At 42.1% G+C, this 71,784-nt stretch overlaps 4 protein-coding genes across 5 annotated transcripts; 2 read left to right on the top strand and 2 right to left on the bottom strand.

Moving 5' to 3' along the window:
- Window positions 1-1,640: 1,640 nt before the first annotated feature.
- On the bottom strand, window positions 1,641-10,270 carry mrpl3 (mitochondrial ribosomal protein L3). Its single transcript, XM_083981779.1, has 10 exons — window positions 10,057-10,270; window positions 7,698-7,879; window positions 7,507-7,598; window positions 6,507-6,605; window positions 4,301-4,400; window positions 4,148-4,208; window positions 3,824-3,935; window positions 3,621-3,698; window positions 3,425-3,502; window positions 1,641-1,874 (listed from the first exon to the last, which is right to left on the bottom strand). Exons 1-10 carry the CDS (start codon window positions 10,128-10,130, stop codon window positions 1,725-1,727), a joined length of 1,026 nt encoding a protein of 341 aa, XP_083837905.1. The 5' UTR covers window positions 10,131-10,270; the 3' UTR covers window positions 1,641-1,724.
- A 2,292-nt stretch (window positions 10,271-12,562) lies between these two features.
- Window positions 12,563-27,920, bottom strand: cpne4b (copine IVb; the record flags this gene model as incomplete). The annotated part of the gene is made up of 15 exons (XM_083981945.1): window positions 12,563-12,694; window positions 15,926-16,162; window positions 16,540-16,673; window positions 17,290-17,341; window positions 17,544-17,598; window positions 17,856-17,989; window positions 18,096-18,155; window positions 18,500-18,586; window positions 19,347-19,445; window positions 21,251-21,340; window positions 21,464-21,547; window positions 22,094-22,168; window positions 22,473-22,544; window positions 24,901-25,080; window positions 27,750-27,920. 15 exons carry the CDS (start codon window positions 27,918-27,920, stop codon window positions 12,563-12,565), a joined length of 1,662 nt encoding a protein of 553 aa, XP_083838071.1.
- Window positions 27,921-33,375: 5,455 nt separating this feature from the next.
- Window positions 33,376-41,719, top strand: dync1li1 (dynein, cytoplasmic 1, light intermediate chain 1). Its single transcript, XM_083981703.1, has 13 exons — window positions 33,376-33,521; window positions 33,811-33,884; window positions 35,395-35,511; window positions 35,611-35,841; window positions 36,126-36,280; window positions 36,375-36,468; window positions 36,978-37,113; window positions 37,201-37,312; window positions 37,586-37,645; window positions 37,785-37,829; window positions 37,926-38,013; window positions 38,119-38,241; window positions 40,288-41,719. The coding sequence occupies exons 1-13, from the start codon at window positions 33,415-33,417 to the stop codon at window positions 40,404-40,406; spliced, it is 1,461 nt and encodes a 486-aa protein (XP_083837829.1). The 5' UTR covers window positions 33,376-33,414; the 3' UTR covers window positions 40,407-41,719.
- A 3,730-nt stretch (window positions 41,720-45,449) lies between these two features.
- On the top strand, window positions 45,450-55,956 carry LOC310994095 (catenin beta-1-like). 2 transcript variants are annotated; one of them, XM_083982642.1, is made up of 17 exons: window positions 45,450-45,697; window positions 46,733-46,782; window positions 47,411-47,620; window positions 47,743-47,993; window positions 48,142-48,380; window positions 50,288-50,489; window positions 50,618-50,762; window positions 50,957-51,060; window positions 51,359-51,493; window positions 52,913-53,116; window positions 53,277-53,435; window positions 53,539-53,658; window positions 53,865-54,015; window positions 54,110-54,231; window positions 54,461-54,521; window positions 54,712-54,907; window positions 55,008-55,956. In XM_083982642.1, exons 2-16 carry the CDS (start codon window positions 46,770-46,772, stop codon window positions 54,900-54,902), a joined length of 2,307 nt encoding a protein of 768 aa, XP_083838768.1. In that variant the 5' UTR covers window positions 45,450-45,697; window positions 46,733-46,769; the 3' UTR covers window positions 54,903-54,907; window positions 55,008-55,956. The 2 variants fall into 2 exon arrangements, with proteins under 2 accessions (XP_083838768.1, XP_083838769.1); XM_083982643.1 differs by lacking the exon at window positions 45,450-45,697 and adding an exon at window positions 45,825-46,025.
- The last annotated feature ends 15,828 nt before the right edge of the window (window positions 55,957-71,784 follow it).

Raw genomic sequence — 71,784 nt, 5'->3', positions numbered from 1 at the left:
GCCTCATAATGTTAGGACTCCAGCACCAGGTTGATATTTGATCTTCTGAGCCTGAGATCAGTGTTTGAAAGCACTTTGCTGTGTTAAACCAGTGGTTCAGGGCGAGATGTTATTGATTATCCGTTTATTGATGCTGTATCTCAATCTAAGAACATTTTCAGGGTTGATTGTCCTTTTTTCCCCCCCCTGTTCTTGAATCAGGTCATTGGATCATTAGATGTGTTAAAAAGTGAGTGAAGCTACTGGACTGTCACATGCAAACACACACTCACACACACAAGTTAGCAGTACACTGTCTTATGAAAGTCAGCAGTAGAAACCAGGCAGGGGTTCATCGTCTGTTCTTACTGCTCTGCTGCTTTAACAGGCAGAGACCCCCCCACCTCCCATCCACCCCCACTTTTTTCACCCTCCCTCTCCTCCCTGCTTCCCCCCTCGTCCACCCCCACAAGAGCCTGATGATGTGCAGGCTCCACAGAGCAGGACTTTCAAACGATATCATTACCATTTCAAAGAACCTGCTGCTGCCTTATGGACCTACAAGCTGTGGCATGTTATATGGAGCAGGACGTTGGTTGCCACAAACTGCATCATCACCGTACATCTTCATATCTAAATGACAGCCGACGACTGTATGTTAACGCATTCCTGAGTCGGCCTGCTGTTGTGTGTTGCTTCAATTAGGGAAAAAAAGCATTGATGCTGTGCGTGTGTGTGTGTGTGTATGTATCTTCAGTTGTTGCAGAGAGGCATCACTGCCGCGTGTCAGTATTTCAAACAGAAGCTTTGTTTTTGCTTCTGACAATTACATGGCAGATACAGAGCAGGGAGCAACAAAGGCAGGGGACTGATTCACATGCAGGCCTCTGAGGATGTACATGCACTAAACAAGAGTTGAACACTTTGGAGGACATGTTCCTCATTTATTTATTACCTCCCTGCAAAAAAAGAAAAAGAAATTCGGGGAAGGGGGGTCGGTGGGGAGTCTGTCAGCCCCCCTGGCTCGTGTTTTCTCATTTAAATACTGCTGAACACAAACAAGCACACACACAGACTTGAGCGCCCAGCACTTCCTGCTGCAACATTAATGTCCTCATTTATCCTCTTATGCACAAATGTCAACCTTTGTCAGCCTCCATCCCTGCCTCTCCCTCGCTCCCCTCTTTAGACACCTTCACCAGCTCAGCCCTCCTTTCGCCTCCTGCTTTGTATTTGCTCCCATGTCTTCAGTCCCCATTCATTCCTCCACCCCTACCTCCATACCCTTTCCCTCCTGTCTGCATTCCCCTCACTCTTTCACCCTGGTTTCTGCAACTCATTGTGTCCACTACACCCCCCACAAACACACACTCCCTCCCCCCCCGCCTCCCTCTCCTATCCTGCATCCTGCACAGATATTGCACATTTCTCCACCATATCTACTTCTCTCTCTCGTTTTGTTTCATTCTCTTTGCTTTTTTCCCCCTTCCTCTGCTCGGGGATCCTCAAGTGACATCATCACTCCTACAGTTACCATGGTTTCGGGGGGAAAGGGACCGTAATAACTGTTTGGATCAAACAGACAGGCTCTGTGCTGTTGTTATCACACACACTCACTCATACACAAACAGAAAACAAGAGAGGCTCAGCGCATTCAAAGGAATTACTCTTTATTACAGGATCCGGATACAGCTTGCAGGTTTAGGTATGAATGTGAGATGTGTGTCAGTGTGTGCTGGTGTGAGTCAGGTCAGTGTTAATGATGGTTCTGTGTGAATGAACAAGTTGTCATCGTACAGGTCTTCGTCAAGGTCAACTTCCTCTTCTGTAAAGTAGGTGGGGAAGGGAGGGCTGAGCAGCGTGGAGCTCCTGGTTGGCAGCACAGTATCTCTGATCTGGGACACACATATACACAGTCAGGTTAATAGATGTGAGGACGCTTGATTTTAATTAGTGTTAAAACAATTAACCTTTGATACTGTATGTTATTGAGCAAACTGAGAAAAAGGCATTTCCAGCTTCTCAGATGTGAGATTTTTTTTGTTTTCCTCTGTTGTATTTCATTCTGAAATAGAAAAATAACAATCAACAACAGGACAAGCACTTTGGAAATGTCACCTTGGCCACTGGAAACGGTATCTGCTCCTATATTTTACTGTCTTTGTTGGATCAAATCAGCAGTTCACAAACTTTTTCTATAATGCTTTCAGAGGTAGAAAATGATTCATCAGCCACTGTGTAACTTTTCGAGACCGACGGTCACAAGCTGTGCTGAGCTGATCAACAACAATGTGCCATATGAACTAGTTATGTCCAACCCCTACAATGTCCTGCTGTTAAGTGCGAACCCGCTCGTGCTGTGTGCAGCATGGAATCATGGATTGTGCTTATTACAGACTTCTTCATTAAAATGACGCAGTTTGTTTAGCTGCACTGTAAACAGATATGCCAGGTGATCTCCCGTGGTTCTTCTCCTTTTACTGCGCTAAATCAATCAGGACTGATTGAAATCTTAAGGAATTATAACTTTTAATCAGTCATTAATAATTGTTAAGCAGTTAAATAAATTTACATGACATTTATTTTTCAAAAATTATCTAAGATGATGAATGTTTGTTTAGTGCTCACACATTAATAATATTCACCCCCCTGCAGTGGCTCAACACACCACCGGAGGCCCTGACCTCCGGTCCAACAACCACTGGGCTTAATGATTAATCAATTTACTATAAAATCAATCAACGTGTGACTTGATAATGAAAATTGTTATCAAGTGCAGCCCCAGTTTTAATTTTAATCAATAAAAAAAGCAATTCCTCATTCAGGGACACCGTGGCAGCACAGAATAACAAAAACAAACAACGAACCTGCATGTGTTTCCTTCAGGGTAATATAATTTGAAGTGAATGTAGGACTACGTGTGTGTGTGTGTGTGTGTGTGTGTGTGTGTGTGTCTGTGTGTGTGTGTGTGTGTGTGTGTGTGTGTGTGTGTGTGTGTGTGTGTGTGTGTACGTGTGTGTGTGTGTGTGTGTGTGGGACAGCTGAGCTGGGTGAAATGCAATGCACATTTGTATTCATTATCGCTTGTCTGCAAAACAAATAATAGGCTGCGTGTGTGTCCGCGCAGACACACAGGGCGAGCACAACATGCTGAGTATGGAGATGGATGCTGTGGATATTACTAACATCATTAAGGGCACATTCCTATTCCCTCGTGGAGAACAAAAAAAAACACGTACACACAAACACAAACAAATGCACACGCACGCGCGCACACACTGCTGATCCAGCACAGTGTCAGTATGAAGATGGATCACACTTTCTTGTAGGTGTGACACCGTTTTGCAGGTGCAAGGTCACCTGTCTCTGTCAGAACACTAAGCATGCTGGGGCTGACCTTCGACTTCAAGTTCAAAGTGTGCATGTGTGTATGATTATGTTTTACCTTCAGTAAGCAGTTCCTGTGGCCGGGCACGGAGCCGTTAACATACAGCACATTATACTTGGTATTGACCCTCCATATCTGAAGAGAGAGTGAAATGGATAGGAGGCGGATGAAAGAAAATTCAGCTCAAATTGCAGTCAAGGACAAACAAGTTGAATAACAAGTTGAGTTTGCGTGTCCTTGCGAGTGTGTGTACCTTCAGTCCGTATGCTGTGACGTAGGTGTTCCCCATTCTGCCGGGCATCTTCTTCCCTTTGAAAACTTTGGCTGGATCCTGGATGCAGACGTAGAACAGCAAACATGCTCATATTACTGGATTATGGTAAGCCAACTGTTCGCGTCTGGCATTGGTAGGCATTTTGCACAGTATGTGTGTGTGTGTGTGTGAGTGTGTCTCACCCCTCCAGGCCCAGAAGCTCCTGGTCTGCGGTGAGTTTTGGTCTGACCGTGGCTGGCTGGCTGACCCTTGAACCCCCATCTCTTCATTACTCCTTGAAATCCTTTACCGATGCTACACACAAACACAAGCACGTTCACACGTTTGACTTGTTGCTTTAGAGGACAATCATGTAAAAAGGGAGAGGTTTGTATGGTCTAATTAAGTCAGAGACAGATTTATCTTCAAAACACGATGCTCTGGCTTAAAGAGGACACAACGGAGGAAAAGAAGCCAAGGAGAGAGAACGCCAGTGAGGAGCGGTTAGCTGGCAGAACACAACTTACGATTTGGCCGTGACGTCCACAAACTGGCCCGGACGGAAATGTGCTGCATACAGAGGAGTGCCTGAACACACAACAGACAAGATCACATTTCAAAATGTTTACTAAAAGGTGAACATAAGATATTATACTGACATGGAAAGTGAGGTAACGCACCTGGCTTGATGAGGGCGTTCTCTGAGACTTTAAAGGTGGCGAGTTTCTGTTTGGGGGGCACTCCGGCATTCCTGAACATCTCTACTTCATTTTCAGGCCTCTGTTGGTCAAAAAAATGGAAAGAGAGAAAAATATGAAGCCAAAAGGAAGGAAATTAAAGTGGTAAAAGAAGTAGGAGCACTGAACAGCAGCTGGACTTTGGCATTTCAAGACTAACCGTGGGCCTGTTATGACTGTACGCGAGCCAGGCACGCACACACACACTCGCGGGCATAAGCGCGTGCACTTGGCAGCGTGAGTGCCTCTAACATTTGCTTTCACTCGGTTCGCTCTCATCTCAGCCCCTCCAGTCACTCTAAAGTCTCTCCCTCCCCTTCTGCTGACTCCATATCAGTCTGCCAGAGCCTCTGACTCTCCGACAAACTCGGCCTCAGACTGAGGAGTGATGTGTCTGCGCGAGAGGGGTTCAAAACAACTTCACATTCGACAAGCGAAACCCCGACTCCGATCCATCAGGCATCTATCAGGACTCGATGAATGAATTACGCTTTGATTTATTCATCCTTGTTCTTTTGTTTTCTTATCTTAAAAAGATGGACATTAACATTTGAAGAAGAAATCCTCCCTCATACATACTAAAGAGATGCCTTCCCTGAGAACAACTTCTTTAAAACTGTCTACACTTTTTAGGGGAGGTAAAGTGAGCTGTGGAGCCTGCATGCTGACAGACTGACACCTCAGTCCTCAGTCCTGGTTCTGATAAACGTCTGAAGCAAGAACGAGACTATTAGACACCTAATGTGATTCCTTCCGACACCTAAGATGAAATCAAGCCACCAGTGGTTTGTGGCTGAGCACGAATTCCTGACTGTGGATCTGTATTCATTAAAGGTCATTGCACTGGGAGGTTTGATATGAACACAATGCTACAGGGAGAAGACAAATGTCATTATGTCGTTGTATTACCTCGGTAACGCTGAGCTGATTTTTGTTTTTTATGCACGATTACAAACTGTAGCTAGAATTCAGATGAGCAAACGTGTTTGGGGTGTACAGTATGTTCAGCTATGCTCAGACACATCATTCGTGCCTGAGGCATTTTGATGTGATAACGTGACACATCACCTGCCATCCTCCCTCTTCGACCCTCCAACCACAGCTGTCGTGCATTGATGACACCATGACACCGCCTGAGGTGACAGACAGATTCATACAAACTCCGTTGGATATTAAAGTGTCATTTGAGCAACTATCAGTGTTAAGGGGTCACGGTTAAATGTTGCTGAAGTCGTCACTTCAGCTGTACCTTCATAAAATCCCTAATACTAAGAGTCTGGGACTAGTGTGAAAAAGAATTATACTCCCAAATGTCACGATTCAGTACAAATTTAGAGTTATGTTTTTTTTTACACTCAAGCCATGTTCTTTCAATTTCTCAAGCTGTTTATTTTTTCACCTCATCTCAAAGATTTCTCTGCTTAAAATAAGACTAAATCGCTTAAAGGTAAAATTTAATAACAATAAAATGCACCATTGCCACATTCAGTACACCCAGGAGTCCAATGGGTGGATTAATATTTTATGAATGGAGGTGATTAGCATCATAATGTTGTTTCTTACTTTGATGGTACACGAAAGCAATGGTATTTCAATTTTCTATGATTATCTATCAAAAACATAGTCCATGTAACATTTCGGGCTTCTCAAATTCAACTTTTTTTGCTTCTGTTTAGTTTCTATCAACTTCTGTCACCAACAAGTTTGCAGCTCTAATTGGTAGTATAAAGTGGGTTTTCTGAACTTTTCCCCCAAAATAATGGCCCACTGCTGTTATTAATGACTTCATAGCAGCAGTGAGAAAGTGAAAAGTGTAACGGTGTGGGCGGGACAGCTCAGGTGATGAAACTGACTGAAACTCTCTTTATAAAGCCCTATCAAGCCAAGGAGAGCTGCAGACTCAAGTAGGATGTCTCTGCAGGTTCATCTCTACAAAATGACGCATTTTAAATTGACACGTTTTTTCCGCTCTGCCATTTGAAATATTTTTATGATCAAATCATCAACTATAGATGCTCTGAAGAAAACTGAAAAACTATCAAATGAAAACTTAATGTGCAGAAACACCTCTCACTGTTCATCTCTGATGTAATATTAAATATCAACACCTCCAGGTTCACAGCCGTGAAGAAAGAAAACTGTTTCTTACGTGGAATGGTGATGCGTTTTTCCCTCCTACAATGAGAGCAGCTGTGTGTCCATCATGTTCTTCTTTGGACAGGAACTTTATTACATGGCAGTCCTGCACCTGGAAAACAAAAAGATTTCAGGTTTAGATGAACAACCAGAAACACAGCGCGAGTTCAGTATTTCATTGATCACCATCCACCAGATCCAAGTAAATGGAACCTGTGAGTGTAAAACAGATGACAGAGCACTTTGCAACGCATACTATTTACAAACTCTGTTCTTATTCACTGTGTCGTGACAAACTTTTTCGATTCACTTCAGATAAAACAAGTTTCAAAGTGGCAAAGTGGTGGGAGTGCATTTATTCTGAGAGAGTTAATCCAGATGTTCCTCCTTTCATCTAGCACAGACCATTGCTGTATCAGCTACAAAGAGAAGAGTGACTAAATGGGACAAAAGTAAATCAGCCGATGGGTACAAAACTTTCTGAATGGCCGTGAATCTGGGATTAGGAAATAAAAAAAAGAAACTGAATGTTAAGAGTGACATTTTGCTGATACTTAAACAGGAGTTTGTTATGCTGCCCACACAATATCAATAATGCCATTATCAATAAAGCGTGAGCACACACAGCCGGAGTTTGCTTTTAAATTACTTCGACGAGAGATAAGATGATAAGATAAAAACGTGATCTGAATAAACCTGACATCAAATAACACCTGCTGTAAGTTAGTAGCAGATTGCTGAGGAACACTGAGGCATTTCAAACGCACGATCCAATCAGACCCGCAGGTGAGATTTAAAGGTGTTTACTATTTGCTATTCTTCCTCCATACTCCAGAGAGCAATCTCATTTATTTGACTGCTTTTTTTTTGACCTGCTAGTCATTTCATTATACATGACAAACGTTAACGCACCTTATCGTTCCTGAAGTAAGCCTGCAGCTGTTTTAACGCAAGACTAAAGTATAATAGAAACTTGATAAAGGTGTGTGTGTGTGTATGTGTGTGTTCGCTACCTGTAACATGGTGACTACGTGCCTCTCTCCTGTCTTCGTCCACATAGGAGCCATCCCCAGCTTCACAGCCACTAACCCGACTCTCCGGCTCCCTGGGAGAAGAGCAACGGGTGAACAGACGATAAAAGCACAACTCAAGATCAAGAAGAAGACTCATAATATACACAGCTGCCACTATGCATCGCACTAACCCTCTGTCCATTCATGCCGTTGCCAGGGCTCGTCTTTGAGTGGGTTGAGCTTGTCAGATGTCTGTGCTCTGTATTCCTCTGCGGTGCTCTTCTTCATGTATTCCTGGTTATCTTCTGTGAGGTGCTCATCAAACCACGTTGTGGTTTTCAGCGTTCTAATACAAGCCACCAACTGGACAGGACTGCAAGAGAAAAACAAAGTCAGGGAATAAGGTGCAGCTACTTACACACAAGACCATCACTTATATCCAGACAAACTCACGACTGCGTCCAATCCATAACTGAATGCTACCAATCATACACTGTTATACGCTCAATTATTTTAGGGCTCTGAAAAATGATTCGTTTGCCTTGTTAATTAAAGGTTATTTTCCATAATTAACTGCTGAATAAAGCCAAAGGTTGAACTGAATTGAATTGCCATCTTTTTAATTTGACACAGCTCCAAACTAAAACATAATCTATTTCCATTATTGAAAAATAACTCCAAAGTTAAGAGCTAAAGAATGATGAATTGATCACTACTGTTTCTGATAACATTTCAGAAAACAATAATTTCTGCACTAATTTATGTTTTTCATACAAGAACACTTCTAAAATGTAGCTTGTTCCGATTATGAACTGCTCATTCATTTTAGTTCAGGAAGCTGAACACATCCTTGCATAAGTAATCTCCCTCTATGATGAGTAACAATGGGGTACATGAATGTCACTTCTTAATGTCGACTAAAAGAGAGAAATATAAAAGATACACAGGACTGGATGAACCCTGGTGGCCTTTTGTTATATACTGCCCACGTCGGCTTGAGGACGGATTTCAACACATTACTCATCTGTTCTTCTAACACTGTCTGGGACAATGAGGTGGTTCATCAGCCTTGTCCTCTTCAGTAGCTGTCTGTACTTTCATCATTAGGATTTAAAAAAACATCCCAATGTTTACATTCACTACACAAGCTTTTCAAATGAAGTCAACAGATCTAAAGTAAACCTGTTAATTAAATTGTGAGATATATTAGTTTTACATGAGCCGGTGCATATTCTCATTTGCCCAGGTCATAGTATTTCACTTACAACATAGCCAAACACATAGCCAATATCTTGGCTCCTTTGGTGGGAAACACCCCACACCACATCCAAAATTCTATAGACGTTGTGGGTAAAGTCCGGGACATAAAAATGGAACCAGATGACACTATGGTATCCTACGATGTGACATCTCTTTTTACCTGTATTCCAATACGACATGTGGAATATATGTGTCTGGAGTATCAGAAAAACTCAGGAGGATCTTTAACAAACACCGTATCCCTGTGTATTTCAAACCCAGCAACACACTCAGACAGAGACTGGTACATCCCAAGGACAAAACACCACACACCCACAAAAGCAATCTGGTGTATGCAGTCCAATGCAACGAGGAATGCAAAGACCTCTACATTGGAGAAACAAAACAACCACTGCATAAACGCATGGCCCAACACAGGAGAGCAAACTCCTCAGGCCTGGACTCTGCTGTCCATTTACATCTCAAGGAGAAAGCCCACTCCTTTGAGGACAGCAATGTCCAAATCCTAGACAGAGAGGACAGATGGTTTGAAAGAGGAGTTAAAGAAGCCATCTATGTAAAAGTAGAGAAACCATCCCTCAACAGGGGAGGTGGCCTCAGACACCACCTATCTCCAATTTACAATGCTGCCCTTTCATCCCTTCCCAGGAGACTCAACCATCTAGCCTCAAAGAACAACAACTGTTCACAAGTGGCAAGTGACTCCAACGACTGTAGTTAGAACACAATAGGGCACTAACGAAGTCGAAACCAACTTTCCATCAAAGGCAGTCCTTTAAACGACTGTCGTTGGCACTTGGAGCACAAAAGGGAACCAGTGACATCATCACCCTTGTGAACGCCCACACAAGAGGTTAAATAGTGAGTCTCCACACCAGATAGTTGGACCAGTCCCAGCCTGGTCAGATGCTACATGAACTGATGAAGCCTCTTGGATGAGAGGTGAAACGTCTTCCTAGACAAATAACTAAGTCCAGTTGCTTTCGATTTAACCTCCTTTGAAATTAGTTTTACATGCAAGTAAAATGTGATATATTTTTGTTAACCTACTTAAATGGTGACATATGTTGTTCACCCATTTCAGCTAATGATAGGACGTTAGGATTTTATCATATTACTTGTATTATTAGTTAGTATTTAAGCAAATAGCAGACTCTGGTAAGAAAGCAAAGACAGTACAGAGTGTAAATGTCAAACTGTTTATCTAACCCTAGCCAGGCTGCATGCTGGAGCTCACTTCAGGTACATTAGCACAACTAGCCGGTTAGCATTAGCATTAGCATTAGCCACCTTTCAGCCGCTGCTCGGGGAGAAACCAGTCGAGTTCCGCGCTGAAGAAGAAACCGACAGCTCCACGCCGCCATTGCGCTCTTTAGTCCACACACTCACAAAATAAATATAAAAGATACAAATAAACGAGACTGGGGGGTCTCACAACATCTGCACACCCATGCCTTCTTTCTCGTCCTGTTCTAAATGTCACCCTGGCTACTTCCGGTACGTGACCAAAACAGCTCCGCGTCACTGGGGCTCACGTCTAAGGTTCCGCACGACCACAACTAACGATTTTCCAGCATACCTCATCAATGGTAATGTTTGCAAAGCATTAAAAATCAGCTTTATGTTCATGAAAATTTCAATGACGACTTTCACACTTCAAACAAATAGACAACTTAACATAAAACATGATAAAATTTGAATTTTGAAGGTCAATCATGACCTTGGAAACAGCAGCTGAGAAAACAGTCTCACCCCAAGGTCCAGTCATATGAGGTGCAGTCATGTGATCCTCTTCAACAGATGCCATTTATATTTTTGTCAAGGAATTTTTTTTAATTTTTTAAATTATTTCTTTCCCTGTCTGAGCAAAATATACAACTATAACTAACTCCTAAATAAAGTAGCCTACAAAAGGGAGATTGGTGATTGTAATGTAGGCTAAAAGAAGTTGCTTTTTATCATCATTCATATCAGCAGCAGTACTAGGCCTATTGTTACAAGAAGAGAAGAGAGGATTTTTTTCTTATTCTGATTTCTTCTTATTTTTCTTATGATTTGATACGGTTTTTCACAGTTGTAAATCTGATCCTCTCGGTCTCTGTGCAACTCTTCTGATGTGGGTGTCTGATTGGGAAGAAGACATCAGGGGACTCATGAGCTGAATACTGATCTGCCTATCAGAGACTGAGGCACATGTAAAGTGCAGTAGGACATCCCAACTTTGTTTTGGCCTAATTAACTATATGGAAATTAGTGAGATAATCTATTCTTGCATTTCAATGTCTAGTGGGAGATGACTTGAGAGAGGTGTTGATGATGAGTCCATTTCCGTCCAACAGTGTTATTTGTGTGTGCAGAGGAAGTGCATGTGAGGGTTTGTAGTTTGTGCGATGCAAGGTTTATTCAACATGACAGGGTTAGGGCTGTCAATGGGAGAAACACAGAGATGTGTGATGTCTAGCCTCAGACAGTGGAGGTCTGGACATACAAATAGATTGCATATTCAGTGGCAAACTGAGAAACAGAAGCTCACTGGGGTGGCAAAAAATAAATCAACTAACAAGCTGCGACAATTTCTAGATACAATCTATGACTGCCACCTGCTCACTCGGTTATATTGCACAGATCATGGCTCCATGCTGCACCCCTGTACAAATACACATGAGGTTGTTTTTATCCCCAAGGAGAAAATTATATTGTTCTGCACTGATTGATTCTTTGGAAAATTAATCTTACATTGATCACAATTACTACACATCTAACCTCAAAAAATAACCCCAACCTTTAGGAAAAACCAAGTGTTGATTTGAAATCTAAATGTTTTTCTTTCTATCCCCAAGAGGGAAGTTGATACCCCATCCCCACCCCACCACAATCTCCGTTTTTTGATTGAGTCAGTGTGAACATATGAACATGATTCATACAAATATCCAGACACCCACACCCAAGCAACAGATTACAACCGAGTGAGAAAACCAAAGTGTCTTTATTATAATCAACATGCAGAATACAGAAAAAAATGTTTTCAGCTCACAGATGAGTGTCTACCACACACGCTTGTCTACCCTTCCAAAACTCTTTAAAATGTAAGAAGGTTATTAAGAAATTATTACAATTATTCAGTTTTTCATTTCCATTTAGCAAAATCTCAAACAAATCTGTAGAAAAGAACCCAAAACACCCAAGGCAACCTTGAATGTCACTCAAATGACAGAGATACTTTATTTCATAACTAGCAAGCGGATACTGGAGATTGGATATTAGCAGGAGCTGAATTATACATGCATTTATGCAGTACACTAACAGGGACGCTACAATTCCCATAAATAACATTTGCAATGCTAATTCTAGGCATTTCGGGCTATGCAATCACATATTTTGGCTTTTATACTAACATATCTTTTGGTCTATATACTTGCTAGTTATCTAAATAAGGTAGGAGTGTCATTTCTTTGGGTGGGCTATATGGTTTGAGCCTGCATGCTGGTTCAGAAGACTGCTCTTATTTCTATAAACATCTTTCAGATATACAGTAGATAGTAATAATTTCCCAGGTGATGCCGCTGTGGCCTGAGCATGCAATAGTCATCAATGAAGTAGTTCAAATTGTTTCACCAGAACGAGCTAATTCTCTGAGCTAGACTACTGTATGTAGTATGTAGTACAGTTGTGCGTATATGTTTGTGTGTGCATGTGTGCTTGTGCTTTTGCATGTGTATATGTATATGTATTATACAGTACATAAATGTATATATGATATATATACATGTGTATTTTGTGCGCATTTAGTCCATTGTCAGGGACTGAAGGTTCTTGTGGACTCATAGTCCGACATACACTTGGGTTTGATGCCTTTAGCGTTGTAGTAATCCACCACCTGGTTGGGGACTTCTGCCAAAACACTCTTAGCCAGGGCAGCTGGGGAGGCCTGGAGATACAGACACAAACAGAGAAGGTGGTGGAGAGAGGTCACAAACAGACACACACACATCACCGACCATGCATGATCCTTGGACGCCAGGATTTACTGTTGAGCCTGATGCTGTCGCAGGTCTGGACCATGTGAGACTGATGTGATCAGACAAGCTCATTTGACAACCTCAAAACATCCCTGCTTTCACCTTTTTGTCCTTTAGTATCAGCGCCTGCTTTTAGTTACGTGCATTGCGCAACAAAATGTCACAGAAAACAAAGCGTGGAGGCGCATTCTCTACATTCAGCAAAAACAATCATAATACATAGTACATTTTTACAGTTTACGCCCTATAATTTAATCTAAAATGTGCAGCTGGGTTCGTTCCTTTTTGCTTTATGGATTAGATTTTATTATTTGCAACTCAATCAAAGTCCGCTCCTGCACACTGTCTTAACTTGCATTGTAGTTTTAATGAAAGCACAACGTTTCGGTCCCTTGGACCTTCGTCAGGTTATGTAAATCTCTGCGTCTGGTTATATTATTTGCAACTCCAATTTTGTTGTCTGTGATAACTTAAAACTCAAGTAACCCTTTCAAAATAAGAAATATATATTCATATCACAGAGAACAGTTTGTTATTTTTTATTTATCTTCACTATAAATTACAAGAACAAAAAACTGTTAATCAAGACATCATAATCAGACATTTTCAACAGAGCCATTTGTTATGATGTTTTAAAATTGAGGTCATTGCAATTTTTTCCTACTGAAAGTCAAATTATTGTCATAATTATTTTGTCAGCAGGTTTATTATCATGTGTTTGTGCTCACATTTTAATCAAATCGAAAATTAGTTTTTGTGTTATGGGATGGCATTTGTTGAAGAGTTGAAGACTGGGAAAATTTGATTTGCTTTATTTGACCAGTTTATGTTTTCACTGTAAATTTTAAAGAAATAGTTGACATTTGTCATCACATCTCAAGCCTTTTGAAAGAATAAAATATTTAGCTGATTTAATTTGTAAAACTTCAGAATACTTATTAACATCATATCATCACTGATATGACTTCTCTCTATGCAATTCACTGAATAACCAATGCAAACACGAAGACATAGCTACATAATTATGCAGCACAGCCACTCGTCTGCACACACATATGCTACCACACACACACATGTCCGAAATCCTTAAAGTCTGCAAGTCTGTCATACTCCGTCTCACATAATTCCCCGAGACAATGCATCATCAAAGTGCACCCACCCAGGCCCCCTCCTCCCTCCTGCACTTCCTCCCCCTCCTCTCATTTCCACCCTCCCTCCAACTTTCTCTCCTCCGCTCCTATCTACCTGTTATCCCCCACTCTGCCTGTCACACAGCAGCTCCGTCCTGCTAATCCCTTCTGAAAAGAAACGACAGAGCAGAAAATCACCTCTCCACCTCTGTCACACACTCCCTCGCTCCCTTTTGTCTTTAGCTCAGCTCTCCTGTTGACCTCCCTCCAACACCGCCGCCACCGCTGGGGCTGTCTCTTTACTTCCTCCTCCTCTACCCCTCCAGATTTATTCTTCACTTCGTATCTCTGTCCGTCTCTTGATCTATGTACTTCTGGGTACACTATATGTTTCCTCTCCTTCCTACATTTTGCTGAGGTCTTCCCCACTATCTCTGCCCGTGTAGCTGGGATGATTTCTCAACCTGTCATCCGCCCAAACTCACCGTAACAGAGCCAGCCCAACGGACCCTGTCAGAGCCGGGCACGGCAAACGCCACCAGAGACACACACACACATGCTCAGTGCGTAGATTACTGATGTGTTTTGACGAGCACACCAAACACATTACGCCCACACGCTCACATTTGTTACCCCCCAGCCCACATGGCGCATCTTAGCACCTACCCAACACATACATATAGACTCATGCACAAACACACGTATTAGAGACATACAGAGTCCCTGCCCAAGAGGATCGTTGCTGGTCATCCCCCGAGGCCGAGCAGAGCTGCAGCATCTTATGGTAATATTCATTTAGCATTAAATGACTCATACATGTGATATATTAATTAGTTAATTGATTACAACTGTGTTTGAACTGCTAAACAGATCGCCTAGGGTGCGGCGACGTAACATAAAGTGCTACGGTGTAACTTCTGGCAAGTATAAAATAATAAAAAGTTTAAACTAATGAAATAAAAAAATCTTATAATGTCAGATGACCACAGATATAGCTCTCATAAGTTTGATAACATTTAATTGTATAATATAAGGTAATGGTCGTATCAGACTGTAAATAGTCACTGAAAGTAGTGGATTAAAGAAGAATACATTTTCTCTCTTCATATTAAAGGAGGAGGTTTATGTTTGTTTTTTTTCAACAGCTACATAGTCTCACTTTCAAAGAAGTGGATGGCATTTTTCCAGTTTATATTTGTGCTATTCATTTATTTATAAGAGCCTAATTCCATCACACGGCCCTGTTCACCTTGCTGCAGTTTGAGACGCGGCAGCTCTCGTATCTTAATGTCGTGGCAATGATTAGTATTACTAGGTTGTATCTATTGGGATTTATGTCTCTTCTTTCACTGCTATCTGCATCAGATTTGTAGATTTGGAAAAACATTGTGTTAAAAGTTTTGAAGAGGCTGGAAAACTGTTTTTGTCATGGGGCCAAATTTGTTTGCTGGAGGCCCAGATTTGACTCATGGGTATTTTTTTTCCACCGTTAATACAAAAATACAGTTTTGATATCAGTGCAGAACCTCAGGAATTGTACTGGCACAAGCACTGAAATATTTAAAGGAATATGTTCTCCTATGTATTGGCTTGTCTTTTACTGTTTTTACATTGCGGTCCTAATGAGAGAAAAACGTTTCATGACCAGATACATCTCTGTGGATATGTCTAACATTTCCTATGCTGTTTAATGCTGTTCTTCAGCATGAGAAAGCTTTAAAGTTTGAAAGGTAAACAGCCTGGTATCCACTGTAGTTATGCTGACTGTGAGGAAATAGCCACATAAAGTACAGAGATAGCTGAAAGGTGGAATCTAGTGCAAAAAGATGTTCTGAGCCCACTCTGCTATATTCTCACATAGTCCCTAATTTGTCTGGTTTCCTGACTTCCCCGGAGACCCTGTCACATTTTCTGCCTGAAATACATTCATCAAAGCTCTATGATTTTCCCTGAGATCCAAGACTTCCACCCTCCACCCCCCCCACGCTGCTCCCCCCCACTACCACCCACGTGTTTGAAGTCCTTGAAGGGGACGAACTGGACGATGTCGCGGAGGACGGGCTCGCCCTTGGGTGAACGCAGGATCCCGTCGTCCCCGTCCAGTATCTGCATGTCCGTGAAGTCCGCGTTGCCCACGCCGACGATGATGACCGACATGGGCAGGTGGGAGGCGTGCACGATGGCCTCCCGCGTGTCGGCCATGTCGGTGATCACACCGTCTGTCAGGATCAGCAGGATGAAGTATTCCTGGTGTTTGGAGACAGGAGGGCAGACAAATAGATGTTCGCTGAATCTTATGTTTTAAAGTGGCTTCTTCTTGTCAGGGACTCATTTGAATAAAACTCACTCTAATCCACTACAGAGTCTGAGAGGAGCGGGAGGTATTAAGGCAGGGAGGAATTTGTGCTTCTAAAACTTATGACTGGAATTAAATTAATATCAATCACTTCCACAGTCTTTTCAATTCATCTTTCTTTGCTTCTCTTAGTCCCAACTTTTACCACCTCTGATCTCTCACTTTTTGTCTTTTCAATGCTACGTCTCTCTTCCCTTTGTCTCCCTGTGGGTCGGCGCAAACACCAACACTCACTTTCCTTTGTTATTTTTTTCATTCTCTCACTCACCATGGCCTCTTTGGTGTGCATCTCCTCGGAGGCAGATGAGGCCACTTTCTGGATGATTGGGGCGATGTTGGTGGGCCCGTACAGCTGGATCTTAGGGAGGCAATTCTGGTAGGCCTCCACCACGCCTTGAATCCCTGCAACACACACACATACACACACACAGAGGTTCACTCTCTGCTTGTTTTATTTTCTCCTCCCGTCTGTCTGTATATAACACTAGGCTGACCTCACTGAGTCAAAGTTCTTGTGCTTGCAAACGTATCTGCTAAAACAAATCATATTCTGCGCATGTGGTTGCACTCCAAGGTGACTGGACATTTTTCTAAAAGCTTTCCCTTATAGTCCGTACAAACATGAGACGAGGCAGGCACACACGCAGTCGCGGCGGGAATGCAGCTATGTGGGGAGAAGAGCGCAGAAGCCCATTTCACACATACAGATTAGTGTTGTTTTTCTCTGTATCTCAGAGCCTGAAATACTTCCTGCAGCATAGCGACAAATCTCTCGGCTGCATGTGTGCGCGTGTGTGTGTGCATGTCTGAGCGTATTTGTACGTGTGAGAGGAAGAAACATGAGGGTGGGGAGAGATAGGGGGAGAAATATGGGACTGACAGTGAGGGAGAGATGAGAGGAGACTGTAGGGCTGTTTCCGTTCTGTGATGTATGAATGTGTGTGTGTGTGTGTGTGTGTGCGTGCGTGAAAGTTTTCTGTGTGTGTGTGTGTGTGCGTGTGCGTGTGCGGCCACTCACCAGCACATTCAGGATTGTCCTCATCAAAGTTCACAGCGAAATCGTGTGAAACCTTCATGTGGAGCAGAAAGAACACAGCACCTTTTTTTACGGCTACTAGCGAACCAAACTCTCAGCACAACATGTTCAGTCCAATTTGCAGGTTGACAGATGCATTCTCCTTTCATGTTGATCAAAAGCAAACTGTGATCTGAAATCTAAATCTGAACTAGCCACTGCTCCCTCTGCTACCGCAAGCATCCCAGATGTCCTACCTTGAAGTCAGGGGGTATCAGAGCTCCAAAGCCAAACGCTGGGAACATTTTATCACTGGAGCGTGAGAGAGACATGAGATTCATTGGGAAAAAAAAGATGGAGTAAAGGGGCAGAAGGAAGGAAAAATAGTGGATAAAAGCTTTGCGATTTATGGAACACTTTATATGATAAGCACGTAGGGCTCCTTTTTTATTCAGACTTTGATCAAAGGTTTACTCCTCAGAGGGGAAAATCTGGTGTGTATGCACTTGAATGTGTGTGTGTGAGTGTGTCAGCATTAGATAAATGATGATTGATGGAGTGGTGTCTACCTGTCATAGTCTTGGCAGATCTCCCCTACAGCCACCAGCGCTTTGAGGTACTCATTGGGCTGATAGGGGTGGATGTAGTGGAGGGAGCAGCTGTTTCTGGGATCCCCATTGGATGCTGTGAAGTCTATTGCCACCTGGGACACAGACACGCAAACACACACACACACTCACATAGCATGACCTGGCATGGACAGACACACAGCTGTAAGTATTAGGGACAATAATTGTGACAAAACTTACTGTGAACTGAATTTGGCAGCCTCCCATTATGTAATCCAGGAAGGAATACATTTTGATGATCTGTCAAGAGAAATGCCGAAATTTAGGGCAAGTCATAAAAAATGTACAGGCTATGAAAAGAAAAGAATGTCTTTATTGTCCAAGGGAGGAATTTGGTGCCACAGCTTGCACATGCCAGACACTATGAAGACTGTCACATTTGAATATACACATTCATGCCCTTATATACTGTAAATCTCTTCACATACATATAATAGCGCTCACACACAGAGATTCACATAAACTGTTCAGGAGGTAGGTGTTTAATAGAATGAACAAAATGCCTACCAATGCTGAAAATTATACCGGTAATGAGAAAAATAATGAAATGACTGCAGTAAAGTGAGGGACATGAGTCACTTCACCTTACAGTGGTTGAGCAGGACAACACCAGAGTTTCTGTAATTCTTCTTCTTCATCTGGTATTTAGGGTTGATGCACTCCCATTGAATCTGGGTGAAGACAACACAGTCAATTACAGTAATGTTAGTGGTGCAACTGTGGGAGTGACGTGAGCATGAAAGGAGCATAATTACACGTTTCACCAAGGAGCGAACCTAATGGAAAAAAGAGCAGCATCTGCACACTGATTTCAAACCGCCAACTTATTTCAAACATGTACTAACTACAGTGTTGGGAAACCACAGCCACAGCAGAGCTTTAACACAAAAAAGAAGAAAAAAAAAGGCCAGACTACTTGAACACAGAAACTGCATTTGCAAGGAAGCCCCGAGGCATTTCACTTTTAGCCTTCACACATAGACACCAAGAGGTCTGAACATGAAATAAAGATAATCATGATGTGAAATAAAACATTTCCTGGTAATTATGGTGTATTTGATGACTAGAAATACTTGATAGCTTTCCATAGCCACGACTGTGATACTGTACATGCATTTATTTGTATGTTTAAAAAAAAGCATGTGGACATTTTCAGGAGGTTTTTTATCAAATGAAATAGTGTAATATTCTTTTTTTTGTCTCAGTAGTAGGCCTACCTTTCTTTTATGACTGGCTATAGTTTGGATTGGGTTTTCATTGCACGCTTGGGGCAGATAAAGAACCACAGCTATCACCATGAAGCCGATCAGCCTTCTCGTATCTAGTTTCCAAAATCATTATCTGACAAAGACTGTCCAACTGTGTAGGTGTCGCCGTGCAGTTTACTTTTCATTTGAAAATGTGTATGAGTTTGTGTGTTTCTGTGCTTACCTGTTTTCCCTCCTGCTCTGCCCTCATCTCCTTAGAGGTGGTCTGAAACTCCCCAATAAAGTCATGTTTCCCGTTAGAGTCCCAGTCCCAAACCGTGCACTGAAACAGACACACATACACAAGCGCACACAGTCATTCAGGAAGAGCGCAGCTGCAACACTGTCACCTAAACACACACAAACACACACACACATGAACTCACAGGCATGCAGGGAAATGCCATGCTGAATGATTGATAAGGCGGTGTTGGTGGGGGGGCAATGGAGCGGTGAAATATTAATCTGAGGATGCTGAGAGCGACGTGGCTTAAGAGACAGCTTTATGTGTGTGTTATGTGTGTGCGCGTCAAGGCGTAATAGTTTGTTTCTCTCAAAGGAGCCACTGGACAAGATAAATGGCCTCAATCACTGGTGAAATGCGAGGGTCACTGGGCCAAGGCTTAACGCATCACAGAGAAACAATCCCCGTAATTTCAACAGCAGATAGAAGGCGTTGATATCTGGGCCGGTCCTGCAGAGGCTGTACAATCAATAATATTCAATAAAGTTGGTCGATAGAGGAACACACAGGAAAAAGCTTCTCAGTTTAACACAGATTTAATTGCTGTGAATGAGTCATTTGGCCGTATGGCTTTGTGTCCTTCTTGCCTGAGGTCACCTCAACAACAAGGTGATCAGAAACAATCCAACAACGCTTGATTAAAAACAACGACCAGCAGTAATCCCCTTATTTTCTATCTCCCACTTAAACTTCAGAGTGCCTACATCTGAAGTGTGTGTTCCATTTTTGTATCTGTGTGTGTGTGGGGGAGATAGTATGCGTGTCTTTGTTTTTGACAGTAATTTCTGCGGGTGAGGAAGCCAATCCTCGCCTTCGCAGCCCTGCTTCCACTTGAAGTTGCTGAGAGCTGTGCGAGAGAGTAATGAAAAAATGAAGAACCACCGTTCCATTCACTGAATACTAACAGTCAGGTGGAGGAGAGAGACCGGCCGAGGGACAGTGAGAGGAAAAGTAGAGAGGTGGAGAAACGTGGAAGGAGAAATACAAAGGGAGAGACAGCCAGACACTGCAGAGGAGGGTTTATGCATTTATGCATTGGTCAGTTAAAGAGCCTGGTGAAAAGCAAGTACTGGTCTGAATAGAAATCTCTGCCATTTCTCACTATAGCTCCGATGCTTCAAACAGGTAGCCCTGGAAACCATAGCCAATGGCGAGCATGCGCTTGTGTGTGCACATGTGTGTGTGTGTGTGTGTGTGTGTGTGTGTGTGTGTGTGTGTGTGTGTGTGTGCGCGCGCTTGAGCCCTTTCTCCTGCTGTCAGGAGCCATGCAGAGTTAAGACGCCTCTGAATATTTAATGAACAAGCTCATGTTTATTCATGGAAAGAATAACTGTTCACAGCTGATGTGCGGCCACCACTTTCGCACATATATATGCGCACACACACACACACACACACACACTAGAGATCCATTCTGGCAAGAAAGGGTGAGAGTTTAGGACGACCGCTGAGCTCTTTCACACTCGTCTGGCTTTTTAAGGAAAAGGCAACACCTGACCTCAACTCAGCTCATGGCACAGAGATGAAAAGAATAAGATGACTGAAGCTGTTTGGTTTCAGTTATACAGTACTGTATATACCTATGGGTATGTGACACTAATGCTTATGTTTTACAAATCTCATCATTTGTATGCTGCACGAAAGCAAAACATTTTGCCACAGAACACCTGCAGGCCTGGGCCTTGGCCCTCTAAATGTGCCTCAAGTATCATCAGGGGAAGTTAAATAATGAAGCAAGCCGTAGCCAAGGTTTTGCTACGTGAAGACTGTAGCAGATCTTTCTTCGGGTTAAATAAAATAATGTTATCCCCATCGTGACTTGCTGACAGCAGCTCCGAACTCACCTTTAGCTCCCTGTCATGGTCACCGCTGCAGAGCGTGTTCAAGGAAACTTTGAAGGATTTCCACACGGGGCTCAGGTTGTTCATGACCGTCTGCGTACATGCAGTACACACACACACACACAAAAAAAACATCACAGGAATGACTAATCACAGATCTGATGTAGTCAACCACATTTAACCACATTTGTGTCCATATGTGCTTGTTGTAATTACCTCAGTTCTGTGCACAAGCGACTCAGTCCCGTCATCATTTAGTCTGAAAATCTCCAGAAAAGGATCCGACTTGCTGAAGAAATCCTTCAGAGGGAGAACATGCATGTAAGGCATTGCCTCGGCGCTGCCTTTGATCACCATAAATCATTCATACACTAACAGAATCATCATTTCACCCGCCTTTTTTCTCCCTTTCTTCCTCGTTTCTTCCACCCATCCCTTTCCTGTCCTCTACAATTTATCCAGCCCTCCCTTGCTTTCTTCCATCTTTCCCCTAAGGCACAACTTGTTTGGATTAGTCATCCGTAGCCCTGTGTGTGTGCGTGTGTGTGGAAGCTGGAAAATTAATATAGTTATCTGTATGTGTGGGGTGGGGTGGGTGAGATGTGGGGAGGGGGGCATCTCAGGAGGCCTTCTCTAATGCCAAACTGTACTTCTGTGTATTGGATGCGAGTTGCTTCATCTTCAACTCCCACAGCCCCCACCCACGTACTTGCACACATCTGTCTGACAGCACACACACAATTTCATATCTTGAAATATTAATTTGTCTTATGTCTGTGAAAAAAAAAAAACCTCCGTAAATTTTCAATATGTGTGAAAGTGCACAGCACACACAGTAGCACAAACCTTGTCATCGAGCTTACGAGCGCTGAAGGAGAGTTCAACGTAATCGTCATTACCAGTCAACTCCTCTGCTGTCACCTTTACACAGGGGAAGAGAAAGTAACGAAGGAGAGGGGGAGGCAGAGAGAGAGAGAGAGAGAGAGAGGGGGAGGGAGGGAGAGAGCGAGTGACAGGCGGAGAGGCAGAGGAGGGAGGTGACAGAAAATGAGATGGAAATGAGGAACAGAACAGATTGAACAGGCAACATCATCAAATTAATTATCTTCAGAGTGTCTAAGTTCAAGAGGTGGCGCGTGTGTGATTTGCACGCACACGCGCATGTGTGTGTGTGTGTGTGTGTGTGTGGTGGTGTGTCAAGCTGTCTTCAGAAACAGCGTCATACCGTTATGGAGGACTTTCCAGCAGTGTTTCCCTGTTTGAGTAGAGCTTTGGTCAGTTTCCTCTGTGAGACGATCTGGAACAAACAGAAGCACATGCAGGCTCAACAAAATCAGCTCACATATCCCAGTGTTTTCCCCTCAGAGTGACGGCGTTCCCCTCGCCCTAATGGTGTTGCCTCATGTTAGCATACAACTGTCTACTTAACTCATCCAGTGGATATTACTAAGCATTGCTGTGATTGGTGAAGTTGCCTCTCCCGGTGTCTGACATGTAATTTTCTATGGCGTTGTGTCTTCCTGCCAACTCCAGAGAAATCTGGTGCTCTGAACCACTTATTGGTCTGTGCTAGCCAGGTGCTATAAAAGTGTAGCGTGTGGTATGAGTGATTGCTCACATTTAGAGAGGGAGGCTGCTGAGGCTCACCACACACAGACAGGCGAACCAAAACAATGCGTTAAAAGCACCTAGAAGCTGCAGAGTGAGGTGTTTCTCAGTGTGATGACCAGCACTTAAAAATGACAGATAGGCATTATATTTGTTGTTAACATCTGTGATACCCAGGTGCATTGAACTGGAGGCTTTACACTACAAACAGCTAGTGGGCTACTGAGTTTTATTCTATGTGAGGAATATGATGGAAAGATTGAATCTAGTTAAATAAAATAGTATGCTCAATGGTGCACAGTGTGGGTTTTTGTGTTCAACAGTGGATTTTGGAAGATTTAAATGTAATTCCTTGTAAAATAAAATATAATTGTAAAAGAGAATAAAGTGCATGGTTATACTTGTAATAACAGAGTTTTTGTCCACATTGGTGCAGCGGAAGCATTAAGCAAAAGATTAATGTTCATTTGGAATCATGTTACATCCACCTGGCAAATGGAAATCCTATATCTACTCGTTAATCGTTGTGGGAATGAACCCTAATGGTGAGCCTGCAAAGAAAACCAAAAACACAGCTGAAAGAGGCTAAAACACTCTAAAAGTACGAACTGAACTGTGGAATCGAGATGATTCACTGTGGTCTGTGATGATCTCAGTAAGCCGAATGCAACAAATTGCAGTATAACACTTAACCTCTGCACAAAATGTTCTTCTGCCTGTCTCACATTTCGCTAACCTGCTTTCCATTAACAGATCTGTTACTATCACTTTCTGAAATCTCCATACACTCGTCTGCACTGCACTGATATGATGTGTCTATTTTCTTACAGTAACACAGTCCTGGATTGACAGCAACATCCAGAATGTTGTTGTTGTTGTTCACACCCAGACTAAACGTTGGCAGCGTGTTATCCCATTTCAGTAAACCTCTCTGGCTCTTGCCTTCGAAATCCTCATCCTCTTCCATGTCAATTATCTCAGTTTGACCAACTATTGCGAATCCACCAGCCTTATGCTGCTGATAGCGTCTCTGACAATGACAAGCGGATTCTAGTGGAAACAAACACTTTCATTCCCCTCCATGGCAGAAAAGACTTTTAAGCTATATGGCACCCAATCTCCTTCTATTCAATATGACATTAGATGTTAATTCCCCAGAATCCACTTATTCAACTTGATAATGAGCACTAGTGCAATTCCAATTTTTGTTTTAAAGGCTATTTAAAGGCTATTAAATGAAGAATGTAAATAAAGCAAATCTTTAAATATTGATTACAACTGCATCGTTAAGAGGGTCAGCAGCACCATTAAGCGAGTAACAAGGCCATATGTATTAACATATGCACATATAAATACTTTAAAAACATAGCGTAATGCATCCTCAGGGCTATATGTAAATAAAGACTGAAGGACACACTGTAGACGCACGTTGAAAATGCAGATAGTGACAGCAGAGATCCGCAAGTGAAAAGATCACATTAAGATTCCATTCACACTTAAAGTTGGCCTCTCTACTTTTAAAGTTGCTCTCTCACCCTAATTAAAGTACATCAAGTGATACATGTGGTTAATATCTGAACAAGGGAAGTGAACTTTACAAAGCATCACAAACTCCAGTCTGTAATCCTAACACTCAAAGTACGCAGGCTGCATTCGTGCATGCATAGGTCTCATACTGCTGTAAACTGGTAAACATAACACCCACAGTATGTGATATAGTGTTTCTGTTTGCAGGTATACTCACTGATGCACACGTATACACTCTTGTCATGCATTCACCTGTAGAAAAATATGCTCATACGCACTTCTGGCTCCTATAAAGAACTCACTCTAATGTGTTCACATGCACACAGTACTATATGGACTGAAAACTTCCCTCACACGCACCACTTACAGTAGCTTGTGCAGTGACCTACCTAACATGCTGTTTCATGTTCAACCATACAAACCTGACTTCTAGCAGATTTCTTTGTTACAAATATACAGCAGTGGGACTGCAAGTAATTCATTACACTAAATGACTAACAGTCAGAAAAAGAACTGACCTGTCCTAAGGTGCACTCCATGGCTCCCAGGAAGTCAGCATCACGGAGGCCATTGTTGCCAGAGCTGATGTCATGAAGTTCAAAGCGGAGCCTCTGGACCTCCTCAAAATAGTAATCCACCAGGAAGATCTTGGAGAACATGGGGCTGCTGCTGCTGCGGATCACCTCTGTGCGGTCCACCTGCAAACACATGCAAATGCATGGACACACAAACAGCTCAGGGTTAAGCTCTGTATCTGGAAAATAGAAATAATAATGTTCTAAAAGTTTGCCTCGGATTTCCTCGGTAGATCCCCCTGCAGTCCATCAAAGGGTTTATTATGTGCATCTCAGAGCAAAGTTTTAACATAACTAGAACCCAGCGGGCTAAATTAAATCAGAGTTGGCAAATAAATAAATAACTACTGGTAGGTGGAAATGCAAATGTGAATTGAAAAATCCAGTTCTCTAAATGATTTCATTATTTATTTCTGTATAAATCTGTCTGTTATAGTTCACTTAGTATCAAATTGATACATGTTCTACATTATATGGACATCTACTTATTGCATTTTTATGACTGTGCATGTAATGGTACTGATTAATGAACTACTTAGTACGACCACTAAGGTTTTCCATATATTCTGGTCAGAACATCTAATACCAAGCAGCTAAATCTAATACTCTTGTGTTGTGCACAGATATATTTTATGTTGAACTTACTCTGCAGTGTTAGCAGTTTCAGTTAAAACTGAGTTTTTTTGGTCTTTCCGAAGTGCACTGAAGATTTTACTCAACATAGACCACACTGCTGCGGCACATTGATTTGGAAACCCAGCAGACTTTGCAACTATGCAGCAATTATCACAAATAGCCATTACCACATTGTTTAGACTTATCAGCTAGAAACTGGTATTATAGATTTTTCTTGATGGATAAAAATCACACAGGCTGTTTGACTAAACAGAGAGGCAACTATAGTTGTAACATTGATCTCAGATTTTCTCCTTTCTAACACAAAAAGGAACAGAAAGCCAAACAGAAGTCCAGCTCTGCACTGCCAACAAAACCTATCCAACTCTGGCAGCAATGACTGCGTCCTTTTTATTGTTGATAACCCTTTGGCATGCACTCACACATGCACACACACATACAGAAACAAAAGTGAGTGGCACAACAGCAGACTTGACGTACAACAAAACACTCACAGATTTGGCCTTTTTCTGACACTTACCTCAATAGGCCGGCATCTAATTAAAGCACAAAGACACACTCAAAAACAATTATCCAATTAGGGGATTCCAAATCTGATGGGCAGTGATAACATTTGCCCATTCCCACAAAAGGGCTTATCAGAACGCATACAGTACGCAAATTTTCGCTTGCTCTCTTGCAAGCACACACACTACAAAGATGTTTTTGGTGAAGTCTCAAAAGACAGAATAATATTGCACTACTTTCTGAGAATATGATCTGATCTGTTCCATTGTGCCCATGACAGTCTGTGTAAACAGCATGACATGTGTGAATCCGCATGCGTGTGTCTGTAATTGTGGATTATTGTAGCACTGGATACTGGATACAAGGATGTGCATGCATACGTGGGTGTGTAGTTACATATCTAAAAGGAAGGCAGAATGACTCAGTGTGCGTCTACTGCCCTACTGATACAAAACAGAGAAATTAAGGCAGCCCAAGATAAGATTTATTCTTTAATCTCTAGATTTATCTCTTCTCCCACACTGTGTTCAGTGTAAAGTTCAGCTACTACGTGTGTTAATGTCACTGTGAGGCTTGAACAGGAATGAACTGTTTTGTAAATAGGAGACTTTTTCTTAAGTAAAAAAGCAAGTGGGTGAGAGGAAGTGGAACACTAAGTAGTAGAGAGCATCACCAATTGTCTACATATTGTCCAATTTCTAGTGCTAAACGCTAAAGATTCATCCAGTCAAAGCTTTTATTATGTGCAATAAAATGCCCATGATTCTGGGTAAAGTAGTTTGTTGCTCCCATTATTTTCAATATCAAAATGTTTTGCTGGGAATCTGAAAAAGTGGAAAAATAATACTAGAACACTTTACTTATCAAGGTGACAAAAGCATTTTGGAAAGCTGAATACAATCTCTACATCAATCTACCAAAGTTATGACTTCTGTTCTCTTCCGTGACAATTAGCATCCATAATTTATAAGAACCACCCATAACCCGCAATTTAGTGTGAGAAGGTTAGCGACACAATCACAGCTCTGCATGATTGCTCAGGTCCTTGATTAGACATAATCATTTAGTCAAACATGAATTCAATGATGTGCTTGAACAATTTCGAGAGTTGTCTGCGGAAGAATTCATCAGGAATCATCTGCAACAAAAACCTCAGAAGGAGTTGAAGAAAGTTTTCTATCAGACTGGTACAACAGGTCACAGACAAATGGTGTGGAGCCTGAAAATAATGTTGAATAGCTATAATACAGTCACCTCAAAGACTTTGTAGTGACAAGAATATTGACAAAATCAAAAAATGGGATTTAATTTTTATTGACTGATACATTATGTAAGAAATTTGGAATTCAAATGTAAATCATGACTTTATAAAAGACTTCATAAGCACCAGGTGGATTGTTGCCAGTGAATATGACACACAACTAAAAAGAAACACCTTTGAAAGCAAACACAAATCAGCAGCTGGTACTCTCATTCAGAATATCCTTCAAAGGTTTCAAGCAAGGACACTCCACTCCAGAGCAACAATTCTCCTCAACAATGCTGCCGTTACACCTCCACGTACGGCTTAGAGCGGTGTTTCTGCAGGCACCGCGGGCACATTTGCACGCCGCACCACTCCCTGTTCTCATCCCATCCCATTACTGTACCTCAAACCACTGGCCGTGAGACTGCATCTTCAGCACCACGCAAGGGTCGGGTTTGGAGAGGGCATCACGATCCGAGATCCCCCGGCAGGCCACTCTCAGCTCCACTTTGGTCAGGCATGGAGAGCTGATGAAGCCCAGCGTGGCCTCTGCAGACTCGTAGATGTTACTCATGCTGAACACGCAATCACACACTGAAAGGAGATGGAGACGGACAGGGTTAGATGTATGGATGGATGTATGGATGGTAGGTAGGTAGGGAGGTACTGTAGGATAGATAGATAGATAGATAGATAGATAGATAGATAGATAGATAGATAGATAGATAGATAGATAGATAGATAGATAGATAGATAGATAGATAGATAGATAGATAGATAGATAGATAGATAGATAGATAGATAGATAGATAGATAGATAGATTAAAATAACCCGTGCAGTGCAGTTCATTGGAACTGTTGTTTGCCTGACATTAGCAGATGCAGTGGCCCTGACTAAGCAGACAGCAATCAAACTGTTCAAGGTCAGGACTCCACTGAATATCAGACAAGGTCTGTATGTGTAAATGTACACATACTGTAGAGTGTCAGTAGAAACAACCACAATTATGCACTTAACACTTGTCAGTGCATTTGGATTTATGTGCAAATACTCCATACAAAGGAGCACAAACATGCACATAATAACACACACACACACACACACACACACACACACACACACACACACACACACACACACACACACACACACACACACACACACACACACACAGAGTGAACTCTGCTGAGTAACCAACAAATCGGCAGGTTTCTCCTCAGGTTTCCACAGAGTGTATAGTGTTCATGGTCCCTAAATAGAACTAAGCATCTAATCACTGCGACACAGGCAATTTTTTTCCCATGATAAGATTTTTACACTCAAGCTGGCAAAGGAAATGACCTATTAACTCAAAATATCTGCTGTGTTTCATTTGTTCAAGGTGAATGTTCTCATATTCCAACTCAGTCCCAAAGTCTGGGAAATTGTCCATCACAGTGTGGGCACACATCTCATAGAAGTGTATACGGTATGTCATATTGTGGCTTATATGTCATGTACGTACATGGCAATATTACTTAATACTTTGATGGCCTTGTACACGCATCAACCACCCACATACGTGTTTTCAATTAATCTTCTTACAGTAATGAGACCTCCTCTCTAGACTGTGTGGGCATGTCCAGACTCACTTTGACTGATGTCTTCCTCACTCTCTTTTCTTTTTCTTTTTTTTTTGCACCTATGAGTTCAATAACATGTACATTTATAGCTCTTAATAGCACATTAGCTCATTGTAACCTCATGTAATTCCAGGTACGTAACCACCCACCCCCAACCTTAAAAAATAACTCTAATTATCCAGGACTACTGAAAACACCTGCACGCTGTGCAGGTCTTTGTGACATAGTGGGAAGAACGTTTTCTTGCCAAGAGTGAAATCGGAGGATTAGGCTACCACTCTCGCTTTTTTCCTCTTAAATATGAGACTACAGACAACACTTACCTTAGCATAGCAATTAGGACTTATATCAGGAAAGCCTGTCTCTGTACAAAAGAAAATCAGCTTCTAAGCTTCTCTAAAGCCCACAAATTAACAGTTACATCTCATGTGTTATAGGTGTAAAAACAACAGCACATTACTTGGTGAACATTAGAGGTGTTGACAGTAGATTTGGGCAAAGTCAGGCTACCATCTCCTGGCTGTAGCGTCCTATTATATGGACAATATTAAAGTTTTATCAACCCCCTCAGTTAACTCTAAATGAGAACATGAACATATCCAATTAAATATCTAATTGTTTTTGTGTAAAATATAACTGTTATACTCCAGTAGGCTACACTCAGTAACAGTTATATCTTCCCAGTGCGTTCTCAGGCTGAATCAAGTTAACCCTCACTTAAAAACAAACTCTAAATGTATGACTTTTTAATTAAGAACAGCACATTGCATCTATTATTAATCTCAAAATACATGGATCCATTTTCGCTGCCCATGATGTACATGAAGCGCTGGGCTGAAACCCTGGGTAGCCTCAGGTCCAGTTAGTCCAAACTAAAGGATAACAGCAGGTCTGATGTGCTAGATGGTACGAACTGAATATTAATGCAGCGGTCTAGTAGTATCGTCCTTAGGGAGTAAAGCTCTTGGAACTGGGTCTGACTCTGACCTGAATGTCTCTCTTTCTCTCTCTCTCTCTCTCTCTCTCTCTCTCTCTCTCTGTGTCTTCCATAATTCATGTTCCATGTGTGTCTCGCTGGTGCTGATTATTTTTAGCTAAGCACACTGGTAGGCCTGTATACAGACACATGCATGCGGACAGAGCCATGAGGCAGGTGTGTGACATACAACAGACCTGCGTGTGGGTGGAGCGTAGTTGTGTTTCTGTATGTGACACCCCCCCCCTACAGAAAGAGTGTGTGCAGGACACAGCAGATGCCTGTCTGTTCCGCTTGACGGCAGATGACACTGATAGTCATGGAGGCTGTAGAAGATTTCTACTGTAAAAGAGCTGTGTGCAGAATCCGCCTTTACAGTTCAAAGCGTCAGCTGTCACATGTGTTGCACATTGCCTGAGGTGGCAATGAATTCTCATGTCACACTTAGTCACAGGGTCTAGAATTTGCTTTTTTGGGGTTTAAAACTCCCATAGTGGTTACTGCCTTGACAACTTGACAACTGGTTTATTATGATTCTGATCAAATGCATTGTGACGAAGGGTTTGAGAATTGATGTCCCTGGTCTGTAGGAATGTATAAACTTATATTAATTTCAAACATTTGAAAGAAATATGAAAACTGCAGTGTTTCCCCTGTGGGTAGGAGCCAAACAGTCACCAAACAAAAGAGTGCAAATTTCAGGATAGGTGGCTTAATGCTTTGTAATAAAGTGGCCCGAGTGCTCTGAAATTTGTATGTAAATCAAAAACAACGCCCAAAATAGCAATGATTGATTGGCGGGCTGTGTAAGACTTCTTAAAATCATTTCAAGGCTCCTCACTGTCAGCTGCTATTCTCCACATCGTGACAATCAATCAAGGCTCAGAGCTCGATGGCCATGATCCTTGACTGTGTGCGTTTGTGTGTGTGTGTGTGTGTGTGTGTGTGTGTGTGTGTGTGTGTGTGTGTGTGTGTGTGTGTGTGTGTGTCCCTTCACCTTCACATGTGCACTTGTGTAGAGTGACTGTGACAGATGTGACATTAATGATTCAGCCACAGGAAGGTGCATGACACTCAAGTACACTGTAATTGCTCGGTCACATATTGATTATCGGACAAAGAGGAGTAACATTGCCATCCAGTCACAGCACAGGCACCGCAAACTGAAAAACTCTGTGACGTGCCATTGTGAGACCCTATGTAGAATATTAACCATGACAGTTAACCATGCTCAGCTGAAGGAGTAGACACATATAAACGAGGTGGGGGTTTGAGAAAAGACGAGAGAGGAGTCTCAGAAGTGAAGCAGTCTGGTGTTGCAAACTCACAGTGTTATTAGAGCTGACAGAGAGGCAAAACCAGAGAGAGTGAGGGGGACAGGGGTTGTGAGAGAGAGGGGATTAGAGGGATGGAGTGAGAGAAAGAGCTGGGGAAAGACAGGCAAGTGTGAGTGAATGAAGCACAGAGGACAGAGAGGGAAAGAGAGAGGGGCAGAGAATGAAGCGGATCCCCTTCTCTCATGCAGCTTATCTTGTCTCATAACACTCCAGCAGAATATAATTAAAGCAGAGGATTTCTAAGAGAAGCCCACTTGGTGTTTTCCAGTATTTTCTCAAATGATGAAATCTCCCAAGTGCCTGTGGAATCAGCCTACTGTAAAAAATAATATGGTGTTGTCTGGCAACATTATGTCCATTTCAGTCTGTTTTATAGGAGATAGTTAATGCATGCATGGGTTAATAATAAAAACTGTTTAAAAAAAATAAATATGAAGAAGCATGCTTACAGCTTACACTGTATCATCCTACAAACATCTGGTATCCATCATTCATCTATCATTTACAAGACACAAGAGAAAAATTTGGGATAGCCTGCGCCGGGTATAAGACATGCACCATCCGGGCTGCTCCTGTCTCCTGCAGAGAGAAAACTCACCTCAACGACCTGGAGAAAAGATCCGAGCGGAGCCGAACAACTTCACCACCGTTCACTTGACAATCACGGACAACTACCCGCCTCCGGACCCATCTCCTTCTCCTCACTCTTTGTCTATATGTTTTTTTTTTCTTTCTCAGTCTCCCTACACTGCAGACCTCTCGGTCGGTTTGTCGGTGACAGCCAAAGAGAGCTGTTTTTCTAGTTCCCCAAAGACCGAGCACGGCGAGGATGCGTGATCCGTGCGCCTGGGTTTACACTGGGTGAAAGATGGGGAGGAGGAGGACGGTGCGCCACTTAACTGGAGTTTGTAATCCGCTGGCTCCATCGGGGGCCGCAGAGAGAGCGCACCGTACCCTGGGACCTGCAGCCTCGGAGCGCAGAGTACCAGCGCCATCTCGTGGTCGCCCGTGGTCACTGGTGCTCATAAAAACTGATTTTCGGGCTCTCAGCTTTGATTGGTTGCGATGCGCTTCAGAGGTTTTATAATAAAAGATGACCGCACACCTGAGACCACTTGGCAGTTCACACTGTGCCCACCTGGTTCACTGATGCAGATGCATTTCAAAGATTCAAAGTGTTTATTATCATATCCACAGTAATAAAACATGCTTCACTGTAGGCTACAATGAATTTCTTACTTTGCAGTTTAAAACGATTAACTGTAGGCTGATTACACAATATTTCACTTTTATGGCTGCTGTTTTATTACTGTAAGAACACTGTTTACATTTGTTCTCTGTCAGTAGATTAATACTGATTGATTAGGCTATGTGTGTAGCCTGTGTGAGTGGTTGCTGACCATTGACTTCTTAATACCCGTTATTTAACTGCAATCAATGGTCTATGTTATAACGGCTGCATTACCTTTTGGGTTCATTCCTACTGTTTTAATTTGTGTTAGTAGCTATCTTGTCTTAGCTGCATCACTGTTTTCTCCAACTCTTTGCCTTCTGATCTATCCCCTTATGCATGGAATAGTTCATTTGAAGTGCATCCAAATCTTTTATGGTATTACAGCTTTATCTCTATCCTGTAGGTTTAGGACTAGTGCCATGTTATTCACAAATAAACGCATTGGTTTATAGGCAATGCATTAGAGAGGATTTGTGTCTTTTGAAAACCCATTTATCCTCATCATTTATTCTGATAAATCAGCCAAGACAAGCACATCAAAATCTGCTATAATAGCCTTTAAATGTTACATTAACCTGGATCTGAACTATGAGACTATTTCGCTCAATATTAGTCCCAATTTATGAAAGAAGGCAAAGAGATATTGCTAATTTACTTCTATCTACCTATTTATGAAAGAGTGGTATAAACTCTCTCTCGGTGCTGATGCAGTTGGCCCTGATCTGTCACTTCAGAGGATGAGATCATTTCATGCCTGCGGCTGAGAGCCCATGCTTTGTGCGGGGCGGACCACGCCCCGGCCCCGGCGTGCGGTGCACCAGGCTCCGTTAGCAACACAGCAGCAGCAGCAGCAGCAGCTACATCCGGGCGCTCTGCTCGGTTTACAAGCCCTGCGAAGATGGCGACGTCAGGGAGGAGTGCATTATTATCCTCCACCTCAACTGGACCTAAGAGCACACTGGAGAGCTGCTCCAACCCAGAGGAGGATGACGGACAGGACTTATGGTGGGCGATGCGTGATAAGAGCTGGGTTTGACGGGACCCGGGGTTGGTTTTAGTGGGAGCGGAGGGTCCATTGTGCTGAGAGGAGGATGGTTTGACAGCTCTGCTAGCCCGCTAATGAGGCTAGCTAGCATCAGCACCACCGCCACCACAGCGCTTTGGTACTGGTGACACAGCAGCGCGTTTAGCTCGCTTTAGCTGCTGCCTGTCCCGTCCTCTCGTTTGTTGTGGTTTATTTATTTACTGAATGAACCGTGAGCCGTGTTTTGTAACGGGGCTGCTCTGTCTGCAGGTCCACCATCCTCAGCGAAGTGTCCACCCATTCAAGGTCCAAGCTACCGTCTGGGAAAAATGTCCTGGTCATGGGTGGGTATCTGTGTCTGTGTCTGTCTATCTGTGTGTGCAGCCTCCTGGCTAACCCCGAGGCATCGTTAGCTGCTGCTGCTGGTAGACTCAATAATAATACCTGCTCTGTAGCTGAGTTAGCCTGCATTGGACCGGGTGGGGGTGCTTTATCTGGTCTAACATGGTAGATGGTGCTAGCACAGAGAGGGAGAGAGGCAGGTGTATTTTCCGTGCGCCCCCCCCCACACACACACACACATTCACATGTATCATCTTAGGAGAGAGAGAGAGAGTCTCTGCAACACTGCAAGTCATTGTAGCATCCAGACATGCTAGTAGCATCCAGGTGGAGATGATGCTGAGGGGACGAGACAAACCCGTCGGTCTGTTGTTTAAACGGGAGTGGGGGGTGGGTGAGTTGGGGGGGGGGCACGGGGCCATTGAAGCGTAGACGGTGCCTCCCTGTCTCCTCCCTGTCCACAAACACGCGCGCACACACGCACGCGCACACACAGTGTCTACACATCCGCCCGGGATAATCCGCAGCCTGCTACTCATTCCAGCTAATCAGCGACTTGGTTACCGATGTATAAACTGTAGAAGAGCCATTTGTCTGTTGTGCTACCCCACGACAACATCAGCAAGGCAAGCTCACACTGCTGCATGATGCATTAGAGTCCCCCTGTCGGTTTAAGTTAATATGGCATAGCCGAAGAATGGAAGCTGCCTTGACATCAGCGCGCACACACACACACACACACACACAACACAATAACAATGTCACGCTGAGGCTGGCAGTAATACCACATGCAGTAATGCATTGTCAGGATATAGACGGTTTGTTATGGCTGTTCATTCATAATTAAAAACTGCACGGAGGTCTAATAAGATGCAGGGCTCCAGTTAGGGGAAGATTGGATTGTTTATAGTGGATGTGTGCAGACAGTTGTGTAAAGTTGCAAGGATCTGTTGATTAGTCATTTAATTGACTGACAAAATATAATAATATAATTTGTCAATCTCATCCTAGTTCTGTCTTCACCTTTATTAGGAATTTGATGCTTTTCTTTGTCTTGTGAGAATGGCATTAGACAGTTGTCCAAGCAATTTCAGGTGTCACCATAGGCTTCAGAAAGTACAGTTGTCATAAAACAAAAAAAAGTAGACTGATCAGTCATGTTGAATTTCAGCCACAGTTTCTTGCAGTCCTTATCCTGATGCACAACCTAGTTATTAACACAGCATTTATTAACACCGTATTATGTAATTACTACACTTCGTAGCATGATAGAAGTAAGCAGGGGCTATTGAAAAATAGATTTATCTCAGCAGTGGTGTGATGTGTCCACTGTGTGTTTGCCACCTTGCATTTTTTTTGCCTATTTTCATTGATTGCTCACTCCTGTATAATATAGTAGTATATTGGTTTAATTCATCTAACTTGTATGGGTTCTTTTTTAAATATAGGAGTGCATGTTGCCATGGAAAAGTCTTGTTTACTGTTTGTTAATTGCAAATTGTATGTGTTTAGGTGAGGTGGGCTCTGGGAAGACCACCTTGGTTGCAAAACTACAGGGGGTTGAAGAGTACATGAAGGGGCGTGGCTTGGAATACCTATACTTTAATGTCCATGATGATGACATTGACGGTAACCAGCACCTACATTAATCCACATATCTACCCTGCAGTTTGGTGCCACAGAAGTGTTTACTTATCTCAATGTGCTGTGCTATGTGTGTGTGTTCAGACCACACTAGGTGTAATGCCTGGGTGTTAGATGGAGACCTTTACCACAAAGGTCTGCAGGGAGTAGCTGTGCCCGTTGACTCCATCAGCAACACGTTGCTGCTGATAACGGTTGACATGTCGCGGCCTTGGAACGCCCTGGACTCCCTCCAGAAGTGGGCTGCCGTCGCTAGGGAACACATCGACAAACTCCGGATCGCCCCGGAAACGCTGCGGGAGCTGGAGCACAGACGTGAGTCACACTGACAGCAGTCAGACTAAGTGGCAGATAAAATAGAAAAACAAAGTACAGGGCTGTTTTTTTTGTTTTTCTTAACAAAAATAGTCTTGGAAGTAAGAAAAATAAAAGTTCCTATATAAGAAGCCTCTCCATCAAAGCTGTACATTGGACCACAGACCAGGGCCTGGTTATGAGAATGATGAACTCCACATGTCTAAGATGATACTTCCTTGCCAGGATGTGATATTTACTAGTCATCGTTTGTGTTCATTAATGATGTTTGTGTTTGTGTGTAGTTGTCAAACAGTTCCAGGAGTACACAGAGCCGGGCAGTGGGGAGGACGGCACCCCGCAGAGGAGGAGTGAAGACGAGGAGAGCGTGCTGCTGCCGTTAGGAGACAACACGCTCACACACAACCTGGGCATACCGGTGGTGGTGGTCTGCACCAAGGTACACACTCATACTTAACTATTAGATACAAGTGTATATGGTCCTGGACTTACACACATCGATCTCTGTTTGGTCCCTTCTCCTGCCCCCTCAGTGTGACGCCATCAGCACATTGGAGAAGGAGCACGACTACAGAGACGAACACCTGGACTTCATCCAGTCCCACATCAGGCGTTTCTGTCTGCAGTGTATCCTTCACCAAATCCACTTTGTCTCATAGATGCTTCCCATGTTGTTTACTTATGAGGCTGCTAATCAGGCACTGACTATTTAATTTCCAGGTCGGCTTCAGTAATTTGGAACGGATGCATTACAACGTGTTTTGATCTCAGGCCAAAGGCAAAGTTATTGGCAGCAGTGTTATAGCAACAGTTTAACGACTATAAGCTGTGTTTGAACTATTGTTGATATTGCTTTGTTGCAAAGAGAATTTGATAAAGGTCAGCGATCACCGAGTGCTGCTTGAAATTGATTTTGCAGAATCATTTCTCTCGTCAGTGCTGGGCGCGAGCAGTTATGAAATTTTCAATGGTTATTGTTTGTAGAATGAGCCAAGATCAAACGCGGCCTCAGTTCCTCTGTGTAATTGTAGCAATTACCCGCAGATAGAATCTGTTTTGCTCATGTGCTCCTTTTGATAAGAATTTCTTTTTTGCAAGTTGGAAATTGTTGAGAATGTCCTTGACAGCTGTGTCAGACGGTGCGTCTCTGGTTTACACATCAGTGAAGGAGATGAAGAACCTGGACATCCTCTACAAATATCTGGTCCACAGACTCTACGGCTTTCCCTTCCACTGCCCCGCACAAGTGGTGGAAAGAGATGCTGTCTTCATGTAAGCATTTTGTGTGTGTGTGTGTATCTGCCAAGGACTCATCTGACCACCTGTATTTGGTTCCTAACAGTCTCTCTCCTCCACCAGTCCATCAGGTTGGGACAATGAGAAAAAGATCTCCATACTTCATGAGAACTTCCAGACAGTAAAGTCAGACGACAGCTTTGAGGAAGTAATAGTCAAACCACCAGTCAGAAAGGTATGTGCTCCTACCAAACAACACCTAACTTTAAAAAAGATTCTCTCAGGCAAGTTAAGCTCCAAGTGCAGCGGATTGATTATTTCTGTAATGTCATGCGTCTTTGCCTTCTACATCATTTTACAGTTCACAGCCAGTGCACTAAGCTCAACCCAGTATCCCTGCAGGGATCACAAGAGTTTTATCCAATCTAATTTATTAGCTGTTGTAAATCTTAAAAGGAAAGTGACTTTTAAAAAAATATATTTGATTTTTTTTTTCTTCTTTCACCAGATTGTACATGAAAAGGAGATCCAAGCAGAAGATGACCAAGTGTTTCTGGTAAAACTGCAGGTGAGAAAACATCTCAGTTCTGTTAATGCCAGTTGTTTCGCTGCTCGCGGGAACTCCCAATTAAATCTGACTGGAGGGTCCCGATATGTTAATTAAATACTAATTAGAGCCAATGTGGATATTGTGCTCTAATTTGCAGTCGCTGCTCGCCAAACAGCCCGCTGTGACAGCAGGGCGACCTGTGGTGAGTGCTCCTTGTTTTCTTTCTAGTCTTGGCTCATCAGATAACGTTAACTCTTCCTCCAGGGTCCATATGTGTGAAATAAACTGTCGTTTACAGGACACCACTAGCAGAGCACCCACCGGTTCCCCCAGGACGAGTAACCGCTCTGCAGCGGCCAACGTAGCCAACACCATGCCACAGTCAGGTAAGTTATGCATTTCAATGCAGCACAGACCCACCCAAGGCCATTGTCGCACTGTGTATGCGCATGTTTGTGTGTGTTTCTAAATCTGTCCCCTGTCTGCTGCAGGTCAGACCAGTGAGGGTGTGTTGGCCAACTTCTTTAACAGTCTACTGACAAAGAAGGCGGGGACAGGGGGGCCCGGGACGCCAGGCGGTGGTAACAACACTCCAGGAACCGTACGCAAGTCAGGTGAGAACACTTACACACATTTTCTGTAGGTTTAGAGCAAAACACCACATTTATTATTAATTACTATTGTTTTAGGATTTCATGCCATTTTCAGTCATTCTTTTTTTGGTTTTCAATTTCCATCTGCCATTATTTTCCTACCTCTGTCCTCTACTCCAGACATGAACATAACATATGGTAAAGAGATTCATGATATGATCTGAGTGCATCTACAAGTCACACAAACACACTCATCATCATCATCATCACCGTCACCACTTTCATCATCTCTATGCCTGTTTGTAGCTCTGTGACTTCATTCTTAACTACACTCATAGTCTTTGCTGTGGATTCTCACTATTAACATCATTCATAATGTGTGTATGTGTGCGCACTAGTCAGAGGATGCTGGCCACGTTAAGGTGTGTGTGAGAGAGCTACTCCTCATTTATTATTGCTTGCATTCATTCTCAAGACGCATCCCTTTTTTATTTTGAACTCCCACCCGCAACCCCCCCCCCCCTTCGGGTTTGCAGGGATCAAACCTCCTGTATCACCCGTTTGATGTTTACATACTGTTGCAGATGATGTAGAACGGAACTGCTGCTTTTTTTATGTGAAACCTGAAGCAGTGGTCCAGGAGATGATCCCATTGCTGTTTAATTATTTTTGCAACACATGGCTTCATTTTTTTTTCAGGAACGCAGCCTGTTTTTCCTTCAAATTTTCAAACTGTAGCTTTTGCTAATGGGGTCATAAAAAATAGGAAAGTTCAGACACACAAAGTTGATTTGGTCTTACTTATATGAATCAGAATAAATGTTGATATCTTGGATAGATCCGCATCCCTGTAAGGCTAACCAGGAAAGCATGTCTGAAAAATGCAAATCTTTTTTTTTTTTCTTCGCCTGTTTATTTTCCATCCAGTTTAGTGGGGGGAAATGATGCCAGTTAGAGCAGGGATGATTCCTTTAATGACAGCTTCACCACAAATCTTTCCTCTTTTAATCCCCTGTTTCCACTTTGCTCCCCTGGATTTCATTTATTTATTTATTTGTTGGCATGCGACATTGCATTTCTTCCAACTAACATCTCTCGCAAGCATTGCACATGATTGTTAATAAGGCTGGGAATTATCAGAAAATGTATTTGAACGTATTGGCAATGCACAATACTCAATAATTTATGCCTTCTTTGGAGGTGACCTAGAGTAACTGGTTTATTTATCAAACCATATTTTTACCTAGAAAACTATAAAAAGCTTGACCAGATAGACACATTGTGGCACAAACGTGTTTTCATTTGGTGCAAATGTCAAATGACGTTTAGGTAAAACAAGTCAAAGATCAACTCAGAATAGAATTAGATCTTTAAAAAGAAGAAGCAAAGTTCCATCAGATACACAGGATGTTATTCAACCTCAGTAGGTTTACAGTCCTATAGAAACGTAAATAGGTTGAGTTGCCTACTGACTGGATTGCAAGTTTTGCATTAAAGTGTCGCAATCAACATCTTTCTGTCATTAAATCACTGCGATACCATATAAATGGTCGCAGCCATAAATGAATTCCAAAAGCAGAGTGAGTTGGGTCACATGGTGGTGGGTGGTGATTTGTCAAGAGAGTGCTGCTGCATCTTTTGTTGAGCGCCACTTTTTTGATGGCTGTGATTATTTTGATTGTAATTTTTTTTTGCATGTTAATAATCATTTCATTTCATTAACGGTAGTTTTTAGCCGATCATTTTGCAGCACGTCAGCCGAAGCAAACCAGGCCTGAGGTCGGCTTCTCAGCAATGCTGTACATTTAAAAAGAATCAGCCTAATTAACCTCACACACAAAAGCATTTCCATATCAATCCAATAATATATGATATCTAGTCAATATTTATCTCATATTCACATTTTCACCCAGCTCTTATTGTAAACATGTGTAATTGTACTTAATGCATTGTGTCTTAACCACTCATTGATGCACTGGATAAATACTCGTCGGTCTGTGTGGTAGTTTCCATTGGGATATTGTGTGAACGTGACCGTTCGTTTGTATCTGCCCAAATCCGCTGCAGGTTCCAAGCTGGGCCTGAGCGACGTACAGGCGGAACTGGACCGCATATCCAGCCGGGAGACTGACTCAGACTTGCCCAATGCCAACGAGACCCCTGCCACCGATGGCCAGGACACATGAAGACCAACACGCATCACCCTGCTCTCCTCCCCCCCCTCCACACCCCCTCCTTCACCTTCCACCTTCCCATGGCCCTCCTCCCTCCGCTCTCGGCACCTTCTCCATCACTAAGATGTGGGGAGAAGAAGGGAAGTAGGGGAGACGGAGGAGGAGCGTGTTCCGTTTTTTTTCCCTCCCCATCCTCTTTCACGTTCTCCTCAAGTTGAAGAACACGCCCTCACTTCCTCTACGCCTTCTCCCACACCTCATTCTCCCTCCCCTTTCATTTCTTTTCCTGGCTGTTACGCTGAGGGCGAGTATTTGTCACTGTTACATGACTGTCTGTTACATGAGAGTTGATAATGGAAACGGGGGACCATTCTGGGGGTGTGAAGGTAAGGAATGAGAGGAAGTGAGGGGCGGGTTGAAAAAGACTGATTGCAGGAACGAAAGAATTTTATCCATCCATTTATTGTGATGGTACAGTTAGTGTTTTTACTGTAGGAACTGCTGAAGGGCGCATGTTGACAAAACTGCACTTAGGTACTGTAGGGGAACGGTTGTGTGATTGTGTGTTTATTGTATGTGGGGCAGTCATGCTTGGCCAGAGGAAGAGATTGAGAACAAAAAAAATATGCCTGAAAAAAATTGCAAAGTCTTGTTTTTTTTGTTTTTTTTTTTAAAGATGAAGGGACAAACATACCAATGTGCGTGTGTGTGTGTGTGCGTGTGTGTGTGTGTGAGAGAGAGTAATTGAGTAAGTGAGTGCGAGAATGAAGCAGATAGAAAATTAAGTAAGTTACTTCCGCCTAGACCTGTATGTTAAGATATGTTTGGCTGTTTGCATTTCCAGCAAGAGGCAAAAAAACATTACTATGCTCTTACACTACAAGCTCTTAAAACTGTGTATACACTATTGTTACAGCAGCCTTGTCTGCTGCACTACACATACCAAGTCTGACAAAAAAAAAAAAAGACTACTACAAAGTTCACACACAAGCAGCAGTCCTGTGTAGACGGCACCTAAGGTCCACAACGACACCCAGTTCTACAATTGGCCAAAACTTGCCCTCGTGTTACATACTGCTCGAACCTGTAGATAACAAGACAGTGCACTGAAAAGGGAGGGTGGTAGAGAGTGGGTGGGTAGCTGAGCTTTACTTGTACAGAAAGAAGCACTAGTGATTCAGTTTCATAGTTACTGCGGGCAGGGTGGTGGGTGGGCAGAGGGGGTCGGAACATGGGAGGGTCACATCAAGAATGTACAGTCATTGTCTCGCTGATTGGTCCTGTTATTTCAGAGCTCTGTGTTGGCGTTTGTATAATCAGATCTGTTAATCAGTCAAATAAAAGGTGTATTTATTCGGATTCATCCACTTGGCTTCTCTTGGTTGTTGTTTTTTTTTTTACAATGGTCATATCTCCTCTCCTCACGCTAAATTCTTAGTGATATTTGCCCTCGTGAAAGAACCTGAATTCACATAAAGTCAATGGGAAGTTATTTGTGTTCATAAGACTAATATATTTTTGGAGCAATTCATGTACACAATTTAACCAAAGTACAAACCGCAGAGGATGGACATGAGTGGTTGTAAAAAAAAAAAAAAAAAAAGGACAGCAAATGATTGGTAGGTAACATGCTGTGAGTGCAGTGCTTTTCCTCAGGCAGAAGAAAACACTAATTGCGGATAAGACACCAAAAATAATTGGGGATCTAAAGTAACAAAGGAAAACCTGAAATAATATTTGTAACCTTCCTTCTGGTGTTTTATCTGTGAAGATTCTCACTCATCCAGGTCACAGAGGCATTGAACTGGTCCTGGTTTTGCTGTAGACACTTGAAGATCTTTGGCGCTCGAGTCATGCATGACATCAAGAGGTACTGATTGAATTAAATTGCCATTTTGAGGCCAACCATTGTTGGCCCAGGGCAAACTGAAATTTATGCCTCAGCGCTAATGTTTTCAGGTTCTTGATGAGGCGATATCTCAGGACCACGTTGAGGGCATTTCTTCAAATCAGGCACAAACATCACCTGGACAGTGACCTAAATCTCAAGAAGTGAACTACGTCCCACAGATTCAGAGTTTCCCACTCAAACCTGTCCAGCTGTTATGATGCTGCAGGATGAAGCGTCCTGCTTGAACTGACCAGAGGAGAAGTGGAGGAGAAAATGGCGCTGCTGTCCTTCCCTCACCACCAGCACGTTACAGATGTTCCCCTCACAGCAGCAGGAGCCCCACTAACAGTTGACATTTAAATGTTGAAAAGATGTCCCGATCGTATAAGGCGTTGTTTTTTTCTGTCTGTACACTCAATAATTTCAGCTTAGACAGAGGAGAACAAAAAACACTTATAATTAAGTTAAACTAAATTTAATAAAATATTGCATGGTACAAGCTGATAACACACATTACATGTCCATACAGTGTAACATCTGCAGGGGTTTTCTTACCTATCTGAGGCCATGTGGGGGGTGTGAAGGAATCAGTCACAAAAGAGGGGTTCAACAGAAAGTAGAGCTTTAATTCTGCTTGCAGTGACTCAAAATGGTCAGTCCTCATTTAAACCAAACAATTGTAGCTATGTTTCAGATTCTTAGATTTCTCTTTAAAGTCTCTTTTTCAAAGTTCCAACTTGGCCGACCTCTGGAGACCTCCACGGCCTGCTCCCAGGGGACTGTATCTTCCTTCCACGACACACCCCAGCGGTACACCACAAAAGAAATATTGCTCGTATATACCCACTTCCTCATCAAACAGACCCAGAAACATTGGCATTTATTTGGAGTGACAAAAAGATCCAGCTTCTTACCTGCGAGATGTGCAAGACTTACCCTGCTCTTTGACTCTGAATATTATGCACAGTGCATCAAAGCTTGTTTGCTGAAAACAGCTGTCTGCTCCTGGAAACAGGCTTTCTGAGAGACTTCCAGGTTTGTTACTATGGGCAACACCCTACACTATGATACCCCTCACATAGTCATTTGGATGAAATAACTACTACACAATGTGAAAAGTCAGGCTCGTGTTAATAAAAACCATGGTGAATAATGTCCCTGCTCTGAAACCGCATTTCAAAACATTGCATCAGGTGATCACAAACATGACTGCAAATGAAAGATAATGTTGCTCTGTGTAGCCTATGCTGAATGTGGAAGTATTGTATGCTGGCATGTTTCATTCATCATAAAACCCTATAACCAAAACTATAACTATAATTATAACTAAAACGCATTTGAATTGAGTGGGAGTAAACAAGCAGACAGCAGGGAACCAAGTGATTTGCCAGACTTGTCTAAAATCTTTGGGTACTTGCTGAATATTTCAGCAGCCTTTTGCTTTCCAGAACGCCTCTGCCTGCCTTTAGTCTCAAGGAATCAAAACTGAGCGACGCTATCGTTTGCTCCTGAGGAAGAAGGAGGAGCAACATTTTCCAGCTCTCCTTCCAGTGGTATGTGGGTCAAAGGCAATCAGATAAGACATTTGCAATTTGAATTGAAACAGAATAAATGGAAAAGAACAAAAAATAATATTAAATGCTTCACAGCAATAACACCAGCCTTAAAAAATAATCATGAGTTCAAAGTTACCACATAGAGCACCTATGCAACAATCTTCACCTACTGAATATTCACAGGGCGCTGCACTGTTCTGATGACCTCAGTTATTGTAAAAGATATATTCAGCAGTGTATTCTGTAGCCTGAAAAGTTTGATTAAATCTAGTTTAAAATCAGTTAAAGAAAAGAAGTATGTTGATAATATTAAAATAGTGTGAATGTAGTGTATTGTTGGTGAAAAGCTTGGCAGCCGAGTTTTAAACAATAAAGAACATGGAATCTACATTATTAAAATATTAGTTTTATTCATGAAGCCTTCCTCTCATCTACCAGTAGGAAACTCAAGAATGGGAGGGTGTTGATGATGCTTTTCACCACAGCTAGTTTCTCTGCACTTAGAGAGTCACTGGAAACACACTGACACTTCTTCATTTAATGACATTATATAATTTTTGCTCAATATTTCAAAAGCAAATTTTTCATGCTGAAGTTTCTAAAGGGTGTTTTTGATTTCTGCACATCTTTGTCACATTGAAATGTGATATGGATAGAACATGTTTCATCTGTGGTATACAGTAAGTTTCCATTTCCTGCAACATGACGCTCAGAGTGACACTTTGGACTTTGACCTTGTCTTGTCTAAAGCACGTGTCAGACACATGAACAAGCACTGCACTCAGATAGGTTTCAATTCTGATTGTTTTCATTTAAATTCTTATTCTTGTTTCACATTGAGCTTCCCTGTGAATTAAGTGAAAACATTGCAATGCTAAGAAGATGTGTATACTGGCATGTTCACTGCAGTTAGATTGCAGCTAAGTGTAGATGTACAGTATAGCTATGTTGTTATACAAATTTAAGAATAAGCATCCAGGTAGTAGAGGAATGAACACACAAGCAGGTCATGACAGAAACAATACATACAAATTATAAAATGCAAATTAAACTACAGTATAGCATCATGTTTGTGGACATAATGTGTTTCTCTAACAATTAGTGTTTTAATAGGGTACAAATAATGTGGTTATATAGAAAACTGAAATCCAGGCAGATTCATTTTTAACAATATGTTGTAATATAAATCCTATATATGGTTTATATTTCCCTCTTCCCCTTCACATAACCACTACAGCTGCTCATTTACAAAAATAAATCCAAATTGTGCCAGTATGTGAAAAGTGGATGAGAGAGAGATGGCTGACTTGCAACCCTCATGTTTGCCAAATGATGATTTAACTGATTATGATAAATGAATGAATGATATAGTTCTGTTAGAGAGACATGTTTGTGCTCTGAGATAACTGCATGTTAATTAAAAACCCTCATATCACAGCAGCTCATGAATCACATTCCTTTCTAATTAATGCACCTCGCCCTCCCCACCACCAGAGCAGCAAGTACCACACATCTTTCATTTACGTCGGTGAAAGATCGTAAAACTGAGACGGTCGACTCCTCCTGAGATAAAATATACAAATATCTGGCTACAACTATGAAATAATAGTTTCAATAGTCCAACTTTGTTTTAAAACGGTGCCCTATTTTTCCTAGTGCGGCGGAATACTGTATTTTCTCCTTTCGCCATCTTGATGTTCGATCGCACACAGGCGGAAGCAACATCTTCGGCGGAGCAACAGCGGGTGTGGTTCGGACTCTTACGGGTGGTTCACCTAGCAGCCCTTTTCCTATTTTCAGCCAAGAGAAAGGAGAAAATTTCCCTGACTTCACCACGGAGGAGCGGCTAGACTCTGGTAAGGATAGTATGTTTAGCCACATCTGTTACACGGCGTATTTAGAGCGCGGCAATACATGTTTCACCAAAGAAAATCATCTTTGCCGAGGGAGGGGGGCTCCGGTGGGGTTTTCTGATTTGGCTGGCAGTACGGCAGGTTTTGTACGGTGGCGCTTGGATCTACTTTTCAGACGTCCTGGCTAGCTGGCGCTAATCAAACCCAGAATTAAACATTTTAAAGGGTTTGCTTGAGAGTCACGATTCAAACAATGAATTGATATGTAACCGCGACGGCTTCCAACACCGGTTGTGTCTCGGGACAAATCTTAAAAAAGCATTTGGACTCGGTGAGTGACGCTCTGAACAGTGTTTGTTTATGTTAGCTAGGTGGCTAACTAGCTGAGGGGTTAGCTACGCACGTTATGTTAGCTTAGCGAGCCTTCAAGGTAAAAGCTAGCCAACCTGTTAGCAGGCAGCAGCAACGGTGGCTAATGCACGCTAGCGCTTCGGTCTTGGAAATATATGTTGCTGTTAAATGTGGTCGGTAATTGGTGTAACCTTTGCAGTTAGTTGGGGTTTTGGTTCAGTTTTGATTAGGGCTGTTTTTTACGCTCGTAGTCGGACCCACCATGAGAGGAGGAGTCATGGAAGTGATTGCGGGGCGGAGGGGGCAGTTTCTCTCATTGGAAACCCAAGCTGCGAGGTCGGAACTTGGCCGTGGTAGGGGGAGGGGGAGAAATATGCCTTTGATGTTCTTTGCTGCTGAATGGTGAATTGTGTTCGTGCTGGCCTGGAAATACCCACCGCTTTGCTCTCTCGGCTGGAGGTGGAGGCTCGGCATTTCCCCTCACAGCTACGTTAGTAAGCCAAACAAGCGTCTGAATCAGAAGGGACCTGGCACACAGGTAGCGCAGTAGACAGCGGTTTTATTATTGAGACCACGTAGGAGAAACGCATAAACGTTACGATTTGGTTTGGCTTTTAGCAAACAAGCAGTCAAGGTTGAGTGCGAGTTGTCTCATTTTCTCCTGTGTACTTGCTATATTTTACACAGACATATCTGCTGTGCGGGCTGAGGGCAGGCAAGAACAATGGCTACCCAGTGTAAGTATGAAAAACTTCAAAACACCTGGTCTGTTTTCATGTAAATTAGTTTTATGTTAATATCACTTAGACCATTCCTAATTTATCTTTTATGTCTGTACATAAGAATTTCTCTGTACATAAATAAAAGGAGTACTACAAGCCCTGAGGCACTGTGGAAATTGAAAAAATGGGTGCTCGCTGAGCACATGTCACAGTATCCCAAGTAATTATAATTCATATTCTGTTACATCTGAGTTTATCCTTAAGGAGGAAAAGTGTATCTCAGTATTGTCAGAGGAATTTCATGTTCATGTACTTCAATTTATGATCAGCGCCTGAAGGTTTCAGGCATAGAGGAATGCAAGCTTTTCCTTTGCTTTTCATTCTGGCCATTTCCATTTACTTTTTTTGCCACATCCTTATTTTCTGTGCCCCTTTTTATTTTCCTGACGGCTAACTTCACCTCTTTTATTTCAACGTCTCTTACCGTGGGGCAATCAAGATTTCACACTTCCAGATATTTTGTATTCCTCTGAGTATAGTAGCCAAGAAAACATGATAGAAGAAGAAATATTGTCTTTGCTTAAAGTGAGAAAGTAAGATTACTCATCTGTAATTCCTTGTGTTTCACCCTTTTATTGTGCAGCTGATTTGATGGAGTTGGACATGGCTATGGGAGACAGTAAGGCTGCTGTGAGCCAGTGGCAGCAGCAGTCTTATCTGGATTCAGGCATCCAGTCTGGAGTTACAACCACGGCACCATCTTTGAGTGGCAAGGGAAATCCAGATGCTGAGGAGGACGATCCAGGTCTCTATGACTGGGAATTCAACCCGCCCTTCACTCCTGAGGCCACAGGTATGTGAGATATATCATGATATTTACAACATGGGGATATCTACTCTTGCCTAAACGGTATAGCAAAATCTACAAGTCTCTTTGAAGTCACGGTGCCTGCTGTCAAATTGCATTATTTTCAGACATTGAGGGTTATGCCATGACTCGAGCCCAGCGTGTACGTGCTGCCATGTTCCCTGAGACCTTGGAGGAGGGGATCCAGATCCCACCCACTCAGCTGGATGCTGCCCACCCTACAGCAGTGCAGCGCCTGGCAGAGCCCTCTCAGATGCTGAAGCATGCTGTGGTCAACCTCATTAACTATCAAGATGATGCTGAGCTGGCCACTCGTGCCATCCCTGAGCTTACCAAACTGCTCAACGATGAGGACCAGGTACATGTTCAAATGAGCCCCTTATCTCCTGAACACACTCAAAATGAAGAAATAGTGTGTCCTAAATAACCTTTGGTAACTTGTAAGTGGGCATGTAGTTACGTCCTCCTACTACATGCCTCCCTAACAAACATTATGTCTGTCCTAGGTTGTTGTGAATAAAGCAGCTGTAATGGTACATCAGTTGTCCAAGAAGGAGGCATCACGCCATGCCCTGATGCGTTCACCACAAATGGTTTCGGCGGTTGTCCGTGCCATGCAGAACACTGGTGATGTGGAGACGGCTCGCTGCTCCGCTGGGACCTTGCACAACCTTTCTCACCACCGTGAGGGGCTCCTTGCAATCTTCAAGTCTGGAGGCATCCCTGCCCTGGTCAAGATGCTGGGGTAAGAAACTGGAGAAGTTGTGGTTCTAGTTCTACTACACAGGCAGCAACCAATGCACTAACAATCCAGTGGGTTGGAGCTAGCAGCACGAATGCTGAGCACCTTCTCTCAAAGTGGTGTTTGTTGAGTTTTTTGCAGAGGAATCTGTTGGCAGAGAGTGTTGATGTATTTCCTTGTAGCTCAACTTTCCTGTGTACAATATTGCCCCATGTCAGTGAATGGTAACTAATAAGACAAATCCTAACACCATTTAGGTCTGTGCTGCCTACCACTACCAAGCAAGACATGTTTCTTTCAAATGCAGTTGGCTGCAGTACTGTATTGATGACAAAGGCATATACAGTTGTGGTTTGAGTAACTAAAATGTGTTGTGGTGCTGAGAGCAAACAGCCAGCAGCTAGAGCCTCAACTGATCAAGAGCTAAACGTCAATCTTGTAAGGACAACACTCTCTTCACTAACACTTACTCACTCTCTACTCTGTGGGTGAAGGCTGCTACATATTGAGGAAAACGCATCTGAACTCTCCTGCCACGTTGTGAGTCCTTCAATCATGATTAAGTAAATACTGAGTCAACTGCAAATTATGAAAGAAGAGCTAATGGTTTAACTCTCATTCACCATGAGCATAGTTGCCAACCACCACATGCATAGGAAACCAGATCTTACAACAAAACAAACCAGCAGGTATTAGACTCTGTGGCAAATCCAAACTTGACTCATTGCTTTGATATAGTGACATAACAAACTCTAAATCTTCAAACGAACACCCCACAGCTCACTTTGAAACCACTGATATATCTTCCTGCCTTATATTATTCTTTGTATTCCTCATGAAAGGCCAAAGACACAGCAAAAACAGTTAGCTGGCTGGCATGTTGTGACCCGTTGGTTGTCACGTGTGTTTCAATTTGCACCTGGAATTGCATTAGCGCACTTTAAACACCGGGAAGAACAAAAGCTTGTTGTGGAACAAACGATTTCCATGCAGGTAGTAATTTGGATTACCAACCCACTCTGGTTGAGTAAGTGTCTTTTTATGCATAGTAATGGTTTACATATGAAGAATTTTTCATGAATTTATGCTGATTAGGTTTTTTTTCTATGCTCTGTGTATTTTAGTAATGTGGAGTATCACAGACTGCGTCATGTAATCGTTTCTCAAAAACAGAGTTATTTGCAGATTTCTGCTCAGTGTTTCCCCACAGGATTTTAGGAGACTATGGCGGAACGGTGTCTGGTTAATTAATGGGAAACACTGCTGCTTATTGGTTGTGATTAACAGGTCATTGATCAAGGACAGCATAATGATTAGTTTGCAAATTTCATCCTTGTTCTTTACATAAACCCTGCAGTGTACAAGGATTGTTCATGTGTGGCGAACTTTTTGCTGTGGAAGTGCAATGTCTATGGAATGAAAATGAAATGAAAACTATCTAGAAAATAGCACAATATCGGATGGAGCAGCTCTGGACTCGGTGTTCTTTGTGGACAAAATGTTTGACCTGATGCTAATGTTAATGCAATACTTCGTGTAACATCTGAGTTCATTGTGACTCTGATGGCACTACTTAATTTATTCCTGTGCACATCCTTAACCGATGACTGTCACAATTTGGGCCTTTTGTTTCCAGCCCATCTTGATTGGAACAAATCAGTTTTTGGATCTCAACATTGATGAAATCCACTGCACTGATTATTTGCTATTATGCAAATGTTTGGCGTGTAAACCTGAATGATTACCGACATGTGCTGAGCTGGGTTTTGATAGATACTGGCTTTTTCATTGAGCTTGATGTAGAGAAACCTTCTCCCTTGTGCATGAATTTGTTTAATTGTGCATATTTTAACCATAAACGCTGTATTTGAACATTGTTTTCTTCTTTTTATTTGTTTGTTTTTTCTTAGCTCACCAGTGGACAGTGTGCTGTTTTATGCCATCACCACACTCCACAACCTGTTGTTGCATCAGGAAGGGGCCAAGATGGCAGTGCGCCTGGCTGGGGGGCTGCAGAAGATGGTGGCCCTGTTGTCAAACACCAACGTCAAGTTCCTGGCAATCACTACTGACTGCCTGCAGATCTTGGCATATGGCAACCAGGAAAGCAAGGTATTGGAGCATCATCTTATCTAGGCATGCATATACATCGAGTCATCATCCATTTAATACATTTAATTGCACCTCTTGGCTAGCAGCAGGTTGTTGCATGTATTAACATGAACCTGTCTTGGCTTTAGCTGATCATTCTGGCCAGTGGTGGTCCCCAAGCCCTGGTCAACATCATGAGGACATTCACATATGAGAAACTGCTGTGGACCACAAGCAGAGTGCTCAAGGTGCTCTCTGTTTGCTCAAGCAACAAGCCTGCCATCGTAGAAGCAGGTACATACACACTCATGGTGCAGAACTGGAAATAAAATGCAGTAGAGTGAAAAATGTATTAACAAATTGTCTGGTATAACTCGAGACATTAAAACTATAATTATAGATATTAGATATGATATTACATTTGTATTTAGGGTTTGCTACAATGGAGAAAGTGAATTGGTTTGTTCTACTATGTCTTGCGTGTGTAGGTGGTATGCAGGCCTTGGGGCTTCACCTGACAGACCCCAGTCAGCGTCTGGTTCAGAACTGCCTCTGGACTCTGAGGAATCTTTCAGATGCTGCCACCAAACAGGTACAGTACAGCTGTCTCATGGTCTGTGTTGACAACTGTCTTTAATGTGTGTAACAAAAGTGTATTGATAGAAAGACCTTGAAGTGATATAAAGGGATTTAACAGTATATCAATTACAGACGGATAGTACGCAGGAACCTCCAATTCCCCAATTCTGTTTTTGATAGTTTAACTCCTCATGCATCATTAGAATCTTATTCATAATAAGTATTTCATTTATCAATATGCAAAATTACTGAGAATCTTAACTTTCTTCTTCTCTTCCGTCTGTCCCTGCTATCCTGTCGTGTCTCTCCAGGAGGGAATGGAGGGTCTCCTGGGGACCCTGGTTCAGCTGCTGGGCAGTGATGACATTAATGTAGTGACATGTGCTGCTGGCATCCTGTCCAACCTGACCTGCAACAACTACAGTAACAAACTCATGGTCTGCCAGGTGTGTATTACCGTTGACGTCTTTTTTTTTTTTTTTGTCATTCAAATTTTTATTTGTTTTAACATAACTTTACAGACATTTCAAGTGTTACAGATATCGCACAAATCAATAGTCTGTTCAAGAAAGCAAAAAAGGAGAAACAGATTGATAGGACGAGGAGAAAAACAGACAAAAAGAGAAAATAAAAAACATCTGAAAAAATAAAAACAAAATACAACATTGATGAAAACAGAACACTCATCCCACAACTCAAAGGCAGCCCCCACCCCTGGCACCCCTGGCACCCCTCATGCTTCATACATATTCAAAGCATAAATAAATACAATTACATGCAATGTAACTATCCTTCCAACCATGCCTTACACCCCTCTATGGCACATCCCTTATGTAGTTCACAAAGACTTCCCATATCTGACTAATTTTATTTGGAACATTATTAACCCTAGCAACCATCTTTTCAAAGGCAGCAGTCTCTGTCATAAGTTTTAACCACTCCACAAGCTCTGGTTTATGTGGGCTCTTCCACTTGCGTAGTATGAGCCGAGCCGCAACAACAAGACCAGTTATTGTGACCCGGACCTCTGCTTTGGTAAGGCCTGGTGGCATTAGAGCCCTATCCATTAACAGGCATAATTGTGGGGATTCTGGTAAAGGTTGTTTAAGCCATCCTTCAAGGTTTTTCAGCACCGCCTTCCAGAAGGGCAGTACCATAGGACAGTCCCATATAGCATGAAGGAATGTCCCCAACTCCTTATGACATTTCCAGCATTTACTGTCCTGAGTTAATCCCATTCTAAACAGTTTCAGTGGTGTAAAATAGTATCTATGTACAATCTTATAATGGATGAACTTACTCCTTGCATCCCTTGTAGCCCAACCTACATTTGAGATCACATCCTGCCATACATCTTCGCTGATCTCATCACCAAGATCCTTTTGCCATATTAATCGCAAGCTTTCACACATTTTTGTTTGAATATTTGACATTTTTCTATAAAACATAGAGGCTGAATGCAGAGTATGACGACAATTGAGAAATTCTTGAACCTTATTTTCTCCCGCCTCTGTCCATTCTAATCCAAAAGTAGAACTCACACTACTCCTCAACTGTAAATACTTCCAGAAATCCCCTTTGTCTGTTAGACCATATTGTTCTTTAAGGTCCTGAAATGATACAAATGACTGGTCCTTGTAGAGGTCATTAACAACACGTATCCCTTTTGCCAACCATGTACCCCAAGAGCATGTCTTTTTCCCTATACATATTGAAGGGTTATTCCATATAGAAGAATAACCCTGTTTATATTGAGAAATCCGTTGACGTCTTTTTGAGTGTTTGTTGTACACAGATTTAAATTCAGATTTTCCTGTTTTATTTTGTAATAATATCCAGTCCACTGACTGATCTCATCTCGTTAGGTTGGAGGCATTGAGGCTCTGGTGCGAACAGTGCTTCGAGCCGGTGACAGGGAGGACATCACAGAGCCAGCCGTCTGTGCCCTTCGTCACCTGACTTCCCGCCACCAGGATGCTGAGATGGCCCAGAATGCTGTGCGTCTTCATTACGGCCTGCCGGTGGTGGTCAAACTGCTGCACCCGCCATCCCACTGGCCGCTAATCAAGGTCATTAGCCATCTCTGTTTCCCCACACCTGCACATTTTTACCTGTCTAAGATCAGTGTTTGCCCTAGCTTTTTTGTCTTGGACCTTGAGTCTACTGATAGATTGATTAATGAGATTTGCCTCCAACCAACTTAAATATATTACATTTCCTACTATCTAGGCCACGGTGGGTCTGATCCGGAACCTGGCTCTTTGCCCAGCCAACCACAGTGCTTTGCGGGAGCAGGGAGCCATCCCTCGCCTGGTCCAACTGCTCGTCAGGGCTCACCAGGACACCCAGAGGCGCACCAGCATGGGAGGCAACCAGCAGCAGTTTGTGGTGCGAAACCAAGTCAACAGACCCTCTATCTGTCCTCATTTGCATAACCAAAATAGCTCTGTGCTTGATTTCCTTGCGTTTGTTTTCACTCGACCATGTACAGGAGGGCGTGCGTATGGAGGAAATAGTGGAAGGCTGCACAGGAGCTCTGCACATCCTGGCCCGGGACGTCCACAACAGAATTGTTATCAGAGGGCTCAACACCATTCCACTCTTTGTCCAGGTAGAACGAAAACCCTTAAATGTGAAATCTCATGATCAGCTACACGTACATATATTTGCAATTCAAATTATTATTTCTGAATTTAAATAGTGAGACACAATGTTAGAAATACAATGTCAGCTTTTGTTTTTTCGTTCCTCATTTTTGTGTTTAATATTCACATCTCCAATTACATTTTGTCCTCATCACATTTCTGCCTTCTGCAGCTACTGTATTCTCCAGTGGAGAATATCCAGCGTGTGGCAGCAGGTGTGCTGTGTGAACTGGCACAGGACAAGGAAGCTGCTGAGGCAATCGAAGCTGAAGGAGCCACTGCACCACTCACTGAGCTGCTGCACTCCCGCAACGAGGGTGTTGGTGAGTAAACGTGCACAGACTAAGCACACAATTGTGATTGTCGTTGTCAGTGAGACTTAACTTCACTCGTACTGCTCTGCATTCTCTCCTGTAGCAACCTATGCTGCAGCTGTCCTGTTCCGCATGTCTGAGGACAAGCCCCAGGACTACAAGAAACGTCTGTCGGTGGAGCTGACCAGCTCTTTGTTTAGAACTGAGCCTATGGCCTGGAATGAGGTACACATACATACACACTAATAGTTAAATAAAAAAGCTGTCAGCATTATCTAGTTTCTTCTCTTCTCACAAAGAAACAATATTCAGTCCACAGTATCACACAATGACAAAGCCAAAACCAAATTACATGAATTGCATATATAGTATACAGTTAGTACATTGTATAGGTCTCCTTCACATTGGCCGGCTTGTAACAGACTTGATGCATCACTCCTTTCCCTTTTTATAGACTGGAGACCTGGGACTGGATATGGGACCTCAGGGGGATCCTCTGGCTTACAGGCAGGATGGTGAGTAACTTTTATCTCTGATGAAATCCCTACTCCCTCTCAACTCTTGTTTATCTAGTTTGATGCTTGAGCGCATCTGATTTTGAGGTTTACATTCAATTTGAGGTTTAAATTTAATCTGTTATTTGTGGTGTGACTGTATTGAACGTTATTCTGAGACAACCAGCTAAAAAGGCTTTTTGCTTTTCAGACGGAGCCTACCGGGCTTACCCAGCAGCCTACGGCCAGGACAGCCTGCTGGACCCCATGATGGAAGGTGCTGACTACCATGCTGACACTCTGCCCGACCTGGGCCACCACACTGACCCACTGCCAGACCTCGGCCACACCCAGGACCTGATGGACAGCAACCAGCTGGCCTGGTTTGACACCGACCTGTAGAATTGGTGAGATGGACTTCCACAATACACTTAGCTCATAGTAGAAGCCTAGCTGATGAAAATGACAACACACTGATTCATGTTTTTGTCCTGTGCTCTTTTGCAGTTGTATTCTGATAGAACCTGCATTGTGATTGGCCTGTATTGTCTGAAGCAGCATTATGGTTGGCCTGTAGAGTTGTTGAAGGTAAAGGGAGAAATAAAAGGTCTTGGAAAGTGCCTGACACAAGAAAACAAAGATGGTTGCCACGGGAATGTTAAAAGCAAGTTGAAACGGGGGAAAGGAAAGGGTTAAAGTATCAGAGATGTGGGATCACACAATGGAGGTCTCGGAGCAGGTTACCTATATGGATGAGTGCACATGAGGTGGATCTTAAAAGTTTGAAACACATATGTTTTAGCCTTGCCTGTATTCTTATCAGTTTTTGTTTCTATTTTTCTTATTCTATTTTTTTATTTCTTTTTGTATTACTCATTCTCTGTTATGGTACTGACCCAGCTTGCCTTCACACTAGCCATCTTCATTTTCTCTTCAATGCTAATCATTTGTAATTTTTTTTTTTAAACGTATATTACATGTAGTGTTAAGTTATAGTGATATTATACAATGTTCCTTTGGTTTATGGCCGAATGTGTAGAACACTAATAATCAGTTGAATTGTACTCTGACTTAAAGTGTAACATTGTGTAGTTTTTTTTATAATCTCAGAAATGGAGAATTATGCATTCTTAATATGTGCTTGTTTAAGCATAAAATATGTCAGTGTCACAAATGTTCTAAAGAGGGGATATGGGTGAAATTGAGGGTGGGTTGGGGATAAATCTAGAGACAAGTGTTTTATATACAGTATCACTGGTAGGTTAACAACTATTTTGTATGCTATCATTGGATGTCTGATAGAAAAGTCTTTAACGCTATCATTGGTGGTCTAATAAAACTCAGTTTTATGTGCTATCAAAGGTAGCTAGGTTGACGAAACAGTTGTAGTCCTGCTGTGCTTATTTTGGAGACGAGGTTATGACACGGCTGAACAATAAAATGGCATTTTATTTCATTTAGTCTCTGACTCGTGTCATCAATATGCTGAAGTTGATGTGTGTTTCACGTATACACACCAGTGTTTCCTAAAGCATTTCACACATGATGTGGATGTGGTGTGATAAACTGCCCTCAAGCTGTGCTACACTATTGACATTGAACCAACCAATCACACACCTATTGGGTATCATAGATGTAACAGTTCAAATATTTGGTATAATTTTCATTTAATATTAGGTTTAAAGGTTAAATATAAAAAATCAATTGGTAGATCTTATAAAAATGCTCCTGTTTTTTGATTGTTTGCCACTCAGCTCTGTCAACATCCTTAACACTCAGATGATTGAATAAGCAGACAAAATATAAGACCCACTACACAAAATTTTGAATGAGGCAGAATTATTAAATCTAAAACTGAAATACAACTCTGACCAGCAAAAATGTCAAGGAATCTTTTTAAAGATAATTTAAGTTGTTTATAAAGTGATCATGGTTTGTTACCCTGTTAAGTCGACCAGTGTTGAAAGCTTTGATGAAAATTACATTTCCTTTGTGTCAGCTGTCAATTACCGTGTCGCTTCTTCTGTATTCATAACTAGAAATTAGGGCTGTCAATCTTCCCCCCAAATCAGGTTCGAATTTCTAACCCATCTTATGTTAAATATTCGACTAACATTCGAATTTTTAATATGTTTTTTTTTTTTAAACCTCATTATAGGGGGGAGGGGGGCGCAGCGATGACGGTGGCGACAACGACACAGCAGAACGCAGAACAATCCTGCATAGGAGCTGTCCATGGTTACTTAACCAAAAGTCTCTTGAAGTGTTAAACAGGGAACTATGGACTGTGGAAGTTTGAATAGCAAAAATACAGAAGTTATCTTGACGTGAACCATATGTTGCGGTATATATAAAAAAAAAAAAAAAAAGGAGGAAACACGGCTTCACAGGTGGGGGCGGCGTCCCCCCACCCCCCTCCTCGCGGGGGCTGCAGGGAGGGCACAGAGTAGTGGTGCAACAGATCACAGCTGATCGGTGATCAGCACACAAGTGGTCCGCGGATCTATTGATTAAAAAAAAAAGGTGTGCGTGTAGTGTCGGGACACATACGCGCACCGTGGCAGCCGAATGAACGGGCAATTAAAAAAAACTGCTCGTATATTTGAAGCTGCAGCTTTACCTTGTGCACAACAACAACTGCATGTTGTTTTATCAACATGTGTACTACTCTGAACGTTGCGACGCACCACGTTAATTTGCCTCGTTAAAAACATTCGAACGTCAGTTTCCACCTTCGAATGTTCTCATTTTGACTAACATTCGAATTGTATTCGAATAGCGAAGTTCGTTCTGACAGCCCTACTAGAAATATTCATGAACGGATCATTTACGGGTGCAGGCCTGAATGACAAATATAATAGTCTACTAGTGTGAAAACATTTCTGAAAGCTTTTTCTATTTAGCATTAAGTTCAATGCCACAGGGTAATACAAGTTTATTTTATGTTATATATGCACAGGCAATTCAGAATGTATGAATGGGGATAAAGTAGCATAAAATGCACAAGAGGATACAAAAAAAGTTGCATACACAGTCACAGTGTATTTAAGAGTCATGGGTGTAATTATTAGCAGCAATTAAACATCAAAGACTTAATCCTGTTTTTGTGCTCCATAGCAAGTGAATGTAGCTTCACCTTATTTTTATTTTCATCCTGAACATTAAGCAGAATGCTTCCTGATCACCTCACAGGTCTAGAGGGCTCATAATATGGAAACAGGCAATGGACTTTTATTTTGAAGGCGATACTTTGACCCACTTGCAAGGAGTGCAGAGATCAGGGAGCTGGTGTGATAAAATACAAAGTACTATCTCGTCCCTGTCGCCTCAAATTAAACTCCTGAATATAGTTGACACATTTGATTTGATTCATCATTGCACCTCTCATCACTGCCGAGGCTTTTCTCACTGAGAAGTGTGGACAGTCAGGAGGACGGGTCGATAAACAGCAACGTCATCGTGGTCAGAGTTGCTGCTGTCCTTCCCCCTGTGTTTTAGTTTCTGAGACATTTTAGCAATACACAGGAGCAGGCTGAAGGTGCGTGACTCGTTCAGCTGATGGAGGTGTTTGCATACTTTATACAAAGCACTTGACATTCATCTAAAGGGCATGTTCAAACCTCTCCCTTCCTCAAAAGGAGTTTATGGACTTATTCATCAACTACAGTCAAACATTCAGTAAAGGACAAACATCACAATAGGAGCTATCCAGAGTTCAGACTTTAGCTTACAGTTGTGACATTTAGAGGATTTTGCACAAATTGAGTGAGAAAGCACAGAAAATTGAATATTAAGATTAAAACTAGGAGCAAAAGTCATGGTCGGAGATTCACCAGTAATTCAATACAAATATAAAATATATTTTAAAAGGCTCTTACAAAACAGATTTATGTGTAAACTCTCAGCTTCTTTGGAAATTATCTGTTATTACAAGCCCTAAGGACATGCCTTACGTTTCAATAGGACATCAGTATTAAAGTGTGTATTGCATGTTAATGGGACCTTTTCAGAAGTGAACAAGGTTTGAATCGCAGGGTGGGGCCTTGTACATGATAATAGATCCTGTCCTTTGGCTCACCTGGATGTTCAAAGGCTTTTAGACAGTCATCTGTCTTTGTTGAGTTTGTATATTACGCCCATATCCACAGGGTTAACTGATACACCGTGGGGCCTGAAGGCTTCAAACCAGCAGGATTTAACAATTCATGACAGCCTGAACTACAAGGACTGAGCTCAACTATGTTTTTCGAGCTGTGCGTGAGCTCTTCGCTCCCCAGTATGTGACTCATCTAATATTTCGCGGCTCTTTACAAATGCACAGTTTCTAGGATTAGACTGTTCAAAACACTGAGTCTGTATTTTGCACCTTTTAATTGATAGCAAATATTTATACGGATAATTATTGTCAGAAAATGTATAGTATATCTGAATTTGCATTACTAAGCTATTCAAGGTTTGAATGTCAGTTTCTTGGCAGTACACATATTAATTGTGTTATTGGATTATAACACTTGCAGCATTTAAACATATCAGATGTGCTTAAATGTTCTTTATCATGCAGATGTACTCATTCTGACAACTTCTTAACATAAGAAAAAATGATAAGAATAAAAAGATGAAAATTATATTCTCTCTTCATGCGAGAGACATCTGTGCAGAGTGGAGGTGGAACTGGCACATACTCAGTTGTTTGTGTCAAATGATTGTCAAACGGCAAACAGATGAAATCAGATATTTCACCTCATCGAGGGATCAAAAGGTTATTTGAACCTGATGTTTCCTAGTGATGGATGGACAGGCTGGCACCACTCATCTGTGGAGACAGATAATCTGTAGAGAAATCCACTTTTCTTTGTCAACCCACTCATGTTTTGTCAAGGTAAATGTTTCTATTCCAGCAGTTTTAATATTTCAAGTGAGCACACTGTATTACTTGTGTTATTCAAGGTAATTAACTCACAACTTGTATTTTCAATTTCATTAGATTGGCAGTAAGAGGAACTCCTGGAAACTGAAGTCCAGTCTGATCACAGCAGCATCGTCATGTAATCAGAAGGAAGCTCCTATGAGGCGAGAATCACTGTAAAATATATAAGCATATTATTTTCTTATCTAACACAAGATTTATATATAATAGAAATATGTTACAATTGAATTAAGTTGCAATAAAAATAGTTTGTCTTTTGGGGACATGATTTCATGTAGAGATTAAAAAAAAAAAAAAAAAAAGGTTTTCCATCTGCCTGCTCATTTCAATGAGTGTGATCGAAGTGAAGCTCAGATGAGGTGAGAATCACTGCAATGTGACCAAAGACGTCTCCATTCATAAACATTGTGTTTGCTGTAACTGTCACATTCCAGAGTTGATCACCTCATGTATCACAGCCTTTTTTCTGCACAGAGATTCACTTGTTTGTGAAGCAGCACACTAGTTTAATTCACTAAATATTCACTATTCATTCTTTAAATCACCTCTGTGCTGAATATTACACAAAGTCAACATATTGCTGAATACACCTGTAATTTACAGCAGCTGGATTAGACTGTGTGAGGAGACAACATTTGAGAGAGAATCAACATCTTTAATTCTCAGTTCTTCAGTTCACAGTCAAAACCTGATGCTCCACAGGTCTGAATGTCAGTAAACTGCACGTTTTTAATCTCATCAAACAGATCTGGAAAATAATTTAGAATTTAAATGTGGAAATATACTGATGTGTCCATTCAGACCTGAGACCCTGAACATTTCAACGCCGTTTTCCAGTGGAAGATTATTTAATAGTTTCTTTCTTTTCAGGATGTTTTTGATGGTTATTGTATAAAATAAATACAAAAATAAATGTTAAGTAGTTATACAAAGCTTCAAAACAAAACTGAACTGAATGCCTGGAGCAGCAAAGGCTCTCAGGAAATTTGAATAATTTAAATGTTAATTTTCCAGTGATTTAATCTCTATGGAAGAGAAGAAAAGATTTTTCAGAGTTTTACTAAAGAAAGTTACAGAGATGTCTGACTTTTAGTTAGAATGAAAATGTCAGTTTTACTTAAACAGATAACAGAAATTGACAGTCTGATAGTTGCATCCAGGGACATTTTGATTTATACATGATAAAGGAAAATGTGACCTTCTTTCTAGTCTGAAAAAGAAAAACACTTCAACAACAACTTTTAATCTTGTATGTAATATATAAATAGTAAATAGAGAAATGTCTCATTTATTACAAAGACTCATCCAAACCATGAAATGGATCATTACTGTGATCAGTGGCTCCACCTCCAGCAGTAACGGCTCATCTGCTCATGAAAAGGTCCTCATTAAGCTGCAGTGCACACCCTCTAATGTCCTATTGTCCCAACACCACTTATATCCAGAGCTGAGAACATCAGGGCCACATCTGCACTCAGTGACGTTGTGGTAGCTCTGCTCTGTGTAGGACCTGACTCTCCAAGCAACAAGATGCAGAACACAAGTGAGAAGTTTGCAGCTCAGCTGCATCAGAGAGGTCTGTTCAGGAAGAACGCCACCTACCTGGCCAAGATCGCTGTGGTCCTCCAACACGCTCCAGGAAAGATGCTCACTTTCACTCAGGTAAGGAACAGCCAAACTGCTTCACTGACTATGTTTAAGAAAATAGAAACAATGTTTCATGTTAAACCTTAAATGTGACCTTGATGTTTTGTAGCTGATGGACAGGCTGGTGCCACTCATCTGTGAAGACAGAAAATCTGTGGAGAACAACATCAGAGTCTGTTTATCAACCCACTCCTGTTTTGTCAAGGTGAGTGTTTATTCCTGTAGTTTTAATGTTTCACATGAGCATATGAATTATGGTATTAAAGGACCAAATCATCCTCAGTGTGTAACAACAGTTGTGTTGTGTTTTAGATTCCAGTGGACCCAGATTCACTGGACAGTAAGAGGAACTACTGGAAACTGGACTCCAGTCTGATCACAGCAAAGATGGTGCGTCGTCACTTCAAAGGAATCCTGCAGCTCTTCCCTGAGTTGGCCTCCAAAGTGGAAACGGAGAACAGGAGCAGACCATCAGAGCAGCGCTCAGCTCTTCACTCTCCTGACCCTGCAGCCTGCACAGCTGTTCAGATCAGATGTGAGGTGAAGTTCAGCAGTCCTTTCTCCATCGAATCCCTCCTGAAGAGAGACAGTCCCTCAGCTTCTCCTCTGTCCAGTGTGCAGGTCGGAGCGGAGCAGCAGCCTCGGCCTGGACACAGAGGAGTGGTGACAGAGAGGAGTCTCAGGTGGGACTCTGAGGAGCCTCCTCTCCTTCAGGCTTCACCTGGAAGTTCCTCCTTCTGCCCAACAGGGGGCAGCACACACCATGGACTCACTGCTCATGGAGCTGCTAAGCCCATCAAGAGGATGTATGTGAACACAGAGCCCTCACTCCCTGTCTACATGAGAGCTGCTCCTTATTTCACCAGCCCACACAACAGTTACATCACTTACTCTGTACCAGCATTTACCCATGATGCTCTCCGTTTCTGACTGTAATATGTTCACACCTGACATGACAGCTTTCTGGAGCACTTTATGTTTTCAATATATTGTTCACCAAGATTATTTTTGTAGTCGTCATCAGGAAAAATAAAGTGCACAACATCCCACAGTTGTTTGACACAAACCGTCTTGATGCCAGTGATTGCTTATTTCCTTTTTCATGTTGATATGTGTCAAAGAAATTAATGTTCACTCATTCCTTTTTTTGGAAGTTGAGATTTGCAACCGTCACACCGACATAACCCAGCTAATCCTTATCTAACTCTAATAATTAGCAATAGTAAAACACTAATAGATGTTAAAGTAATTATCCCTGATAATGCACCAAACAGCATTTTCACTTCTATCCTCCTTTTTTTTTTGTCATAACAGCAGTTGAAGCAAACATTAAAGATGAAATCCAGTTCCCCATTATTTCACAACAAATGGACATTTTTCAGGTTAAAACTGCAGGTCTAAAGTAAAGTAATAACAGCTGGAACAAAAGAGGGAAAATGCTGGAATGTGGGTGATTAAATTTTTTACTTGAAGCCTTTTGGCAACATTCCAGTAATTCTCACCTCGTCTGACCTTCACTACAGTCTGACAGACTCACGGGAGTGGCCAGACAGAAAGGACATTTGGTGACACACACAGTAAACGTGTAGAATCACACGGCATGTATGATGAAACTGTTGTAACATCTCAACCTTCCCCACGTGGTTCTCACATTAAGCTGCAGGTATGAGTACTGAAGTGTCTCAACGATTTAGACTAAATAGTAATATTTACATTAATACTTGGGATATTTACACATTTAAAGGAGCAGAAGATGTGAAAAGTAGCCAAGTGCAGGACTTATTTTCCATTTTATTCTGTTATACAACCTGGAAATATCAAACGACCACATTTGGTTGGAAAATTAAAAAAACAAACAAAAAAAACGACCACATTTATCAGACTGATACAGTTACTGTGCTGATTAAAAGCAGCTGTAACTAGCACCAGCAGTTATCCAATAAGCTTCTATACTGTGATAGGGGATTATAACACTCTGATAAGGGCAATTCCTGCATAATGACTACATTAACTTTTATCAGGTACATACACAATTGAGTTAAACTTTGAATACAAAACTTTTATTAGTGTATTTTTACAGTGGTTGTCATTAGGATAAGATTTATTAGTCTCTCTTGGGGGAAATGTGTAGTGTTGTCGCAGCACAGTATATAAAAGAAGAAGCTGCTAAAAAGCTGCTAAAAAAAGATATGATAATAATATATGTGGAAGTAGATAATGCAAAAAAAAGAAATAGCCAAAGAGTAATATCATGCTGTTGTTGTATGCTCATTATTTCACATGGGGAGTTTGTCAGTTTTTAGTTAGTGCGGTGTCCTGAGTGCAGTGTTTGTTGAAGGTTATGACAGCAGCAGAAGGGGAAGATCTCTCCTGCAGCAGCCTGCCGCTGCCTGAGGGAGCTGCTCAATGCATCACTACCTTGACTTAATTAGAGAATCTGAGAACCTCTTCCACTGCTGGGGAGCAGTGATAGAATTTACTGATCAGTGCACCAAATGTTTGAACAGTAAGTAACAGACTGAGCATAGAGATCATGGAGTTGTTTTCAAAAGAAGCTACACGGAAAACTCAACGTGTGAGTAACAGCTTAACCCTTGAACCCTGGACAATGCTGTGTAAGTGTTTGTGACCTCAATGTCTGACCAATATTATTTTGCACATAACTGTTTCATGTTTTTATTTATTGAAAACATAAAGTGCTCCAGAAAGCTGTCATGTCAGGTGTGAACATATTACAGTCAGAAACGGAGAGCATCATGGGTAAATGCTGGTACAGAGTAAGTGATGTAACTGTTGTGTGGGCTGGTGAAATAAGGAGCAGCTCTCATGTAGACAGGGAGTGAGGGCTCTGTGTTCACATACATCCTCTTGATGGGCTTAGCAGCTCCATGAGCAGTGAGTCCATGGTGTGTGCTGCCCCCTGTTGGGCAGAAGGAGGAACTTCCAGGTGAAGCCTGAAGGAGAGGAGGCTCCTCAGAGTCCCACCTGAGACTCCTCTCTGTCACCACTCCTCTGTGTCCAGGCCGAGGCTGCTGCTCCGCTCCGACCTGCACACTGGACAGAGGAGAAGCTGAGGGACTGTCTCTCTTCAGGAGGGATTCGATGGAGAAAGGACTGCTGAACTTCACCTCACATCTGATCTGAACAGCTGTGCAGGCTGCAGGGTCAGGAGAGTGAAGAGCTGAGCGCTGCTCTGATGGTCTGCTCCTGTTCTCCGTTTCCACTTTGGAGGCCAACTCAGGGAAGAGCTGCAGGATTCCTTTGAAGTGACGACGCACCATCTTTGCTGTGATCAGACTGGAGTCCAGTTTCCAGTAGTTCCTCTTACTGTCCAGTGAATCTGGGTCCACTGGAATCTAAAACACAACACAACCGTTGTTACACACTGAGGATGATTTGGTCCTTTTAAATCATAATTCATATGCTCATGTGAAACATTAAAACTACAGGAATAAACACTCACCTTGACAAAACAGGAGTGGGTTGATAAACAGACTCTGATGTTGTTCTCCACAGATTTTCTGTCTTCACAGATGAGTGGCACCAGCCTGTCCATCAGCTACAAAACATCAAGGTCACATTTAAGGTTTAACATGAAACATTGTTTCTATTTTCTTAAACATAGTCAGTGAAGCAGTTTGGCTGTTCCTTACCTGAGTGAAAGTGAGCATCTTTCCTGGAGCGTGTTGGAGGACCACAGCGATCTTGGCCAGGTAGGTGGCGTTCTTCCTGAACAGACCTCTCTGATGCAGCTGAGCTGCAAATTTCTCACTTGTGTTCGGCATCTTGTTGCTTGGAGAGTCAGGTCCCACACAGAGCAGAGCTACCACAACGTCACTGAGTGCAGATGTGGCCCTGATGTTCTCAGCTCTGGATAGGCTATAAGTGGTGTTGGGACAATAGGACATTAGAGGGTGTGCACTGCAGCTTAATGAGGACCTTTTCATGAGCAGATGAGCCGTTACTGCTGGAGGTGGAGCCACTGATCACAGTAATGATCCATTTCATGGTTTGGATGAGTCTTTGTAATAAATGAGACATTTCTCTATTTACTATTTATATATTACATAATACAAGATTAAAAGTTGTTGTTGAAGTGTTTTTCTTTTCAGACTAGAAAGAAGGTCACATTTTCCTTTATCATGTATAAATCAAAATGTCCCTGGATGCAACTATCAGACTGTCAATTTCTGTTATCTGTTTAAGTAAAACTGACATTTTCATTCTAACTAAAAGTCAGACATCTCTGTAACTTCCTTTAGTAAAACTCTGAAAAATATTTTCTTCTCTTCCATGGAGATTAAATCACTGTAAAATTAACATTTAAATTATTAAAATTTCCTGAGAGCCTTTGCTGCTCCAGGCATTCAGTTCAGTTTTGTTTTGAAGCTTTGTATAACTACTTAATATTTATTTTTGTATTTATTTTATACAATAACCATCAAAAACATCCTGAAAAGAAAGAAACTATTAAATAATCTTCCACTGGAAAACGGCGTTGAAATGTTCAGGGTCTCAGGTCTGAATGGACACATCAGTATATTTTCACATTTAAATTCTAAATTATTTTCCAGATCTGTTTGATGAGATTAAAAACGTGCAGTTTACTGACATTCAGACCTGTGGAGCATCAGGTTTTGACTGTGAACTGAAGAACTGAGAATTAAAGATGTTGATTCTCTCTCAAATGTTGTCTCCTCACACAGTCTAATCCAGCTGCTGTAAATTACAAGTGTATTCAGCAATATGTTGACTTTGTGTAATATTCAGCACAGAGGTTATAGAGTGAATAGTGAATATTTAGTGAATTAAACTAGTGTGCTGCTTCACAAACAAGACAAGACAAAAGGCTGTGATACATGAGGTGATCAACTCTGGAATGTGACAGTTACAGCAAACACAATGTTTATGAATGGAGACGTCTTTGGTCACATTGCAGTGATTCTCACCTCATCTGAGCTTCACTTCGATCACACTCACTGGACTGGGCAGAGTTTTAAAATACTATAGTTTTCAGTTTTCCAAGATAAATTCACAGATAGTTTTTTTCAATATCTTTTTGTGAATCAATGTGCAGACAAACAACTTATATTGCAACATTATAAATGATTAAAATGTAATTGTATATTAATCTTGTGTGTATTGCAATGATTCTCACCTCATCTGAGCTTTAGATCACACATGGATTTATAAACTGAGTTTGCTAGTCTGTTGCATTTCTTTTTCTTTCATCTGCATTTATTGCACTTGAAATATGTAGTTGCTGAAAACTAGATGAATGCACCTCATTTAAAAAAAACAAATTATTGATATTAAGCTGGGAAATTAGTTTGTTTTTTTGTCCGAGAAACATTTTTATCTCAGCAAAACCAATTGTTTCACTTCAGGCATGTCAGGAAACTGCACCATTTTATTTGATCATACTTAAATCAAAAGCTCCCTACAACTAAGATAGTATAAGTGTGTGCTGATTTGTGTTACCATTCCCAAAATAGTATTTACATTTTCATTCAAACGAAAGTTCAAACATACCTACAACTTTCTTGCTTAAAACCTGGAATTTCCTTGAAATCTGGATTGATCTTTTCCAGGTTTAACAGTGTTACAGAGATAACTGAACCATGTTCTTTGAGCTGACCCCAGAGCAGCTGAATGTCACACCTTCAATCAAAGGTAAGTGAAATCAGCTGCTGTGGTGTTTGGTCAACATGGAGCCCCACAGACTCACATCCATTCACCTGCATCAGTGACTGAAGCTCTTGCAGGCAGCATTCAGCACAGGTAATGTGTTCATGTTTCTGAATGAGGATCAACAATGCAAATGACCTTTGCTTAACTTTAAAGTCGGCTGAGCGATGTGCAAACTGTTGGAATGTGATTAGATTGCTCACTGGAATGTCAGTGTCAATCATCTGAGCTGTGTATTGTTGTGGCCTCGGAGGAGAAAAACAAATGACATCTACACAGTAAGTTGAGATCTAAAGCTAAGCTCAAAGATTCTTAAAAATGATTTTACTCACACACTGATCTGAGATCAACAGCAGACAGCTTAGAATTATTTGTGTCAGTATCATGAGTTATTTTCCTTTCAATATTTTGTATATTTTCCCTCTGTTGCTGCTGATGAGGCCGGTGCCCTCAGAGTAACAGCTTTAATTGTAAATCCAATTTTGACATTTCATCTTAATGTATTTATTTAATTTTTTCTTATGCAATGTTGGAACTGTGTTGTGTTAGATCAAAGTATGACTCACAAAGTCATACTATGAATCACAGAGGCACATCAGAGTCAAGCACATTCAGATATGCTGATGAACTTTTGGAAACATTACTGTGATCAGTGGCTCCACCTCCAGCAGTAACGGCTCATCTGCTCATGAAAAGGTCCTCATTAAGCTGCAGTGCACACCCTCTAATGTCCTATTGTCCCAACACCACTTATATCCAGAGCTGAGAACATCAGGGCCACATCTGCACTCAGTGACGTTGTGGTAGCTCTGCTCTGTGTGGGTCCTGACTCTCCAAGCAACAAGATGCAGAACACAAGTGAGAAGTTTGCAGCTCAGCTGCATCAGAGAGGTCTGTTCAGGAAGAACGCCACCTACCTGGCCAAGATCGCTGTGGTCCTCCAACACGCTCCAGGAAAGATGCTCACTTTCACTCAGGTAAGGAACAGCCCAACTGTTTCACTGACTATGTTTAAGAAAATAGAAACAATGTTTCATGTTAAACCTTAAATGTGACCTTGATGTTTTGTAGCTGATGGACAGGCTGGTGCCACTCATCTGTGAAGACAGAAAATCTGTGGAGAACAACATCAGAGTCTGTTTATCAACCCACTCCTGTTTTGTCAAGGTGAGTGTTTATTCCTGTAGTTTTAATGTTTCACATGAGCATATGAATTATGGTATTAAAGGACCAAATCATCCTCAGTGTGTAACAACAGTTGTGTTGTGTTTTAGATTCCAGTGGACCCAGATTCACTGGACAGTAAGAGGAACTACTGGAAACTGGACTCCAGTCTGATCACAGCAAAGATGGTGCGTCGTCACTTCAAAGGAATCCTGCAGCTCTTCCCTGAGTTGGCCTCCAAAGTGGAAACGGAGAACAGGAGCAGACCATCAGAGCAGCGCTCAGCTCTTCACTCTCCTGACCCTGCAGCCTGCACAGCTGTTCAGATCAGATGTGAGGTGAAGTTCAGCAGTCCTTTCTCCATCGAATCCCTCCTGAAGAGAGACAGTCCCTCAGCTTCTCCTCTGTCCAGTGTGCAGGTCGGAGCGGAGCAGCAGCCTCGGCCTGGACACAGAGGAGTGGTGACAGAGAGGAGTCTCAGGTGGGACTCTGAGGAGCCTCCTCTCCTTCAGGCTTCACCTGGAAGTTCCTCCTTCTGCCCAACAGGGGGCAGCACACACCATGGACTCACTGCTCATGGAGCTGCTAAGCCCATCAAGAGGATGTATGTGAACACAGAGCCCTCACTCCCTGTCTACATGAGAGCTGCTCCTTATTTCACCAGCCCACACAACAGTTACATCACTTACTCTGTACCAGCATTTACCCATGATGCTCTCCTTTTTCGTTTGTGACTATGTTGTTTGTTCCTCCCAAATTGCACTTTTTATGGTTTTGAGTGTAAGATACAGCGCTGTGAGATTTTTCTTTTGGCTCGGACACACTTAAAACCACACAAGGCCTGTACTGTATGTGGTCTCATGTGTGTCTCGCTGTGTTCTTGAGTGTTTTATTTGTGGCTTTTTGCATTGAGGTTAGCATGATATGACCACACAAAGGCAAATTGTATTTTCATTTGAACTTGACAACACACTTAAAAATTATTAAATGTGTTTTTTCCTACATCCTGGTACTTAGGAATTTTTTTCTTCACCATGAAAATGTGTCACTGCATGCAACTGACCAAGGAAGACCACAAACCAATTTGAACCTTGTTCCCTGTGGCTGCATCACCCTATTTTAGAGGCTGACATAATACTGAGTTGACTGACCAGAGTGGCGAGGTTGAACTGAGCAAATATGTAGCAGATGAAATGTTTGCTTTTCTATTTGCAGCACATCTGAGGCACTCGGTACATTGTCTGATCTGAACCATGGCCTATTTAGTCCATTTGAACATTGACAGGTAGTGGTCAGTGGTCTGTTAATTAGAGGCAGCAGCAGCATAGAAGCATCTGGAAATTAAAGAGTCGATAAGCAAAGTGTTTCAGTGTGCAGATCTAAATGTACTAATTAAATGTTTAGGCTGGTGGATCAAATTATTGATATAATGCACTATAAAGCCTCAAATGCTTGTGGACTAGAGTGGAGTCACACAAGCAAACCCTTCAGCCATATAGGATTTAGAGGACAAGGCCAAGAGTCGGGGATTATGAAATAAAATACATAATCATGACATATGGAGTTCTGACATACTTCCACACAATCTGAATACTAACACAGAATGATCTGGGTGGTAAACCGTCACTGCTGTTAGGTCACGGAGAACTCATGAGTACAGACAGGACAGGTTGTAATTGATGACAAGTTAAACAAGGACATGTGCACCTCATTACATGAGAGACTGTAAATAATCTGTAAGTAAGAACAGCCTAGAGCAGGCGACAGGAATTTTTTAAAGATCCAGTCAGACGGAAGATTTCACATATTTAACATGTTTTAAAGATGATAAAGGCCCGGGTTGTGGGAGCCCTCCACCACTCCAATGCTTGATTATTAGCATACCTATATCTAACCACCTGTCTCATGGGACATTTCGAGTGCTCTTGGAGGGCCCTCTGCTGTCCTTAGGGGGCATTAAATTTACATATGCCTCATTCCAGTTCTGACTGCTAACTCACCATCCAAAACTTCCAGTTAGAATTAAATGTATTTACAGCCCAATGGGTGTAATTTCCACTAGGCAGCACTCTTGAGTTACATGGCAAAGAACTTGAATGGTGACCCCACTACCGGACTACCTGCCCCCCACCAAGGTAGGTCAGGAATTTCTTGCAGATGGCATCATACCATGTGAGTCTATAGTCAATGGCATTGTGAGGGTGGTCTGTCATGAGACCAAGACTTGGCTGGACCACGAGCAGGGAAGAGGAGTTGGGTGAGCTCAGCATTTGGCATTGTGTGCCCACGACATACTTCCACTCTGTGGGATTACTGGTGGACGACCTAGATTGGGACGCAGCCCTCCTGCCCTCCATCTCTCTTTTTTTTCCTCCCTCCCTCCCTCCCTCCCTCCCTCTGCTGACTGGTCAACAGAGATTACACTCAGGGCGAAGAGCCTGGCAGTCAGTCAAATGGCTCAGCATGTGACTGACAGAGTGACACACTGAGGGACGGGAGACAAAAAACAAACACTTTCTTTCCTTTTCTTCCCTGTTTCTCATTTTCTTCTGTAATGTATTCCTTATTTTGTGTGATTTGCAGATTTCCTTTCACCCTCCACAACAGAACAGGGTTAGTGAAAGGCCTTTTTGATAGAATGAGCCTCAGCTGGATCCACAGACAGTTTTGTTTTGAATATCTATACCCCTACTAAATTTCATATGAATGATTAATAAAAATGACACCAGGAGATTGAGCTGATAAGATTTCCTCTAATTGCACAGTCAGAGGAAACTGGAACGTGTCTGTCTGTCCGTCTACTGTTAAGGATTAACTTCTGTTGCTGGTTTGTATTTACTGATTGAGTGAACTGGTTCAAGCATTAATCCCCCTCAATGCTTCATTGTACAGAGAATCCTCACTGTACTATTTGCTGCACAGGCCAGTAGCCTATATTACTCTGATATCACAGATTTCCTGACTTTACCCTGTGCAAATATATATGATATGTTTTTCCATCCATTAGCTATACCGCTTGCTTATCCTCTGACGTTTCCCAGGGAGGTCTGGAGCCGGTCCTGTGGCGGTGAGAGGCAGGGTAGCTACACCCCTGGACAGGACAGCAGTCTATCACAGGGCCTCTGATGTTCTGTCTTTGCTGCTGAACAAAAACATGCCTGTCCCTTCCTTTCAAGTAAGAATTAATCAAGTTGTGCTCTAGATCAATGTCACAGGTTCTTCTGATCCTGTTATTTTCACAATTTCTTACAGGAATAAAGCTACTGTTACATAAGAGTTACGGTTAGGGTTGTGAATGCGTTTGTGTACGTGCGTGTGTGCATGTGTGTGTGCATGTCTGTGTGTCATGGCTAATCTCCAGACAGTTGTTCTGCAGCTTGTTTACATCTAAGACACCATTGGAGCCTGCTGGACTGAGGACAAAAGCACTAATTTTAGCTCTCAAACTTCCATTTCCTACAATTGGACAGTAAAACCTGTGATAAAAAAAACTCTTACTGTCATTCAATGACTCATACTGTAATTTAATTATAGCAAATTCTAGTCAAAATAATCCTACAATTTGGCTTCTAAAATGGCACAACTGGAAAAGACCCCTCAGAATATAACATCCAGCGGTGAATATTTCTTCCATGTAGTTACACACAACATAAAAATAACATGTTAAAACTTCTGCAGCTCAAGTTGTGGAAAGTGAAAATATCCATGTGCAGTATAATGGGCCTGTCAGTGTTATATATAGGCTATTTAAAAAATATTTATTACTAGGAAGTAGCCTACTTAAACAGTAGGCTTCTTTAGCCACTGTTGGGTGACTTAACCTGTACAATGGACTGTATCTTACAACTGGACCATATG

Source organism: Trachurus trachurus, assembly GCF_905171665.1.
Source record: "Trachurus trachurus genome assembly, chromosome: 11".
Taxonomy (NCBI): Eukaryota; Metazoa; Chordata; class Actinopteri; order Carangiformes; family Carangidae; genus Trachurus; species Trachurus trachurus.
This window is presented reverse-complemented; position numbering and strand designations above follow the sequence as displayed.

Excerpts from the sequence above, each read along its gene's own strand:
- mrpl3 (XM_083981779.1), bottom strand. The coding sequence starts at position 10,130 with ATGGCGGCGTGGAGCTGTCGGTTTCTTCTTCAGCGCGGAACTCGACTG. Across the intron at positions 4,209-4,300 it reads GAACGCCCTCATCAAGCCAG|GCACTCCTCTGTATGCAGCA; the intron begins GTGCGTTACCTC and ends TTGTGTGTTCAG. Across the intron at positions 3,699-3,823 it reads GAGCTTCTGGGCCTGGAGGG|GATCCAGCCAAAGTTTTCAA; the intron begins GTGAGACACACT and ends GTCTGCATCCAG.
- dync1li1 (XM_083981703.1), top strand. The coding sequence starts at position 33,415 with ATGGCGACGTCAGGGAGGAGTGCATTATTATCCTCCACCTCAACTGGA. Across the intron at positions 37,114-37,200 it reads GAAAGAGATGCTGTCTTCAT|TCCATCAGGTTGGGACAATG; the intron begins GTAAGCATTTTG and ends CTCCTCCACCAG. Across the intron at positions 37,646-37,784 it reads TGTTTCTGGTAAAACTGCAG|TCGCTGCTCGCCAAACAGCC; the intron begins GTGAGAAAACAT and ends TCTAATTTGCAG.
- LOC310994095 (XM_083982642.1), top strand. Across the intron at positions 53,436-53,538 it reads GCAACCAGCAGCAGTTTGTG|GAGGGCGTGCGTATGGAGGA; the intron begins GTGCGAAACCAA and ends GACCATGTACAG. Across the intron at positions 54,016-54,109 it reads CTCCCGCAACGAGGGTGTTG|CAACCTATGCTGCAGCTGTC; the intron begins GTGAGTAAACGT and ends TCTCTCCTGTAG.